Source organism: Marmota flaviventris, chromosome 6 (genome assembly GCF_047511675.1).
Source record: "Marmota flaviventris isolate mMarFla1 chromosome 6, mMarFla1.hap1, whole genome shotgun sequence".
NCBI lineage: Eukaryota > Metazoa > Chordata > Mammalia > Rodentia > Sciuridae > Marmota > Marmota flaviventris.
Window position 1 is genome coordinate 30,155,837 of NC_092503.1, and position 72,089 is coordinate 30,227,925.

Genomic DNA, 72,089 nt, shown 5'->3' on the forward strand with positions numbered 1-72,089 from the left:
TAAAAAAAGTGGCAAAATCATATAATATTCTTTACTCTCATGCCGTGTTAAATTGATAAAGGTGTTTAGGAACATTTTAATTCCTCACTCTGGAGATAACACAAGTAGTCCTCCCAGGGAGCTATACCTCAACATCAGTCCCTTATTTCAGTGACTGTTATCTGGCCCTAGCTGGGAAGCTCCCAGGGGACTAGCAGACAATGCCAGAGAAGACTTAAAACCATTTCATAAGGAACTGTGGAAGGGAAGAAAGCCAGTTAGGGGAAGGGGAAGCTAAGGCAAGACATAATCGTGATTTCAAATATTTGAGGTATATTACTATATAAAAGAGAGAGCACAACTCTTGTGTGTAACTCAAGAGTGAGCTAGAGTCAAGTTTCAAGGATCCATATGAGATTCAAACTGTGAAGAGCTACCCAACAATTACAATGGTTCTTTAGAGAAATAGGTAACTCCTTGGAAGGAACTCTTTACTGCTCAGTGGAGTATGAGGGTGGTTTTACAGTGCTGCTCAAAATGTGGCCATGGAATGAGATTTATTGATTTGATTTATTTATTTATTTTTATTAATTTTTGCAATGCTGAGGATCAAACTAAGCCCTTACACATGCTCTGCAAGTGTTCTATCACTGAACTCGAGATTTAAATTTTAATGAAATTTTTACTGTAGTTTTTTTTTTTTTCTTTTCATGTTTCCTGTAAATGAAAACCATATTACAATTGCCAGGAAATTCCATTCCTATATTTAGAACACTTACATATTTATGTGTCAAATATCTTATGTGCTTTTCTGATACACTAACAGACATAGGGTGGTAATCAATTCCAGACTGTTTAATTGCAATAAGAACACAACATGGATCTGACCTCTTCACAAATATTTAACTGTACAATATGGTTATGTGAAATATAGGCACAGTGTAGTACAGCAAGTTTCTAAAACCTAACCATCTTGCATGACTAAAACTTTATGCATAGTGAATATCAACCCCCATTGCCCCTCCTCACAGCCCCCTACCCCTCCCCATTCTACTCTCTTTATCTATGTGCTTGACTACATAATACACCTCATGTAAGTGGAAGTATAGTATTTTTTCTCCTGTAACTATCATTTCACTTTGTATAATGTCCCCCAAATTCATTCATATTGTCACTTAGGACTTCCTTCTTTTTAAAGGCCAAATAACATCCCATTATATATATATACACTGTGTTTTCTTTATCCATTCATCTGTTAATAGACATTTAGCTTGTTTCCTCATCTTAGCTATTGTGAATAATATCAAGTGAATATGAGAGTACAAATGTCTCTTTAAGATTCTGGTTTCCATATGTTCTCTGATACTAATCCTTAAGAGAAGGAGATTATGCCAGACTGAAAATTCATACACTGCTTCCTTCAATAATGTCTTGCTATAGAAAGAAAATGGTAGTGAAACCAAATAGTGTCTTTCATGGCATTCTTGAGCCCTTTGATTATTACTGCAGTGGAAATAATTTACCCATTGAGTAGTTAATAAGACTAGAGACATTTTACAGTAATCAAATGATTGCACTACAAAAACCAGATAAGTGGAAAGTCCCTTTTAAAATTAAGTTCTATATTTCACTGGTTGAGGATACATCTGAAAGCTACATATCACAGCAGTATACAGTTGCCAAAAAGAAAAAAAAAAAAGCTTCACTGCCATCTTCTTGAGCTTATTATAAGGAATCTTTTAATTGGATCTACACTAAAAAAAACCCTCTAAGTTGAATAAATAACACATATCACATGTGTACATATGCTACTATTTAAAAATATAATGATTCTATTAGGATCATAAAACAAGAATTCATTTTAAACTGCTACAGAATTCAATTATGTATTTTCCCAAGCAGTATTTACTAAAAATATCATTTGTTATGTAGAGTTCCAACATGTTTTTTAATGTCAGTTAGTATCTTTGTACAAGCTTTGCTAACTGATGGCTTCTGTATACAGCTGTGTAGTCAGAGTACTGCATAGGAAGCAGGAGCAAGTGGAGGGCTGAACTCCAGCCCTCATGGGCTTGCCCAGCCATCAGCCCCAATAGTAAAATTGCATCAGGCCTAGCCAGGGTCATCCACCTTTGCAGTTACCCCAGGATTAAAGATTTCCCAGGATACTAGACTTTCAGTGCTATAGTCAGCTGAGTCCTAGGCAAACCACCCTAATCACAGCACAGGTGTGCTAGATGCCCCAGCGTCAGCCTCAAACCCCTGTTCTAGAACCAAAGGCCACTGCAATGGTGACGCCATTTTCACATCACCTTTTTTTCTCCTTATGTTTCCAAGGTGAAAGAGCCATGTAGTCACGCCAACATCCTGACCAAGCCTGACCCAAGAACCTTCTGGACTACTGATGATTCAGGTATCATTGGGAAAATACACTTTGATCCTGTGATGTGCAGGATGCATTCTGTACTGTTTGCTGGCTGGCTTATACCCAGCTCACCACTTGAATGCACTTCACAAGCTATTTCATGATCATAAAAGTCTTTTCCATTGAATCTCCTTTCTGAGTTTCAGGAACATATATAGCATTAGGTGTAGCATCATGGAGTGTGAACTGTGTTCAAGTGTCAGGGGAACACTGGAATGAGTTTATTTCCTAGAGTCAAGGAGAGAGGAATAGAATAAAATGGGCAAATGCATAGTTCAAGTCCCCCCTCACCCCAGGATGAAAAGGGGATTTAAAAAAACTAACTTGAATCAAACTTCAGAATACTTAACAGGAGGCAAATCTGCCTTTTTGTGTGAGATCCAGAGGTAAAACCCTAATCAGGCTGGGCATGGTGGCACATGCCTGTAATTTCAGCCACTGGGAAGGCTGAGGCAGGAGGATTGCAAGTTCAAAGCCAGCCTCAGCAAAATTGAGGCGCTAAGCAATTCAGTGAGATTCTGTCTCTAAATAAAATAGAAAATAGGGCTGGGGATGTGGCTCAGTGGTCAAGTGCCCCTGAATTCAATCTCCAGTACTGAAGGGACGAAAAAAAAACTAATCAGAATCAGACAAATACCATGTTATGAGCTCAGACTGTGCCCTCACCTTACACAATTAAAAATCAGACAAAGGGTAGGGCTTGTTCTTACAGGAAAATAAAGGTATCTTTTGATTCTTTTTCAAAACACATGTGAGCCATGAGGACTAATTACACTAAGTAGACACTAAAGATGGTGGCGGGGGAGGCGGGGGTCAAAAAGAGCTGAAACACTTAAGAGAGTGATAATAGAGCTTTCACCTCTTCTAATTAAGTGGGGCCTGATGAAACAGAAAACCAGTGCTGTTGCCTAATATTTGTATTATGCCTCACACTTTTATGAAGTGTGTTCACAAAAATCTAATTTAGTGTGTTGCAGCAACGCTGTGAAATAGGAGGGGCAGTCTGCCCTCACTATCCCTCCTTAGAAGCAAGATAACAAGCTCCAGAGGTTATCTGACATAACCAAAGCTCACAGCTCCAAAGTAAGAGAGCTGGGAATTGGGCAGAGAGCCGCAGGCCTGTTCTCTCATCCACTTCCGAGGAAGAAGCAGCTCCTATGTGGAGCCGCACAGGCTAAATCTGTGCTTTAATCTTCTCTTTGTAAAAGAGTCCGTCTGTGCCTCTTAGCAGCAGCAGAGAACTTGAGAAGGGAAATGAAAATCTCTCTGATGGCTTTTTTTTTTTTTTTTTTTTTTTTAAGACCAGGCTTATGGTCTAAACTTATTATTAATTTTATCTGTCAATTTTTTTCCTGTTTTGTTTTTTATGTATTTCCTTTGAAGAAAGATGAAGAAACATGAAAGTGAACTGGCCTCTTTTTGCCATCATTTCGATCCATTAGCAGTGCAATACCACAATAAAGAAGCCATCTTGCTGGCTAATACTGCTATTAAGATTTGTAGCCTTATGTGATGCAGGAGCAAAATAGAAGGAAGCATCATAAATGAAAATTAAATGATTTGTGATGTTATGTAAAGAGATTAGAATGGGACAGGAATCAGCATAGGGTAGGTCCAGAAGATGCTGCCTGGACACTTGGAGAAGCTGGAGAAATTAAGTTACAAAAAAAACTAATGCCAGGTGCAATGGCACATGCTTGTAATCCCAGTGAATTAAGACACTGAGGTAGGAGGATTGCAAGGTCAAGGTCAACTCCAGCAATTCAGCAAGGCCCTGTCTCAAAACAAAAACTAAAAGGGCTAGGGATGTAGCTCAGTGGTGGAGTGCCTGGGGTTCAAGACCCAGTACAGAAAAAAATATTTTTTCAATGCAGAGCAGGTAGAGAAATGAGAAAGCAGATGAAGTTTTCCATGTCTATTCACTTTCATAACTTTCATGATTTGAGGATCATCAGTGGGGTTAAAAAGACTTAGTATCCTTCTTCCTTCATGAGAATTTTTCTTGACAACTAAGGCATAGACTAAGATCTGTGTCTAGAGGGATTTTTTTTAAAATTCTTTTTGCCTAGTTGTTCAATCAATCTGACCAGGGTGTTAAAATCTTTACCTATGGTGGTAAAATTGTCTTTTGCAGCTTTAATTCAATCAATTTTGATTTTTGATCAAATTTTGAAGTTGTGCTATTGCACATATATCTTTATGAGTGTCATGATTTCCTGATGAAAGATCATTTTGCTGTTAGAAAATATGCTTCTTTATCTCTGGCAAACGTTTTTATTTGAAGAATATTTTAAAATATATATTTACATAGCCAGTCCAGTCTTCTTATGGCTTTTCATCACGTGGTAGTATAGGTTTTCTATCCATTTAATTTCAAACTATCCATGTCATGGTTAAAGCACTTCTCTTCTAACCATCATGTGCCTAAGTTTCCCTTTTAAATCCTGTCTGACAATCTCTGTTCTCTTTTTAATACAAGACGTTTAAACCATTTATGTTTAGTTGCTGACACAGATTAAGAACAGGCAAATAAAGAAAAGAAGGTATATATAGAAAACAAATAGCAAAATGGTAGAGTTACTTTCCTGACTTCTCTAAAATTATTTGAATATTTTTTATACTTTAATATAAATTTTTTTGTGATACTCAGGATTGAACCCAGAGCTGTGTACATTATAAGCAAGCACTCTACCACTGAGCTACACCCCTAAGCCTTTTTTTATTATTTTTATTTTGAGACAGAGTTTCATTAAATTCCCAAAGCTAGCCTCAAACCTATCATCCTCCTGCCACAGCCTCCTGAGTAGCTGGATTACAGGCATGCCCAGCTGATGTTAATTTACCTGTTGACTTTCTAATTATACTTCACTGCATTATATTTTTAATGGTGGCTCTAGAGATTACAATAAATAACTTTAAATTTTCAGTCTATTTCTGAGACCTTGAAACATTGGTCCATTTACCCAACCCCCACCTTGACCTTTCATATTATGGTTGTCAGGTATGTTACCTTTATAAATAAACCCTAGGGCACAATATATTTAAAGGGCAATGTTATAGTCATTATTATAAAATGAATTTTATTATTACAGCTTTTTTAAAATTCCTGATTTTGTGTGTGTGTGTGTGTGTGCCAGGAATTGAATCCAGGGGTGCTGAGCCACTGAGCCATATCCCCAGGCTGTCTTTATATTTTATTTAGAGATAGGGTCTCATTGAGTTTCTTAGGGATGAGCTGTTGAGATTACAGGTGTGTGCCACCATGCCCAGCTCCTGAAATAATTTTCATAAAATGTTCTTATATTTCCTATGAAAATTATTTTAAGTGATTGGAATCTTTCCTTTCAAAGCCAGCCATCATCAGAGAGTATTTTATTTACTGAATTCAATATGTAGTCTCTTGATATTTAGTTCAAGTAGAATTGAATATCAAAGGAAACTAGTCCATCTTGCTTGATAGAAATAAAATTAATAAAAACATTTCTTTGTTAAGAACTAAGGAATTATTGAGGATTAGCACATCTTGAAATCCCGTGGGACTGGCTAATTTTTGCATTCAGTGTCTTTGTGCTTGAATACAAGAGGAAAAGACTGGTGTGCTCAGTTGCCATATGCAGATATGGGTACACAGAGAAACAAGTCATTTTTAAAAAGTCCTTTTATTCACAATTATAATCAAAAAGTGGCATATTAGGCAAAAAAAGGAAAATAGAGAAATGAAGGAAACTAATCAGCCATAATCTTACCACCTCTACTTTTGTTCATTGAGCTCTTATGACTTCCCAACATTTGTTCAGACAATAAGCAAACAGGCTGCACAAGTTTAGGCTCTTTCCTGTAATCTTTGTTTTCAGGCTCTGAAACCTGAGTTGTTTGTTTTTGTACTCCTTTGCTTTTCAATTGCTGGTCCTGCATTGGCTTATAAATTAGAATTTCAAGGTAGGATGAGATTTCCATACTTTAAAAATTTGTGTTTTTCCCCGTTGTTGTTATTGGTAACACATATAATGTTCATTGGTTAGAAGTAAGTCACATAAGTCAGTCAACAATAGGATTTCTCTCAAAGGCCATCATTCTTACTGGGCACTTATTTTGTTAGGTAGGAAAATATAACCTCTTAATATTCTCCCTACATCCTTTTACTTGAAGTTTCCTTTTTTTTTTCCTTGTGGTGCTGGGGTTTGAACCCAGGGCCTTAAGCATGCGAGGCAAACACTCTATCAACTGAACTATATCCCCAACCCCCTAGCCCTTATTATTTTACTTTGAGACAGGGTTTTGCTGAATTGTCTAGGCTGGTCTCCAACTTGTATGCTACCATGCCTGGAATGAAGGTTTCTTTTAACAAGACAATTCTACCCTGGAGGTTTTGAAAATGCCTAGATTTATTTCAAGCAAAAATTAAAGTACAAGAATCATAATTGTGCAAATTTTTCCCAGAAGGGAAAGTTGAATGTTCCCTTTTATTTCCATGATTATGCATTTTTTTCTTTATATTTTCTAATAATGTATTGCATTTTAAAATTTAGTATAAATTTCTGGGTACTTAGGAATCACTATAAAGTGGCATATTTATATTTATTTAAGAGCAGTAATAGTTTATGTGCTGAATATAGAAATGAAGTGATTCATAGTTTAAAAACATATGGACTACAGAAGTATTTCAGTATTTCAGAGAATATGTAAAATTAGATCACTGAATTAATATAAATAGTGGGAGGAATTTATTATAAATTTTCAAAAATGAAGAAAACAGTTTTCTAGATTTTTTTTTCTTAAAACACACATCACTCTCGTATTTATATTTACAAAATAGTTGCTTTGTCCTCCAAAGTATAGCATTATCTATTTAAAAAAGAGAGAGAGAGGTAACTAGGATAAATGTTAACCATGATCTGCTGACACAGAAATTTTCCATCTGATACATGTTGACCAGTGTATTTATGGTAGTTTTTGCCACTTGATAATCATTTAGTAAAATGCCTATAAATACATAAAAATCCTTAAAGTAGACTGATCTTAGGTCAAAGTACAAGAACAGTGGCTCTCGGTAAAGTTATCCTATACACAGTGAAGAATCTCAGAGTCATATAATACCATTCTCGGGAGTAAAAATGAAGTCGGGTACTAGAACACAGAGAGGCACCAGCCTAAGTACTTGAAATTGTCCTTTGACCTAAATCTTGAATACCCTCTCCCTCATTAAGCATAAAAATCCAATACAAAGGTTGATTTCCTAAGAGACTATTCTTATGGCTCTTCGATCATAAAATTTGTCCTACTATCAACTGTCATTTATTCCATTTTTGCTTTTTGTGTTGAAATTTGATCAATAACAACCTCAACATAACAATGGCTGTTGACATTATTGATTGATTAACTCAATGAAAGTCACCAACCATAACTTTTTACACTATCAAATGAAAGATCCTCTTCAGACTCAGCTTATCCCATGTCAAACACAAATAAAAACATAACACCCTTCTTAGCTGGGCACCGTGACACACACCTGTAATCCCAGAGGCTGGGGAGACTGAGGCAGGAGGATAGCAAGTTCAAAGTCAACCTCAGCAAAAGCAAGGCACTAAGCAACTCAATGAGACCCTGTCTCTAAATAAAATACAAAAAACAGAGCTGGGGATGTGGCTCAGTGGTTGAGTGCCCCCGAGTTCAATCCATGGTAGCCCCTCCCACCCCCCACCAAAAAAAAAAAAAAAACCCCACAAAACATAAAAACCTTCCACAAAGAGAAAAGAGTGTACCATATCTCATGTAAAAGTCACTAACTCCTTAGACATCTCCCACTGCTCCCTAAAATAATTGCCAGGACATTCAATGTTTTCTAGAGTCCTTTGCACCTGGAACATGCCTGATCCTACATTGTGCTGGGGAAATGAATACAATGAGTTCTCTCCAAAATTAAAGAAGGTTCATTTTGAAAGTCTTATTGAAGACCTAACCCTTTAGAAGTACAGAGATCCAGTCTGCCACACATATGCTGTTTTTTTTTTTTCACATACCCTATTTTTCCAACTCAGACTTTTCAAAATTGAACTTTACTTCCATTACCTCCATCTTAGAACCAGAACCCACAGTCATTCTCATTTTCCTGGACCACACCTCTTTTAGGGCAAGTAAACTCCCCATAAGAGTTAGTTGACCAGCCAATCATTCAAAGAACTGCAGGAAGCTGCTCCACAGTTCAGGGTCCGTTGTGTGATTAGTGTGTGAGCTTGTGAGAACTTTTGTGCATCCATTTCTTTCATCTGCAAAAATGGAAGAGTAATAATTGAGCATGGAGTTTTGTGAGAGCAAAGATAATGCAGTAAAGTTACTTAGAACTGTGTAATGTATATTTAGTGGTCAATTTATGTTAGCTCTTACTTGGAGAAAGAATTATATCACTTATGTGGGATTATGTTTGCACAGGATTTTCTGGGTTAAAAGAAGGATACATTTTATCATTATTGTTTCTATTTATACTTTACTAGATGTATAGTTTGTTTTTTATTCCTGGACCATGAAGCTCATCATTTACTGTATTCCATTATCTGCAGCCTCAGACACAAGACTGATAAGCTTCCTGGAAATAGACACATGCTGGCCCTAAAATCCTTGAACTGGAGATAACATTAGACATTACCAAGTCATTTAGATAAAATATCTCATTCCTTTTTTACTTTTAACTAGTTTTAACCTTAAAGCTTTTGAAGGTGTAATCAACCAGATGAGAGAACTAGGGGGTATTTTCTTACACTTCATGTGTAAACTCAACTTTTAGGTTCTTCTTTGAAGTAAAACAGATTCTTCACTGGTTACAGAGTAAATCCTGAATTGCAAAAATTCGTCTCCCATTCCCCATGACCTCCCCCACCCAACCCGCTCATGGTTTAATCCAGGCTGCCACAATCAGACAGATAGAAGCATGAGAAAACTGTTTTCTTGCATCTCGAGTGAAAACTAGAGCAGAAAATATTGAATTCGTAAGCGAGGATTTGCAAAGCAAAAGACACTTAGTTTTGCATGACTTTAACCATCTACAATGGATTAGAGGGCTCCAGGTTGAAGGTTGGGTTATCTATTTCAGTGAGTAGTGAAATATCATTTCTAACCTCTGTTGAAAGATACTTAAGAGTCATGCTCATCTAGTATTTGAGTTAGGTTTGGCAGCAGAGAATTTATCAAATCCAATCCTCACAACTGTCCTGCTGCAAATGTGTGCATATGTGACTATAGACTCAGCTCAACAGAAAAGCTCCCTTACTTTCCTGTGGATTGTGTAAATTAAGGATTTAGCCTTCTGAAGCTTTTCAGATGGAGCAAAATCTGTTCATGCCTTTGTGGAGATCACAAATTTTCTCTTTGTTGAGATGAATATTACTGGGTACTTTTTATTGTTTGTTGTTGGTTTTTGATTTCTTGGTGGTAGTAGGACTTAAACCCAGGGTCTCTCACATACTAGGCAAGTGCATTATCACTGAGCTACAGCCAAAGTCTTTTCTTTATTTTGAGACAGGCTTTCACGAAATTGCCCAGGCTGGTCTCGAACTTGGAATCCTGCTGCCTCAGCCTCCCAGATAGCTGGGATTATAGACAGGCATGTTCCACCCATCATGCCTGAACAAAATTTCTTATTACTTCTGCTTTTAATTAAAGGGTAAACTAAAAGTTTTTTCATCATGGATGATTTTCTTTCTTTCTTTCTTTTTTCTTTTTTTGCTTGTGTTTATGTGTGTGTGGTACTGAAGAATGAATCCAGGGGCCTTACATGCTAGGCAAGCCCCGTACTGCTGAGTTATATCCCTGGCCTTTTGAAACAGGCTGGCTGGACTGGAACTTGTGATCTCCTATGTCCAGAGTAGCTGGGATGACAGGTGTGTGCCACCACTCCTGGCCAAAATGGCCAATTTTTCTGATTCCAAGGATTCTCTTAACATATTTTCAGAGTACAGTTGTTCTACCACTTACATAGATATTTGCATCTCTACAAACCCTTGTAGATTGAAAATATCTCGATTGAAAACGCTTTTACTAGACTTAACTTACCAACATTGTAACTTGGCCTATCCTACCTTAAATGTGCTCAGAATAATTCAAATAGCCTACAGCTGAACATCATGAGTAAGTATCTTATTGCATAGCTCTACCCTAGGAAAAGATAAAAAATTTAGAAACACAGTTTCTACTGAATGCATGCCAATTTTGTATCATCCTAAAGTTAAAAAAAAAAATCAAAAGTTGAACAATTACAAGTTGGCTAGTGTCTATTTCCTTGTCTATTTTATTCAGATTATTTATTTCATGCCCAAGATCTTTGATTTTCATCATCTTAAATAAGATTTTATAACTAAAATGGTACCTAGAAATTTTGTCACTTAAAAAAAAAGCAAGAAAAATAGAATTAAGTGTACTTCATAATCTTGGAAAAGTCATTTTCTCGTATTTTAATGAAGCTTTGCTCATTTTATTAGTTTACATCAGACTAATACAACATAGAATCAAAAAGATCTAGTGGATACCAATTGCAGCTAAAGTTTAAATGTCTGATATATATCATTAGTTTGAACATTCCACCTTTGACAGTTTTCTTTTTGCCTGAAAGAATTTCTCATAATCCATAATATAAAGTGCTGTTAAATTTTTTTCCCACAAATTAAATTTGAGTTTATCTGAGCAAAGAAAAGTTCTCAAATTTGGTAATCTTCAGAACCAGTACGAATTCAGGGAATTTGCAGGGTGGAGGACAAGGAGTATTTATAGAAAGAAAATGAAATTGAGATACAGGAAATAGCTTGATTGATTACTTCTCCAAGTTTGCTTATTTGGACCTGTTCTGATCAATTTGCAGTCTGTGGTTGGCTAATGTGTGACTGTTGTGATTGGCTGAGACTCAGCTGGTTGTTAAAAAAAAAAAAACTACACACACACACTCACTGTACTCCTAAGTCAGATTTTCAGTTTTTTCACAACCAGTTTAGGCTTTAGTTCCAAAGGTAGGGATATAAAGGTGGCCACGGGACAAATTTATTTTGCTTTAACAATACACAAGACAATATATCATAGGAAAAACAAATGGAAAAAAAATTTTCTGAATTTTTGTTCTTCAGAGCAGAAACATTTTATTTGGTTAAATAAATTATAGTTTTTAACCATCTGAAGAAAAATTATTTTACAACTTTAAGACTGTACACAGTTAGAAAGATAAGCCCCAAAAATTAGTGATGAAAAGACTACCAGGAATGAAAAGGCTGATAGAGAGGGACAGATGAGGAGTAGGGAGTAAAGGTAAATGAGACCTGGGTGGTGGGATGGGTGGGTGTGAGAGGAATGTAGGGGGGTGGAGGTGTGTGTAAACAGGGTGTGCTTAGATATGAAAATTAAATTGTTAAGACAGAGTTCCCCAAAAAACTAATTGTTGACCCTGAAACTCCTTTATTTCATTAAGAAGTGAATCAACTGTAAATAGAGAAGTCAATGGGATTTAGGAAAAGATTGGCTCAGGGTGGGCTGCATTAGTTGGAATAGACTTTAGTGAGCAGGGTAGCTCCCTTATCTATGTGCCCCTCCCTTTTCAAAAATGCATGACAATCAGCTCTTTCCACTCCTTAAAATTTCGGTTCTTGCCAGCCTCAGCAACTTTGCAAGGCCTTAAGCAATTCAGCAAGACCCTGTCACAGAACTTCTTTGGATGTGACTCAGTGGTTAAGCGCCCTTGGTTTCAATCCCCAGTACAAAAAAAAAAAAAAGTTTGGTTCTCAGAGGAAAATTTTGCATTAATAACTAGGTTGTGCTGTTCTTGTGGGTATTAAATTACATAACCTACTTGAGTTTTAAAATTGTTCTCCCATACCTAATCTCATCTGATCTTTCCAATCATTCTGTGGGATTAGCAAGATGGGTGTTAACCCTGAGGATACTTGAAGAAGTTAAGAAATCACCCAAAGCTAAATGTTGGATCATAAATCTTGAGACAGAACTGAAAAAGTCACATTTCCTGGAAACACTACCAATTCTCCTCCAACTGCTACTTTGAAAAGGTAAGAGTACAACTATGCAATGAAAATAGCTGGAGTATGGACACAGGGGTTTGGGGAAAGGGTGTTAAGTGAAGGGTAAGATTCAAACTATACTGCAGTTTTGTTCGTGGTGGAGGAGAACTGGACAGGGAGGAAATGAAGACAGACATAAATGAGGTACACCTTTCAACTCGGCAATGGGCTAAAGAAGGAGGCAAGCGTTTTCCCTCTTTTTATTGGGGCTGGGGGCGGTACTGGGGATTCTGAGCCACATCCCCAGCAATATTTTGTATTTTATTTGGAGGCAGGGTCTCACTGAGTTACTTAGCAACTTGCTTTTGCTGAGGCTGGCTCTGAACTTGAGATTCTCCTGTCTCGGTCTCCAGAGACCCTGGGATTACAGGTGAGCTCCACCGTGTCCAGCTTAGTTTTCACTCTTGAGGGCTCAAGTGGATAAAATGGACAGGCATGGCTAGAAAATGAATAAAGTAGCATAAAATACAAGTTATAATGATGAGAGCTGTCTAGACATATGTGAAGGACTGTCATTTAGAACAGATCAGGATGAACGTTACAGACCATCCTGATTGACCCATGATCTAATTCAAGAATTCTTTCACTTTCTAATGGGGTGAAAGTGATTCCCAAGCTCAGAGAGAACTAGAAGGTCAAATTTCCTGCAAGCTCCTCCGACTCTTTTTCCTACTGCTTCAAAAAGGATAAAGTGGAACTCTTAAGAGTACAGTCAGTAGAAATCATACTTTGAATTTTGAATTTTGATCTTTTTCTGAGCTAGTAATATGCACTATGATATTCTCTGATGCCCAACTGGGCTGAGGTAAGCGTTTGAGGTAGGCAAGGCTAAACTAGGATGTTCAGTGTATTCTATAGGCTAGGTGTGTTAAATGTATTTTCAATATTTTAAACTTCTGATGAGTTTGCTAGGTTGTAACCCCAACATGAGGAAAAATCTGCATTTTACTGATTGAAAGCAGGGCTTTTGGTGTCACGGACACCTGGTTTGCTTTCTGACTTTGCCATTACTAGCTATAATATATTAAAATAATATCTCTTTAAGCTGCAGTTCTTAAGAACATAACAGTTTTTCATAAGATCATTAGAGGGGATAAAGTGAGAAATGGCATAAAGAGCACAAAATATAGTGTCTGCCACTTAGAATAATCATTCAATAAGCCTTAGCTAGTATAATAGATGGGTTAAACTGTGGAAATGACAGAGAGGAGGATGTTCATTTGTGCTTATCAGAATGTCCTAGGCCCCAGCATAGATCTGGCTATAGAATGTACAGAAGAGTTATTTTTTTATAAACGAGGATATTTGAGCCTAGCCTAAAAAAGCTCAATTGCTGCTGACTGAAAATGATGAAGACAGATCTTTGGTGATTTAGACAAGTTCTCAATAAGTGACTACTAGGACTATTGTTGAGAGGTGGGGAAGCTTGTCTTCCTTAACACTAGGACAGTTCTGTTCATATTTTCTATGCATAGTGTGAATCGAGACTGGCAGTACTGTTCAAATAAAAAAAAATCCAACTTGCATGTGTATAATATCTTCAGACATTAAAACAAAGAGAAAGGAAGGCTAGCGTGGTGGTGCATGACAGTAATACCAGCAACTTGCCAGGCTGAGGCAGGAGAATTGCTAATTCAAGGCCGGCCTCAGTAATTGAGCAAGGTCCTAAGCAATTTAGGGAGACCCTGTCTAAAAATTTAAAAATTAAAAAGGGTGGGGATGTAGCTCAGTGTTAAACTATACCCAATCAATTTCCAATACCAAAACAAAACAAAACTGAGAAGCACACTATGTGCTTCCTGTGAATTATCTTTTACACTGGACACAGCCTGAGGTGAACATCGAACACATAGAGTTGTTGTTGTGTTACTTTTAGAAATGGCAGAGTTCTGCAGTGATCAAGCCCTATGCTTTTACCCAATCTCTTTGTGAGTCAAATTTCCAAAAAGCAATTTGAAACTCAGAAAGGATTTCTGTCTGAGGAAAAATAATTAGCTTGTATGGAGAGACTAAGATCTTAGATTCAGTAATATCATGTCTTAACAAGCTACCTGTTTTAGACATGTTTGTTCTTATTCCTAGAAGCAGTCTAGCTGCCTCTAGTGTGCTTGTTATCATTGTTCCTCTTTGACATCTTTGTGTAAATGTCTTTGCTAATATTTTTAATGTGTAGTAGTAATTATAATTCTATAAATGATATATGTAAATATTTATATATAAATATGTAAAAATTTAAAAATATTTTTTGTAAATGGATAACAGTCTTGGAAGATTTTAACAAGGTCCCTATCAACATTTCAGAAACCCATAATCCTCAGAAAAATGAAAGTCCTAAGAAAAGAAACCAGGAAGTGGGAACGGATAGGAGGAAAGAGACAGAGAAGAGTGGTGATTAAGAGGCAGGCTGAATAAATAAATGTAGGTCAAGTAACCCAATTAATAACCAGGCAAATGAATTAAACAGATACTTCTCAAAAGAAGAAATGCAAATGACCAACAAATACATGAAAAAAAAAGTTCAACATCATTAGCACTTAGGGAAATGCAAATCAAAACTACACTGAGATTTCCTCTCACACCAGTCAGAATGGCAGTGTGAGAATACAAATAATAATAAATGCTAGAGAGGATGTGGAGGAAAAGGAACACTTTTACACTGTTGGTGGGACTGTAAATTAGTACAACCACTATGAAAATCAATATGGTGGTTCCTCAAAGACTAGGAATGGAACCACCAGATGACTCAGCTCTACCGCTCTTCAGAATTTAGTGATATGTGCATACCCATATTTGTAGCAGCACAATTCACAATAGCCAAACTATGAAACCAGTCTAGGTATCCATGCTTAGCCAATGGATGAATAGATAAAGAAAATGTGGTATATATACACAATGGATTTTTATTCAGCTATAAAGAAAAGTGTAATTATGGCATTTGCAGGAAAATGGATGGAACAAGAGACCATCATGTTAAGTGAAATAAGTCAAACTCAGAAGGTCAAGGGTCATTATGTTTTCTCTCATGCAAAAGCTAGAGGGGAAAAGAAGTTGGGGTGAATCAAAGGGAAATCAGTAGAGGAAAGGGACCAAGAGGTAAGGAGTGTTGAGAGAGTGCTAGGGAGAGATATTGGCCAAATTATATTGTTGTATCATGTGCATGTATGAATATGTAATGACAAACCCCATCATTATGTATAACTATAATGCTCCGGAAAAAAAAAAAAAGGTAAAAACAACAACAAAAAAAGAAGTATATATTGGGGCACATTCCTGCCCTGTGGTCATTTGTTCTCATAATACAGAAAAAGATCAGAAGGCAGTGAAGCATTACTGATGACTGCAGGTTTAGTTCATAGATACAAAAATAATAATGCAATGAGGAAAGAATATTTTTACTTTTAAAAGGTAAAATCAAGTTTTATTAAGCAGAACTTGCCACTTAAAGTAATGTTGGTAAACAACATGATTTGAAAAATGAACTTCAAATAGGTCTACCATGATGATATGTTTGTATTCTAAGGCTTTGGATTGGATTTTTAAGCAATAATATGTGGGTTATGAAGTAGAATTATTATAGATAATAATTGATGAAAATAGTTTGTCTCTTTGGAATAGTCATCTGCACTAAATGAGTATGGAAGACCACTGTCATTTTATTTTTTATAATTTTTTTTTATTGGTACTGGGAATTGAACCCAGGGGTTCTCAACTACTGAGCCACTTCCCCAGCCCTTTAAAAAAATTTATTTAGAGACAGAGTCTCACTGAGTTGCTTAGGGCCTAACTAAATTGCTGAAGCTGGCTTTGAACTTGCAATCTTCCTGCCTCAGTCTCCCACGTCACTGGGATTATAAATGTGTGCCTCTGCACTCAGCACCACTGTCATCTTAAGCAGTTGTATAAATAATTAACACTAGAGTAGTACTTTTTCTTTTTTGATACTGGGAACTGAACCCAGGGCACTTTACCATTGAGCTATATCTACAGTCCTTTTTGAGACAGGGTTTCACTAAATAGTTTAGAACCTCATCAAGTTGTTGAGGCTAGCCTTGAATTTGTGATCCTTCTGCCTCCTCCTCAATCCCTGGGATTGCCACCAATCCTGGCTTAGTAGTACTTTTTTAAGTGACCATAATTATTTAGTTTAGAAGGTTAGATATTATTCATGATTACAATCTCTTGCTCACATTTGTTTAATTTGTTCACTGTCATTTTCTTGTGGTCACAAAGGCTTATTTTTTTATAAGATTTCATTTATATTTTTGTGAAGTGGAAATTATGAAACAAAGTTGATGTTATCATATATACATAATACATCTGAAACCCTTGATCCAAAATCATCAAACAGTTCTTTGGGGAAAATATCTTATTTGCTAAACAGTTTCTGTAATCACAATTAAAAAACAAATAGTTTTTTTTTTTAAAGTGTCTGATTTTATGATGATGTGCTCTCAAAAAATTAGGCTATAAAGATGAATCATAGAAGTTCTTTTTTCCCCATATTTTAATTAGTGCATTATAATTATAGTAATGGTGAGATTCATTGTTACATGTCCATACATACACACAATATAACAAGACAATTGCTCAATGTCATTCATAACCCAGTATTTCCCTTTTTCCCTCCCTCCTCCTTCCCTCGGGTCCCTTTCTCTACAGATCTCTCTTCAGTTTTCATAAGATCCACCCCCCACCTTTCTTTTTCCTCTTTCTTCTTTAGCTTTCCACATGAGAGAAAACTACAACACAACCATTGACTTTCTGAGTTTGATTTATTCCTCTTAACACAATATGCTCAAGTTCTATTCATTTTCCTACAAGTGCATAATTTCATTCTTTTGGCTGAATAAAACTCCATTGTGTCTCTATACCATTTTCTTTATCTATTCATGCATTAGTGGAACCTAGGCTGGCTCCATAGTTTGGCTATTGTGAATTGTGCTGCTATATATACATAAGTAAACATGCATCACTGTAGTAAGATGACTTTAATTCTTCAGGATAAATTCTGAGGAATGATACAGTTGGATCATATGTGATTCTATGTCTGGCCTTCTGAGTAACCTCTGTACTGATTTCCATAGATTTTGTACTAAATCACAGAAGTTCTGATGCTTGTAAAATCTAGGATATAATGATGAAAGCAAAAATTGATTTATTCCCATGAACTAGTCTACAATAAATATCTTCTGCTGAAATGTGACTTTTAGAGTTTTTAAGCTGAGGGGGAAATTATAGTAAACATAGGAGCAAGGGGATTTATCCACTAAATATCTCCAGTATGTACTAAACATTGATTATGTCCAAGATGTAAATTAAGAAGTAAGGAAAGAGGCATGCACAGAATCAGCCTACCTTCTAGTGTCTCCAAGTGCTAGGGAAAAGGTGAGCATGTACAGACTCCTGAACTCCCTGCCAAGCTGCAGGGATAGCTGCAAGAGGAGGGGACAGCAGTGGAGGCTTTTGTGCTCTTGAGTTGAATAAGCTTCGAAACTTCGAGATGAGGTATGGCAAATCTCCTGCAATTCTAGGAGTACAATAGACACTTCCTGAAAAGACTGGTATGAAGAAGCCACATTCTCTCAGGGCTTTCTGGTCATCAGAAGAACTAATGTGCCCTATCCAGGTATCCTGGGAGTGTGGCAATTTCACTTTGCCATGTGGGGGTAGTGCTGTGTGAAAATCAAAATTCTGTCTGGTGCTAAGACAATGTCCTTCATATTTTTACCTACTGTATTTAAATAGATGAGAGGAATAATACGGCAGCATAGTAATTTGTCTTTGAACTTTTACTTGATAAACTGGTGCAGTTCCCGATTTTCATAGAGTTACAAATAACGAGCTGCAAAAGGACACAAAGAGAGCAGCCTGGATAGAAAGCAGGAGAATAAGAGAAGAGGGTGGAGAGGCCAGCAGGGAGGTGACTAGAGAACATCATTATTAGGTGGGTGAGAAATATGAATTGTGCTGTTTGATCTTCAAGGAACCCAAGGCGCAAAGATGAGCCAGAGATGTAAATAGTTAAGAACGCAAATTTCCCACCTAAAGGCTGCAGTGACAGGCAGGCAGGCAGGCAGGCCGGCCGGGGAGTAGGTGTAGAAGGCACATGTTCTAAAGGATTAGCTGAGTGTGGGGATTATTCCGGAAGCCATGTGAGGTGGTTCTGGGCCTCCAGAACTTTCTTTTGCATTTATTTTTTCCCCCTAATATCACAGAATCATGTGATATATGAGCTGCAGAACTTTTAGCTCATTCTTTACTTGAAAAAGTAGATATTCTAAATGGTCAAGTATGCCCAAGATTTTATTTTTATGGCTTGGAGATGTAGTAGGTAGGCCTTAGGAAAGAGAGCAATCTCTGTAAATTTACCTTTGCTTTGTGGAATGCACAGTTCATTTTAATAAAATATAGACTGTTGCCCTCCTTGTGTGCTGTATGCCACCCAACCTGGCATCCTTGTTAAACCCAGGACTTGGCAGCATTGGCCACAAAAGGCAGGCGCTGCAGAGATCTGAAAGATTAAAAATAACAGAGACAGGATCAGTGGGAGCTTGCTCCTCTTCTCTTTCCTGGAAGATAAGCGGATGACCTAGAAAAGCATCTTAGGCTCAACTGGTCCTCTTTGACCTTATTTGAGACTCCACCCTCTCAATAAGCCCATATTTACCTTCTATTGTTTCCCACCTACCCTGAACAATTAAAAACTTCTTAGGGTTAGCTTTTGGCTTTTTTACCCAGAACCGCTGGTTTTACTTCAAACACTTGGTAAATAAGTATTTATTTGGTTATCATGGCATTTAGTTCTTTGATGGAGCCCATTCAAGGGTGGAGACAGTGGCTAAGGGGGGAGTTAAAGAACAAAAAGTACATAATCTTTTAGGTCCTTTTCCATGGAATTCCTACCTTTGGCCTAGTAGATTAAGTGGCCTTTAATCACAGCACACTCATGAATTATTTTGACTTATTGGAAACCTTTCTATTGTATGAGGTGTTCTGTTTGTAGTTGCGATGTGTGTACAGTGAGGGTGGCCAATAGAGATGCATATTTTTTATGTGAGATTCCAACTCGAAAGAGATTAAGTTCTTTATTTCCGTTATTTTTCACAATTTATGTGAGGGAAGTAATAGTGTCCTCACTATACAGAGGGTAAAGTTAAAATACATGGAGCACGTTGCCTAATTCTTGCAAGAAGGAGGCCTCAGTTACAGCTAAGTAAAGTAGATAGTAAGAATCCCTTCCATAAGCATGACACACTCCCAAGTTTCCTGCAATTGACATATAAAGGTATGGAGCTTATATTCAGGGTTGAAACCAAAAGTTAGCTCACTGAGCTGATGTCTTTTAAAATGGCGCCAATCGGTCAGCTAGCCATGCCTGCCTCTGGGTTTTCTATTGATGGTTACTATTACGTATATCTTTTGTTCCTACAATTTGTAGGCAGGGTTTATAGGAAACAGTTCTTAAGAGTGCCCTGAACTTCTGTTACTTCATCCTAGATTGATTATAGGGTCAGAAACAAGAGAGACTTTGAGGAGATGCTTACACTGAGCAAATTAAAGCTTTCAAATTTGACAAAAGATGTCCGCCAGAAATCCAGATGCCTTATTTACTACTGGCACTTTGTAAATAAACTAGGAGTGAAAGAGAGTCCTTTATAGCCCATTGCCAGTTCTGACTTTGATATGTGTGTCTCAAGAATGGTGCAGCCTGTAAAGAAATTCCAAGTCCTGTGCTGCCTGGCCTCTGACCCTTGATTGCAGGGCTTGTAGGGAAGTGGATGTACCTTGGACCTGGGAAAGGGACAGAAGGCAGAGCAGGCCAGAGAGAATGGGGAGGCTACTAACACCAGGACTCTCTGACCTGCCCCTTGACATGGTGCTTGACATTTTTTATCATGACAAATTAATTTCTCTAAGTTGACAAATTGCCTTTTAAAAGCCGTATCTATAGTACAGAAGGCTTTCAGTAAGGCCACAGTCCTTTTGAGTCTAGAAAATCACAGGCTGGGTGCAGTGACTCATTCCTCTACTCCCAAGCTACTTGGGAAACTGAGGCAGGAGGATTCTGAATTTGAAGCCAGCCTCAGCTACTTAGTGAGACCCAGTCTCAAAAAATTAAAAAGGGTTTGGGGTGTAGCTCAGTGGTAGAGCACCCATGAATTCAATTCCCAGTTCCAGGAGAAAAAAAAAAAAAAAAAAGAAGGAAAGAAAGAAAGAAAAGAAAATTCACAGAGAGCATTGAATTTTGACTTAAAGATTTTTCCAAGTTTCTCTTCTGTCCAGACCATTGTATTATTTTTCATAATTCTGTAGAATGTTCCCAGACATCATTTTCCAGGTAAATCCTAACAACCAAATACAAAGCTGTGAAATATGTATAATTCCTTCCCCTTCATATTGTATTCTAGTTGATGGGCTTTTAATTTTTTTTTTTTGTCTTTCATCAGATTGGATTGTGCTAAATCAGACATTGGCAACATTCCAAAGATGGAAAGAAAGTCATAGACCCACTGCTTCTGTCTATCATTCTTCCTTGTCAAGAGCTCAGCAACTTATCTGAGACTCTCAGCAGCTTTGTAAAAATAATAAAAGGACTGGGGTTGTAGCTCAGTGATAGAGTGTACCTGGGTTCAATCCCCAGTATCAAAAACAAACAAACAAACAAACAAAAAATCCCAGGGCTAGGGATGTAGCTCAGTGGCAGAGTTCTGGGTTCAATCCCCCGTGCCAAAAGAAAAAAGAAAAAGTCTTCTCTTGGTTATCTTACTATATTGCATTCTTCTTCATGTATGCCAATTTTGACAGTCATGAATAGGGAAGGTAATAATCTCTATAGAACCTGTGTTCTGTAAATAGACATTTAAATAACCACCATTGCTGGTTACTTGTCCGTAATAGCTGTCATGAATAAACCTATTTGTCATCATCATTTTCTATTCAGTGAATACTATTTAAAAACACATGCATTTAGTGACAGCCTCAACAAAACCTGATCCATTCACTTGTTCTCTAGAGTAATAATTATGTTTTCTGGTATTTCTCTGTAGTTTCTTTGAGGATGCTCTAGGGAAAGGTTTCTATATGCATCACCCAATGAAGAAAAAAATATGGGAGCCTAAACTGTGCATAGGATTGTTCTAGAATTTGTGGCACTTTGAGCAATACAAATTAATGGTATTACCTTATTATCAATGAACAATCAAGACTAACAGAGCACTTAAGAAATAGTGCAAGGGAGGGTATAGCTGAATCCTTTTTTTTTTTTTTATTGGTTGTTCAAAACATTACAAAGCTCATGACATATCATCTTTCATACATTTGATTCAAGTGAGTTATAATAATATATTTCAGAGTATTTCCTCTAATGTGTTGTAATAGTAATTGGTGAGCCTTTCAATTAAATGGGAAAAAAAGATATTTTAGTAAAGGTTTTATAGTCTATTCTTAAGGAGAAATAATGGAGAGAAGCAATGAAACAATCTTCTGAAGTATTAAAGTACACATGCCCTGAAAAATGTTTTGTTTCAGTGCAAAGTTTATATCTTGGTGCATCATTTCCTTTAGAGTTTTGATTGCAGGTTTCCCCCGCACTGAGGCATAAATGTGATACGATTGGCTTGGGGGCACTGGGGGGGGGGGGTAATTAGCAGGTCTCCTATCAAGACATCTGTATTTTCTGTGACTACACAAGACGTTGTGGAGAAACTTTCTGGGACTGATTAAACATCCGGAGACAAATGGGGGGATTCGTGGAATCTGAAGTGGTTCTCCCAGAGAACACGATCGCCCTCTAGGTTGCATTAATCAGCAGCGTAAGGCGACTCCGGCAACTTCACTACCAGGGAGGAACAGGGAAGGGGCCGGATCCCTCCCGGTAGGAGGACTATCTGGACCAAAGAAAGAGGCTGGCGACAGGAAGGAAGAACAGATCAAGCGCCAGAATAGCGGCCACAGGGCAACCTAAAGCCTGTGCAGTGTTAACGGGCGCGTCACACACAGTTCTCCCGCTTCCCCTCCCCACCACCGCCGTGTGTCACCTTCCTGTTCGGAAGTCTTAGTAGGTTGCTGGGACAGAACAGGGGGCGCCTGCTCCACCCATCAGGTATCCGGTTGGAAGAAAAGCCAGTCTCAACAACTTGATTCTCTCTGCTAAATGATAAGTTTAGCAGACCATCGGTCTGGTCTCCAAGAGCTGAACATTAGGGTAGGGGGAGGAAGGAGCACATCAGACTGTTCCTTTTCTGTTCCAACCACAAATATATGGTTGTGCCTCTTCTCTATCCACTTAGAGTCCTCTAACTTGAATTCCACATCCATCCTGGAATGCATGCAACAGAGCTTCTTTGAGAAAATGAATCCTGTTCATGTGTTTTGAATTTTTCTGGACTGATTTGTGATGATAATCAGTTAAGTTACATTTCTTGTGTGTATTGCTGGAGGTGTAATAAACCTAGGACGCTGATGACTGTAATCTTCTGGATGGTGTTGCAAGGAGGGGGAGTGGGAATAAATGGCCCAGTGTTGAACTTTGCAGCTTGTTCCCTTCCTGTATGTAAATTCCCTTTATATAAAGTGGGGTTCATAACAACAAGGACAGCTGCCTGTGTCTGATGCTCCCTTGTCATCTCAGAGCTTCCAGTCTTATCACAGGCACATAGCTGGGAGGCTACTCCAGCCATAACTGACTTCTCTAGCCTCCAGAAAAGAATCCAGAGCCTTCATATTTTGTGCAACTCGAAGAATGAAAGAGGAGGTTATTAAGTCCCCTTGGAAAGGTTTGTTCTTTGAGAACTATAATGGGGTGGGTAAAACAGATGCTTTAAGGATTTGGGGTTACTTGGCATAGGGAAAGTACATGAGGCAGTGTGTGGGGGGGAGGGTCTCTGATGGAAGTTTTCTTAAAGTTTTAAATAAGCAAATAACTTTGTGAAGGTTAGTGTTTCTGGGTGATCTCAGGAATCTCTGCTCAAGAGGATTAGGAACAATGTGGGTCTGAGCAGGGCTGGGATGAGCCCTGGGGGGTGAGACGTGCAACAGGGGGGTGCTGCCAATAACAAAGTTATATGCTCTTAAGAATCCATGCATGGGGAAATAGTCTTGGATCAGTTAACCTGATTTGCAATTGAATTCACCTTGCTTTGGGTTGGAGGATCAATTTCAGACAATACTAAATGCTTTTATTTAAAGTGGGTGCAGAGCAAAATTTGCCAACCACAGTCTCTGGGAGAGGGAATGCTATACTCTTCCCAGTTTCTGACTGCCCCAACTGATCAACCCAAAAGCTGTTGAGACTAAAGATCATATTAGGGCAAATAAGGAGGCTGTGCCTGCAAAACAAACCCCTTTCCAAGACCAAGGGAAAAGCGCTTCGCATGCTATTCCTGGTTTGACAGCTGGTAATTTGGAGTGTGTCAGCTCTAAAGTAGCAGAGTCCTTGGCAGCAAGGGGTCACCGCAGGGCAGCCACAGCAGACAGCACCAGCAAGCGCCAGGTACCGGTGCTGCGAATATTGGTAATATGTAGCCGTCTTCCCTGCCCCTGGTCCAGTCGCGGTGCTTAGTTTCCCGGCCAGCGCTGGCGCGCGTCCCCGCACCAGCAGTCAGACTTCAGCTCCCTATTGCGGGGTTACTGTAAGGCACCGGCCTCGCTGCCCTGCCGTGCCAGAGCCGCCGCCTCCCACCTTCCCTCCCTTCTCTGTTTCGGGAGCGGAGTGTCTTGGCTTATCTTTCAGGAGTTAGTGATCTTCGTTTATATGGGAACTTGTGAGAAAAAGCGAGGTGGCAAATGACTCGGGTTAGCACAGAGATAAACCAAAAGAGGGGTAGGGAATGTGAGGACAAAGGGGGTTTAAAGCAATACAATGTGACCTTCAGGTGGGAGAGCGGGAGAGGAGCAGGCCTCATGAGAGGAACAGGAATCTAAGATGCCAGGGTCACCCCAGGTCGGTTCCAAGCGAAGTCACTGCTCCCCTCTTACCACCTTCTCACGTGTTCTTGGCATGGCGGGGATTAAAAATGTAAGGGAAAAAAACGTGCGGAACGGACAGAATGTTCTCAGATTACTTTAGGAAAAAAAAAAGTGAAATGCAGTTTGTACTTTTCCCCCCTTTAGTGCAGAGACTTATTTTATTTCCGCCCCCTCCCCTACACATTCCTAATCCCCCCCCCCTTCCCTCTTTCTTTCCTTCCTTCCTCCTCTTCCAAGTTCTGGGATTTTTCAGCCTTGCTTGGTTTTGGCCAAAAGCACAAAAAAGGCGTTTTCGGAAGCGACTCGGCCGTGCACAAGGGCCATTTGTTTGTTTTGGGACTTGGGGCAGGAAATCTTGCCCGGCCTGAGTCACGGCGGCTCCTTCAAGGAAACGTCAGTATTCGCCGGTCCCTCTTGCTAGCTGCGCCCCGCAGTCCGCTGCCCATGGGGGAGATGCAGGGCGCGCTGGCTAGGGCCCGGCTCGAGTCGCTGCTCCGGCCCCGTCACAAAAAGAGGGCCGAGGCGCAGAAAAGGAGCGAGTCCTTCCTGCTGAGCGGACTGGGTAAGCGCCGCCGCCCGTCCCGCTGGGGACTCGGCTTCTTGGCCAGAGTTGCTCGGCTACTGCCCGGTTCGCGGGGCTTCAAAGAGGGGCTGGGGATGCAGGTCCTGGTCAAGGGGCGGTGGGAGCCGGGGGGACCGCGCCAGGCGCCCGGGACCCACTCTGCCGGCGCAGATTCGGGGCGCTAAGCCGCATGCACTCGAGAAGTAACTCTGGGCGGGTCGCGCCGCGGAGCCAGGGCTGGGGGGGCCCCCGGTGAGGATGTTAGGGCCGAGAGGGTGAAGCAGCGAGGAGGCTGCGATCGGGTCCAAAGCCACGCCGGTTACCACGCCGCTCTCCTGATTTTTCTTGACTCACCCAATAAATGGGAAAAATGGAAAATTACCCCGGGCTCCCCAGCCCTCCCCGCCCCCTCTGCCGACGCTGTCCTCTCCGGACGGGAAGGCTGATAACCGCCCCGCGCCCGGCCCTCCCCACACGGTCCCCGAGCTCCTCGCCCCCTCCCGGAGCTCGGCTGCTAGTAGGGGACCCTACCGCCGGCCACCAGTTGCAACGCCGCGGGCTAACCGCGGGGCGGCGGGGGCGGGGCCGGGGCGGGGCCTCCCAGCGCTTCCTCATTGTGGCCCAGGCCCCGCCCCCGGAGGCGCAGTACTTATAAAGGCGCCCGAGCCGCCCGAGCGCAGTGTTGGCCAAGCCGGTCTCCCGTCAGCCTAGGTTCTCTGTGCTCTGTCGGTGGCGATGACGGTGAAAACCGAGGCTGCTAGAGGCACCCTCACTTACTCCAGAATGAGGGGAATGGTAGCGATTCTCATCGGTGAGTGTAGGAGGAAGGCTGGGCTTCTACCCTGGGATTCGCTAAGTGGAAACGTTTTGAAGGTCCGGGATCGGAATGGCTTGTGTGGCGTCCGACGTTAGGAAACGGTCTAAAGGTTTCTTTCTCCTCTTTAATCCACAGCTTTCATGAAACAGAGGAGGATGGGCCTGAACGACTTTATTCAGAAGATTGCCAATAACTCCTATGCGTGCAAACAGTAAGTTTCGTGGGGGGGGGGGGGGGGAATTGGAGGCGATAAAAGACTTATATCAAAGACTTCACTCAGGGAAGTCTCCTTACGTTCTCGTTTATTGGAAACGTTGTAAACATTAAAATTATCTGAAAACTGAGCTTGTCCTGGCGAGGTAAAATAAATTTTTCCAAAAGTCTTATTTAATTCACAACCTATCGCCACTGACAAGCCTGATTTCTGTATTTAACTAGGTTATCATTTTCTTGAGCTATTTTCTTTAATTTGGATGTTTTCAACTTCAATTACTGAATTGTCCGGGAACATTTGAATCAGAAGTTCACTGTTTATCTCGGTGTGCCCTCTAGTGGCGAGTTAGGAGTTTCTAAATTGTTCCTTTACTCTCTGCAGCCCTGAAGTTCAGTCCATTTTGAAAATCTCCCAACCTCAGGAGCCCGAGCTTATGAATGCCAACCCTTCTCCTCCAGTAAGTACTCTTTATTTGTAATGCATCTGTGGAGGAAATTTGTAAATTAATATTTCTGCATTTAAGATAGCACTTATAGAAATTGGCTCCAAGGCAAGAATGCCTCATTAATTCATAAGTATTTAAGTATTAAGTCAGTGAAGCATTTTTAAAGGCTTATTCTATTAAAATTTTTATCTATTAGTGGCAGCATGATTGTATTAGTGGCAGCATGACTATAATTTTCGTACTCATTTTAAATGATGTGTGGGTGAAGTCATTTTTGAATGTGTTTGTCAGTGTTTTAGTAACTTCTCTTGGTCATTTGTAGTTGTAAATCTTTTTCATTGCCTGTACTTTATTTTAGACATCTTCCTTTGAATTAATGATATTAAGAGAGAATGTTTTATTTTCTAGCCAAGTCCTTCTCAGCAAATCAACCTTGGTCCATCATCCAATCCTCATGCTAAACCATCTGACTTTCACTTCTTGAAAGTAATTGGGAAGGGCAGTTTTGGAAAGGTAATTTCACATCCAAAGACTTTCTACAATATACTCTTCCATGTGATCATTTTACTTTCTCTGTGAATGAGGATTTTAAAAAATTATTTTTTCTATTGAAATTTTAGGTTCTTCTAGCAAGACACAAGGCAGAAGAAGCATTTTATGCAGTCAAAGTTTTGCAGAAAAAAGCAATCCTGAAAAAGAAGGAGGTATGAGATATACTGGTGGGTTGGGGCTATAGTTGGACACTTATTCAGTAATAAGTGTCTTGAAATTTTGGTGCCAAGTTGAAAATTGTCACTGAATCTTAATCATCCTTTTCATAGGAGAAGCATATTATGTCGGAGCGGAATGTTCTACTGAAGAATGTGAAACACCCTTTCCTGGTGGGCCTTCACTTCTCTTTCCAGACTGCCGACAAACTGTACTTTGTCCTAGACTACATTAATGGAGGAGAGGTGAGCTGGGGGAGTAGAAGTTAGTTCTTGGGGTCTCAAGGGGTTTGCTTAGTTTAAGTTCCAGAAAAAAATTTTTTAAAATACTTAGGGGAGAAAAGTTACCAGAATTAGCATTTCCTTTAACCTACCAGGTTTTAAATCATTAATAGATTATTTAGAGCCACTTCCTGCAATTGTTCTCCTTAGCTCTCTATGTCAGGACTAAGTAAATGCTTTGGAAGCCCAGACTTATTTTGTTCCTGTGTCTCCTGCAGCTGTTCTACCATCTCCAGAGGGAGCGCTGCTTCCTAGAACCACGGGCTCGCTTCTATGCTGCTGAAATAGCCAGTGCCTTGGGTTACCTGCACTCTCTGAACATCGTTTATAGGTGAGACAATGAATCCCATAAAGCCACTTTCCAGGGTAGAAAAGAGACATATTTTAGACTAACTTGTGTTTATATGCAACTTGATCACCTAAAACCCTGTTCCTCAGCATGTGAGTAGTCTTGACTCCTGCCACTAGGGAACCAGCCAACTAAGATTGCATCTGATCCAGAATAGATTAGCATAACAAGGATTTCCTTTTTTTATTTACTATACTACCATGATGAATTAAAAAATGCTTGTAATATCTGTAGCAACTATCTTTACAGAAGATTTCTTATGAAGTAAAATTAACCTTTGCAACCACTTTTTTTTTTTTAACAGAGACTTAAAACCAGAGAATATTTTGCTAGATTCACAGGGACACATTGTCCTTACTGACTTTGGACTCTGCAAGGAAAACATTGAACACAATGGCACGACATCCACCTTCTGTGGCACACCTGAGGTAGGAGCTCTTGATTTGGTCCCTGGTCTTCCCCCTCCTTCCAGGAGAGAGATATGAAATAATTCTTTCAACACCCAGAGAATAAACCCTAGAGATTTCTCAATACAATTCAGTGCAAGTAAAATACACTTACTCTTTGTTGCAACATGAGAAATTACAGGACTTTGTTACTTTAATTGAAACTAGCAAATTGTAAGATCCATACCATAAAAGGTGTCTGAAGACCCAAATAAGATACCTGTGGGTGTCCAGTTCCTTCCTAAATATCTGTACACCTTGCAGGCCAGTCAGCCTCAAAGAATACTGAGATTTTATTCAGAAGTAATCTAAAGAAATATATTCTCCAAGTTGCACCCTTGGAGAGTTGCACTCTTAAGTGTTGCACACTTTTCAAAGTCCATTCCTGGTTTTGCAATTGCATGGTTTCAAAGCAGTTTCTAAATTCTTGTTTTCCTGATTTGCCTTGCAGTATCTTGCACCCGAAGTACTTCATAAGCAGCCTTATGACAGGACGGTGGATTGGTGGTGCCTGGGGGCTGTTTTATACGAGATGCTGTATGGCCTGGTGAGTAGCACCTAGGGAACCATAGGACACTACCCATTTCCATGACACTCTTGCCAAAATCTAGGCCTAGCTTCTGTGACTTGAGTTTGAGAGTAAGCTTATCTCAAACTGATAAGAGGCATATTGGTCATTTTATAAGAATATCTGAAGTCCAGCTTAATATATTGCAGTTACCTTTTTCTTTGTTGGTAATATGCTATACCAAACTTCCAATTCAATAGAAAATAATCCCCCCCCCCCTTTTACAGCCTCCTTTTTACAGCCGAAACACAGCCGAGATGTACGATAACATTCTGAACAAGCCCCTCCAGTTGAAACCAAATATCACAAATTCTGCAAGACATCTCCTGGAGGGCCTCCTGCAGAAGGACAGGACAAAGAGGCTCGGTGCCAAGGACGACTTTGTGAGTCATGTTTTCCTGTTCTCCTGGGCCCTCTGAGAGGTACACTAGACCTCACTGCCTTTATTGAATTCTGCCTGGCTAAATTAATCTGGTTTCTTCTCAACAGATGGAGATTAAGAATCACGTCTTCTTCTCTCTGATTAACTGGGATGATCTCATTAATAAGAAGATAACACCCCCTTTTAACCCAAATGTGGTGAGTATCTCCCTGTCTAAGTTACTGAGACCTAAAGGCCATTTTTTAAAAGTCAGATTTGTTGGGTGTGGTGGGGGAGGACTTGAAGAAATAAATTATGGGGAGGGCACCTGTCACCTCAGTTACTCAGGAGGTTGAGGCAGGAAGAACCCTAGCCCAGGAGTTAGATTCTAGCCTGGGTAACACAGCAAGATCCCATTTACAAAACAAGGAGAAAATTGGCAGATGTTTTATCCATAGACCCATTATTTTCCCAGAGAAAAAGTAGAGTTTTTATTTCAACAAATCTTTTTTTTTTTTCAAACATATTTATCAAAGCACCAAGAGACAAAAAGTAAACATTAGTCTCATGGTTTAAACTATTTATGGCCTTTGGGGTTTTGTGCTTGAAGTGGAGGATTACGGGAATTTTTGTATGCATCCTAAAGACTTGAGCTTCCAGCATTTGAAGCCCAAAGGTTTCCCTGTCAAGTAACCATGTGCATTCTGAGACTGTATTTTTTTTCTTCCTGTAATAGAGTGGGCCCAGCGACCTGCGGCATTTCGATCCTGAGTTTACCGAAGAGCCTGTCCCCAACTCCATCGGCAGGTCCCCTGACAGCATCCTCATCACAGCCAGTGTGAAGGAAGCTGCTGAGGCATTCCTGGGCTTTTCATATGCACCTCCCATGGACTCTTTCCTCTGAACAGTCTTAGGGGTGGTTTTGAAGGATTTCATGTGTGTTTTAAATGTTTTAGTTAGCCTTTGGGCAGAGCTGCCAGCTGACAGGACATCTTAAAAGAGAATTTGCACATCTCTGGAAGCTTGGCAATCCTGTTGCACACTGTTTCCTGGAAGCTTTTCAAAGAGCACACCCTCCTCTCAGTGAGCTCGTGAGGTTTTCATTTTTATCCTTCCTTCCAACGTGGTGCTATCTCTGAAATGAGCATTAGCGTCCCGCCCTAGACAGATGCAACGATCTCCTTAGGAGGAAGATGCTGATCTAAGAAGGATCTTCTGTGGGTCTGTCTGGGCTGTGATAAGGAATATTCTGAAATGTGCCTTTTCTGCTGAGATCGTGTTAGCTCCAAAGCTTTTCCTATCGCAGAGTGTTTCAGTTCTTTATTTTTCCTTGTGGATATACTATGTGAACAATGGTATGAGTGTGGTATGCCTGATCACAGATGGATTTTGTTATAAGCATCAATGTGACACTTGCAGGACACTACAATGTGGGACATTGTTTGTTTCTTCCATATTTGGAAGATAAATTTTATGTGTAGACTGTTTTTTTTGTAAGATATTGTTAATAACTAAAATTTATTGAAATGGTCTTGCAATGACTTGCATCCAGATGCTTAAAAGAAAGCATTGCTGCTACAAATATTTCTATTTTTAGAAAGGGTTTTTATGGACCAATGCCCCAGTTGTTGAAGCCGTTTGGTGTTTTCATTGTTTAAAATGTCACCTGTAAAATGGGCATTATTTATGTGTTGTTTTTTTTTTTTTGGCATTCCTGATAATTGTATGTATTGTATAAAGAAAGTCTGTACATTGGGTTATAACACTAGTATATTTAAACTTACAGGCTTATTTGTAATGTAAACCACCATTTTAATGTACTGTAATTAACATGGTTATAATATGTACAATCCCTCCTTCCTACCACACAACTTTTTTGTGTGTGCAATGAACCAATTTTGGTTTGCAATAAAACCTTGAAAAATATTTACAAAAATTGTGGTTTGTGTTACTTTACATAATTTCATGAAGAAGCAATAATGGATCCATTTAAGATTTAAAACCATGAAAATGCTGCTGTGATATCCAACTTACTAGTTTATACTTCCAATAGCAGCAGTGCCTTCTGCCTCCAGGGAAGTATCAACAGGTGTCTATTGTCACCGTAGGCTGCAAGCCTATGTATGCATGAGGCCTTGGGTTCACCATCTTCAGCAGTAGAAAAAAATAAAGAGAACATTTTTTTTTTGGTGGGGGGTGGTGTGTGTGTATGCATGGTACTAGAGATGGAACCCAGTGTACCATACCACTGAACTCAGTGTACTAAACCACTAAGCCACCTTCTGAGTCACTGGGATTACAGGTGTGTGCCACCACACCTGGCTATTCCATATCTTTAGAAACATTTTATGGTGTCAGTCATGAATCCAAACAAATCCTTTTCAACTTACCCATCTTACAAGACAGCTGTGAAGTAATGTTCCCTATATTTATTGCCTGCTTTTTCAAGTGGACTGTTTGTCCTGACATTTAACCTAAGTAACAGGTAATTCTTTTAACAAATATTTAAGTCTCCTGGGGGCCAGGCTCTATTCTGAGTGCTAGGGATTTGCAGTTTCAAATTGTACAGATCACTGTCCTTTTAGAGCCTGCTGGAAATGACAAAAGAAGTATTGAAATGTAAATCAAAATAATAGTTTGCAAATTTAGGAGAAAGTTCTAATGAGGGTTAGGATATTAGTTTGCTGAAGGGGCAGTAATGGATTCATTTAGAATTAAAACAATGAAAACACTAAGGCAAGGTAAGGTATTGGTTTCTAAAAGTACTCAGGGCAGTCTCCTAAGAGGGACCCTGCAGGAACACTATAATGACAGGAGCCCAGGAAATCCAGCACTGCAGGGCTCAGCATCATCTAGGCGTGGTCTGCAGAGCCTTCTCCTGGAACTCATGCTGCTAGAATTTGTACTGTGGGAGAAAGGAAGGTGGCATGATATTAGGAGATCATCTCAAGTTCAAACTGTTTGAACTTTCTCATTTTTCTAGGCCTTTCACACAAGTATCTGGCAAATAGAGTCCCCAAAGAGTGAATCTTACCAGTACAATCTAGCCTACTGCATACCCTCTAACCAGACCTCCCTGAGGGAAAGCTGTGGCCTTTTTTCTTCTTAATCCTCTTGAAATCCACCTCCCTTTACTTTACTTCCTCCTCTCCACACCCAAGGCTTCTAAGCATGGAACAGATGTTTGGAGATCTCTTAGTCCTTTTCTTAGTCCAGCAAAGGAGTGGGATCAAATTGAGTCAACAACTTCCTTCACAAGGTAGACCAAAAATCAGACTCTGCAGCTGAGATACTGCTCTATGGACATTAGCTAGATATTAAAGTCCCTATCAAACCAAATGCAAAATAGATCCCAAACCATGCATTTTCCTAGTAAAGATTAGTGCCTGCTGGGGAGATGTTTCACATATTTCCCTTTCATTCTCATTATCAATAAAAGTTATGAATTCCTCCTTGAACAAAAATGCTTAAATCACACTTTTATCTGAACACAGTTCTTGCAGTAGGAGTTTATACTCTAAGTATAGATAATTCAGGAAGCAGTTGTAGACCATGAATTTTTTAACTTTTCAAAGGTAAAGATCCAATTTATTGGTTTATAGTCAGTTATAAGATCTGCTGTGCATTTCTCTAGAACCCAGAGATGCCAGCTGAGTCCCAAGTGTTGTCACATGAATGGGAGATTAAATCTAGCACAAGTGGGTGGGAAGGGAACAAGCCAAGAACAGGGAAGTCAAGAAAGAACAGGGATCAATAGACAAATGATAAATATTTACTAAGCTCTGTGGTTTCAAATAACCTACATGCGGAGATATCTTTGATCTAAGGGAATGGGACATATCCCTGCAAGCATATTCCCAGAGGCCCAGTCAGCCCCCATTTGAGTGTGATGATTGAAAGCAAGACAACACACTTCATGGCTCTCCAACTGCGGGTCAGCTCAAATATGGGTTAGAGGGAACACACTCAGCTAAGATATCCATAAGTTAAAATGTGACTCTTAAAACCACTGCTACTATGAAGAATAAGCCAGTCACTATCTTCCCTAATCTCCTTGGAGTGACATGCACCAGTGCACAATATACAGCAGATGGTGAATGTTGAGTAAAGGGAACTTTAAAAGTCCAGAGACTCTCTATGGGGTTAGGTGCAGGGGATGCCCTAAAATTCTTATTAACCAATTTTAGTTCTAGGGACTTCAATGGCATGTGAACTTTAAGGACTGGACAAGGACAGTAATAGCTAACCCCACTGAGTTCTTACTATATGCCAGGCAGTGCTTTCAGTATTTTATGTTCAATTTATTCAATCTGCTTAACAACCCAGTGATGTTAAAAGTGGGGAAACTGGCTAGTAAGTTGGTCAGTTCAGATGTCATATCATGGCAGTCTGGGCCCAATGCCCATCCATGCTTGAAAACATGTTCCTAAGAGGTGACAAATGGATATAAAAGCGAACACATGTGTGCTTGTTATGACTACTCATTTATTAATGCACGAGATTTTACAAAGGTGCCTTCTAGGTATCATATAATTTATGCCCTATTAGTTCCACTTATATTCAATAAAAAAATTTTCAGGAGCTACAGATATCACTCCTATGAGCACTTCCCTGGCAAGAAGCCTGGGGTTTGGTCCACAGCTCTAAAATACATATATATATATATATATATATATATATATATATATATATATATATATATATATATAATGTGTATATATGTACATATATATGTATCTATATATTATATATTTTATATATTATATATACATATAATACATATCTGAGTGTATATATATATAATAATGTTTATAGTAATATTATCAAGTTAACTCCAAAATAGAACAATTCAAAATTATAATTACCCATCAATAATACAATGAATAAATTAGTGTGATTTCATATAATGAAATATTATCCAAAGGAAAGGAATGAAGAATTGCTATACATAATAGAAGGAAGAAATCTCACAAGCAGAAACAAGACTGTCTGATTTGATTTATATAAAATTTACAAGCAGGACAAACAAGATAAATGGATTTGGAAGTCAAGATATGATTACCCTTGGGGAGGACTGAGGAGGTAATGATAGGGTGTTTACAAAGGGGACGGTTTTCAGGGTGCTGCTGGTAGGAGGTTTTGCCTTTTGATATTTCATCAAATTATTCACTTATGTATGATACATAAACTTTTCTTTATATTTGTTATATAACAATAAACATTTTTATCATAATATGTGCCTTGATGAAAAAAATTTATGAGACCATGTAGGAGGGACACCTGACACAACTTAGCAACACAAAGTTGCTGAGTTCTCAGATTGTTTAAGGAAAAAGATGCTTTCAGGGCACGGTGGCGCATGCCTGTGATCCCAGCAGCTTGGAAGGCTGAGGCAGGAGGATCGTGAGTTCAAAGCCAGCCTCAGCAAAAGTGGGGTGCTAAGCAATTCAGTGAGACCTTTTTTCTAAATCAAATACAAAAAAATAAAAAAATAAGGCTGGGAATGTGGCTCACTGGTTAAGTGCCCCTGAATTGAATAGCTGGTACCAAAAGAAAAAAAAAGATACTTAAAGAGATAGGGATGATACAGACAGACTGTCCAAAATCAAATGGACCTTGAAAGTGAGGCTAAAGCAGAACTTAGTGGGCTGGCAGTGGTGGTAATGGTGGGTACAACTTGCATAAGCACAATGCATGGGACATTTGCCAAAGGAAGAGACTCTGAAGACCTGGATCAAAGTCCCAGGTATACTGACCAGCTTTCTAGCTTTGGGCAAAACTGCTAATTTGGACCAGCCTCTCCTAACTTGTCTCTTTGGGAGCAGAAACGCAGCCAGTGTCCATCTTTTCACAGCAATCCCTGATCAAGGCCAGAAGGACTTGGAATTAAGCGAAAACCAATCTACTTCTTCCTTTACTACTCAATGCTTTTCTCAGTACCCCCTCTTCTGTCCTAGATTATAGGAGAAATATCCTAAAAAGCTGTCAAAAAATCATTTTTGACAAGGAGATGGAGCTATTCATGCTATTCATGTTGCTCTTGATTCACATTCTTGAAAACCATGTGAAGGAGAAGGTCATCTACCAGTGTTTTCAACATCAGGATATAATGAATCAACCAATTTCATCTGCAAGGCAAAATGTTACAGAACGTAATCAAGCTTTATCCTATCCTTTGAAAGAATTTCTCTTCTCAGTCACCAAAAGTTCCTAAAATCCTATTCCACATGCCTTGCGCCTTGTATTGGGAAGAGAGATGTTAACATCTTTCTAGGTGATAATGGGAATATTACTTTTATTAAAAGAAGCATGCTTATCCTAATCAATTAAGCCCAATTTGATAAATTATTTAAATGTTTTTCTTATTACATGGAAATCATTAACTTATTACCCAGACCAAAAATGAAATCATTATTGCTTAGACCACTGTGGCTAATTTGTCTACTATGCACTTGGCTAGATGAGTACATATTTAATGTACATATTTTTTTTTTTTTTTTTTTGCTTTCCCCTAGTTTTCTGTGAAGGACTTTAGCAGCAATGCTTATAACAATCTTTAATGTTTATTTAGCATTTACCTGTTACATTGTGTTCAGACAGATATCTTTGTGTATTTGGATGTCTTGGAAACCATGGACTTTGATGGGCAGGGTTCTGTTTCTTATATTCGGTGTTCTCTGTCCTGTGTTCCACCTGGTGTGTCCTGGCTGGCATGATGACGATTCAGTAATGACAATACAAAAGGTACAGACTGTTCACAAGAAAATATACATGCAGACAGGTACTTCTTGTAAACAGTAGACCAAGAGTCATCAGCATAAAACAGTGTCACGTTATATACACAAATAAAATGGATGAGTGTCTACCAATTTGTTAATCTTAACTGGATTTCAACACAATCATGCTTCATCTTAGTTTCCCACTATCTTGATAGACTCTGAACATAGCATTCCAGAGGTCAAAGTCATTGCACTTCCCAAAGTGAACAAGACCATTTAATTCCAAGTACATTACAGTGTTGCTATCAAAGTTTAGCACAGATCTACTATTTTGACAATAATAAAGTTAAAGTTTATTTAATTAGATCAATTAAAATTAAGCTGAAAATAATTTGGAATCAAAATTGAAAATAATGACTATATTTCCCTCTGAAAGATCACTTAAAAAGAGAGAAATGATCTCATGATTGAATTATATTACGTGCTACCTAATAATGAATACCTTGGGAAAAATTTAGAGAAAATGCATTTTTTTTCAAATCAAATATATATAAATTATTTAAAAATATATCAAACAAAAGATGGAATAATGAGGAGGAAAGAATGTTAACGAAATGCTGTTTCCTTAATTTTTAATTTTTATGCATAGATAACCTGCTTATGGTTACATAAATAAGAACCAGATGGATAAAAAGTAGATAATAATCTTCCAATCATCTCAGTTACTTCTATCTCAATTTCTCATGGCTGAAAAGAATCAATACAACTAGTTTTTCCAACATATCCTTTCAGAAATGTAGTATGCATGCACAAGCAGAAAAGCATCCAATAACAGGTGCTTCTAAATTAGAATTTAAAGGAATCAATCTTTTGGCTAAAATTAACATAGAATTTTAGAGGCGGGGTCTGGTTGATTCTTTTAAAAGTTTTCCAAATTGTTTGTTTTTTTAAAAAGTTCAAAACCTCACTTTGTGATTCTGGTACTTAACAAATTTGGGTGCAACATAACCTTACAGGGCATGCTGACTTTTTCTTTTTTTTAATTTTTATTGTTGGTTGTTCAAAACATTACATAGTTCTTGACAAATCATATTTCACACTTTGATTCAAGTGGGTTATGAACTCCCATTTTTACCCCGTATACAGATTGCAGAATCACATCGGTTACACATCCACTGATTTACATATTGCTATACTAGTGTCTGTTGTATTCTGCTGCCCTTCCTATCCTCTACTATCTCCCCTCCCCTCCCATCTTCTCTCTCTACCCCATCTACTGTAATTCATTTCTCCCCCTTGTTTTTTTTTCCCCTTTCCCCTCACTTCCTCTTGTATGTAATTTTGTATAACCATGAGGGTCTCCTTCCATTTCCATGCAATTTGCCTTCTCTCTCCCTTTCCCTCCCACCTCTCACCCCTGTTTAATGTTAATCTTCTTCTCATGCTCTTCCTCCCAACTCTGTTCTTAGTTACTCTCCTTATATCAAAGAAAACATTTGGCATTTGTTTTTTAGGGATTGGCTAGCTTCACTTAGCATAATCTGTTCTAATGCCATCCATTTCCCTGCAAATTCTATGATTTTGTCATTTTTTAATGCAGAGTAATACTCCATTGTGTATAACTGCCACATTTTTTTTTTATCCATTCGTCTATTGAAGGGCATCTAGGTTGGTTCCACAGTCTTGCTATTGTGAATTGTGCTGCTATGAACATCGATGTACATGCTGACTTTTTCATCTGGTGTTGAATATAGACACAGTGATCTGGTTATTGCTAAAAAAAAAAAAAAAAGCGTGAACATGCAAAAGTGGAAGGTTCCCTGGGGCTGGAGCATTCCCTTTCAAGGTTGTCCTTTGCAACTATGTATTATGTTTGCCTTGCCTACAAGGTCTTCAGAGCCTTTTACAGGTCACCCTTCCAAATGCTACTTTGCCCTAATTACAATCTTTCTAAGCCAGCATGGACACCATCTTAGTTTTTCTGTCATTAAATAGCTCTTCTATGTCTTAAGGCATACCTGGATATTATTCCTGACTTTCCTGATTAAAATATATTTTCCCTTCCAACCATTCTTGCGAGTCACTCCGCTGTGAACTATCCTGACCTTTCCAATCACAGAGAATAAAAATGTCAGACTGGAAGCCACCTCTGGTTCTAAGGGGTCATAAACTCCATGCCTTCAGGAACCAGCTTGCACATCATACCAGAACATGACAATAAGATAAAATGAGTCTGTGCCCAGAAACATCTAAAATTTTTAGTCTGATTTCACATGCAATTATGTAAAATTCAATGAGTTTTCCCCACTTCCTTGTTCATTCCTTATCTCTGACACACACACACACACACACACACACACACACTTCTAAATGTTGAGGATTAAAAATTCTTTGCATAGGTGAAAGGAATGGACTTCTACTAGGAATAACCATTTGGCATTAAATGACACAAAGTCCACCCCTCTCAAGTTGAGTGTATCTCTGGCTTCTAATGATGTTCACATAGCTGGTAGCCCCAACTTCCATCAGAATTCCCTAACCAGTTTTGGAAAGGAGATGAGTAGGCTCTTAGTGTGCAAGAATCATTTGCTAGGCTCCCTTTATAGCAGACTATTCGCTCTCACAGGGAAAATGGGATATGTCTACGATAATCTGAAAAATTGTCATTTCATAAAAGGACAAGGAATCAGTGTGGCCAAGCTGTCCTGAGTTGCAATGATCATGAAGCCAAGAAAATATTGAGGTAAAGGAGGAAGCATAGTAAGTTAGAAAACCTCTGGCTTTTGAAACCCTTCCTATTTTTTATTCTCTCAGAACCTTGACTACTTCTTTCCCCAATTGGTACTAGAATCACTTATTTTGTATTGTAGAAGATCTGAGGTAGCATGTGCCAGGGATGCGGATGTATGGTAATCTCTAACAAGCAGATAAATGATGGTGCTACTGGCACTCAACTATGGAGCTGAGGACTTTAGACCTCATGGCATTTTGTAACTTAAAACACACCTTTCAATGAACACTCTCAGTGTTCATCTGTAAAAGCTTTGAAGACAGCCAGGTGCCCTCTGATCCTTAGACACACACACCTTTCCTGCTTCTCAGAGCAAATAATGAAAAATAAGATAGAACATTTCAGTTAGTGACTCCACATCTTGGTTTTATGGAGTCTTTTAATTATTCTTTAAATTATTATTAATTTGTATTGATGGAGACTTTTATTTTAGAACCTGCGGTCTCTGGGAGTCTTTTAAGACTTTCTTAGCACATTGTCCCATTGAATTTTGTTACTTAGTAGAAGTCAGGGTTTTTGGTTTTTTTTTTTTTTTTTTTTTTTAACACATCTCAATGTGTATGTTTATTTGAATTGACTTTCATAGAGATTTTAAAGGATTTTTTAAAAGAAATTAAATCCCAGAAATTGAGTTGTTCCCTACCTGGCTAATCTTACATACAAACACATAATTTAAGTAGGGGATATGAAAGATGGTATTAAATAAAGTCTAAATCATCATTTCCCCATTCTTGAAGCTTTATGTAAATGAAAGTCACACACTGGAGAGAGAGAGAGAGAGAGAGAGAGAGAGAGAGAGAGACAGAGAGAGAGACAGAGAGACAGAGAGAGACAGAGAGAGAGAGAGGAGATTCAACAAACAGTAAGCCTAATTGAGAAGTTCAGCAAAGGGCCCTCAAGCAGCACTGACCTTCAAAAACCGATAATCTATGCTTCTGTCCAGGAGTAAGTTAGAAACCATAATGGGAAAAACATATTTTTGTTTATAGTTACAGAAAAAAATGGTGAAATATCAAGGACTCGATTAGCCTAACAAAATATGTAAACATTTTATAGAGAGATAAAAGAGCACCTTTATTAAAGGGATTAGCTGTTTAAAAAAGATATATTATGTTGATAGAATGTTATAACATTGCAAATATATTGATTTTTCCAAAATTTATCTATAGGTTTCAATAGATTCCCAGTGAATATCCTGAAGGGATAGTTTTTGTGGAATAGGACAAATAATTGTCAAATGTTTGTGAAAGAGCTGGGCACAGTGGCACATATCTGTAAACTCAGTGACTCAGGAGGATGAGGAAAGAGGATTGATTGCAAGTTTGAAAGCAGCACGAACATTTAGCAAGATCTTGTCCCCAAATAAAAACTAAAAAGGTCTGGGGATGTAGCTCAGTAGTAGAACTCCTTTGGGTTCAATCAATATACTCAAGAATGTATATGAAACAGTAAGACATACAAATATTTCATTAAAACTGATGTGAAAGAATAGATGCATTACAATACAAAGTGGACAGTAGAGAGGAGAAGCCAGATCAACTGATCTTAAGACATTATAAAGACATTAACAGTATTTAAAACAGCATGCCATTGACATATTGACAGACAAATAGATAAATGGGGCATGGGACAGCACACATTGTATGAGAATAGTGGCACCCTAAATTAATTGGGAAACTACATCATTTTGCAAATAATCCTAGGAAATGGAAAATAAGTTGGAGCTGTACTTCACATGGCATTGAAAAATAAACATTAGATGATTGGCAACCTAAATATGAAAGCTGAAACTGTGAGGCTAATAGGAAATGTCCAAGAATATGAAGGCACATGATTAGCTAATTAATAAATAGGTAGACTACAGGCACATCAAGTTTAGAGTCCAGGACAGACACCTTATGGTTCAAGGGGCCAAGAGAAGCTTCCCTAGGGGCTTTTGGTTGGAGCACTATGAATGTGAATGACGGTGGAGTAGGCTTTCAAAGAAGTAGTGACCACATACATTCCCAGAGTAAATTATGTTACCACATATTAACTCATCTTATCTTCTTATCCGGCTAGAGAGTCAAACAGATAACAGATTTCTATTCTCTTTTAGGGTATGATGACATACCCTAAACGCTCTGAAATCATAAAGGACTGATCTGTGGAGTAGGTGGAAGGGCAGGATGGGGACCCGCTGTTTCTGACACAAGTTCCCTCTCTCTTCCTCAGGCCTCCTCCTGTCAGCATCATGGAGCCTTATTTACTGAGCAGCCAGCAAAGGAGCCGCCACAGAGAAGAAATGGGCCAGCTATTTTGGTTTCTCTTCCATAGAGATTGCCTTTTTATGAGGTAGACTCTTGTAACGGGAGAAGGGAACCAAAGTTCACCAGTTAATAACTTTAAAACATGTGGCTCCAAAGTGAATGGGCCATTTTAAAGTGAAAAGCTCCATTAAAATTTGTTAGGAATCTCCTGAGAGGCAGTTTCTTGTGTGTAATGATGTCTAAGCTTTGTGCTTTTAAAGGATAACAATACCACACTGCATTCCTCACAGAGGTGTTATGGAAATCAAATGAAGGAAAGGGGTTTTGCATATAAAGACTTACTTTCACTGAGTTTGGTGGCACAGGCTTCTAATCCCAGCTACTTGAGACCCTGAGGCAGGGAGATGGAAAGTTCAAAGCCAGCCTCAGCAATTTAGCAAGACCCTGAATCAAAACAGAATTTGTAAAAAAAAGGATTGAGAATGTATGTTAGTGCTTGCTTAGCATGCATGAGGCCCTGGGTTCAATATTCAGTATAAGGGGGAAAAAAAGTACTTATTTCACTTTGACATTGGTAAATTTATGGACTAACACTAGCCTTTACCGCCACCCAGTGGCCATGAGGATGAATGATTTTGAGTTTTCGTGTTTCATGTTTTTATTTCTCCTATTTTTACATTTTTACTATTCAATCCTTTTACTCACATTCAATATATTTCCTTTTGGATTTTTAATTTTTAAAATTGTTTGTAGAAAATTTTGCTCATGAGTTTTATAGTTTTCTTCTTAATTTTTTAAATTTTAATTTGTTATATATGACAACAGAATGCATTACAATTCATATTACACATATAGCACACAATTTTTATAGTTTTATTTTTACAAATCACAACCAAAAAAAAGCAGCCATATTTAAGAGCAAGAATCAATATTTTACCTGGAAGACTTCATCCTGTATAGCTGTCCTTGTCTGAATCTTAATTCTGATGTTTTATCTTCTAAAACAGCTGTCATTTAACACAGGAGAAAAAGTTGAGGATATCGTTGAAAAGTTCTATTTCCTTTTTGACTTTGCTGTAAGTTGTACTTAAAAAATTATCAAGTCCCTACCTGAAACTTTTTTTATTTGTTTGTTATGGTTCACTCAATCATAAGCATATTACTGCTTCCATTAAAAAAAATACTCATGGTTTTCAATTTTGGCCACCATGCTTGGTGTTGAGGATACAATGATGAGCAAAAATAAATGTGGTCCCCATCTTTGTGGAGTTTTCAATCTAGTAAGAGAGATATGCAATAATTAAGTGACCACACAAATATTATTGCCTCCCATATCTCAGAAAATAAGAACATTTGATTTGTTGCAAAACACAAAGACTCAATTTGTCCTCATGTTTAACTGGGTGTCTGAGGGTCGTGGGTTTATAAAAGAAAAACCTGAAGCTCTTTTGTTTAAACCTGACAAGCAGCATGAAGACAAGTTCCCTCCGTGGTACTGAGTTGAGCATGTTGAAGTGGGATTTGGAGGCAGAAACTCAGGGTTTAAATCCTGTGGTCCCCTGAAGTCATAAAAGGGACACAGGGCTAGCAAGGATAAGTAGTTTTACATGATGAATGGAAGATGCTCAATTTAAGACAGGTCTTGCTGACCTCATATTTCCATCACTTCCCAGGCAGAAGAGTGAATGGTGGAAAGAGCACATGCTCCTCTCTGACCTGAATGTAACTGCTCTCCATCAGCTCCCATGTACTGTGCACGAGACATCCAGACGCCCTCCGACAGTCTCCACAGAGGGAGGGAAGGAGGCTCAGACTGTTCTCAGGCTGTTACTAGAATCAAAACATGCCTTGTTAACTTAAGTACACATTATTTTATATTGTCTGCTTTGGGGAAACACATATTTACTAGGTTTTTACTCACATCTCTTTATTCTGGCCAAGGTTTTGTCATATTTATTCTGCATCAAGGACGTCTGAGAAGAACCCCCTGGGCGGTTCCTTTTTGGCTGGTGTTCTCATTATTTAATATGGTCTGTGAAGGATGAAAATTGGAAGCCAAAGCTAATCTGAGTAAAAGGCTGCTATCACTAGACCTGGGGATTCATTTTCCAGATGACTTTGGGGCTGAGTTGGCACTTCTTTTTTTTTTTTTTAATTATTATTATTAGTTGTTCAAAACATTACATAGTTCTTGACATCATATTTCATACATTTGATTCAAGTGGGCTATGAACTCCCATTTTTACCCCGTATACAGATTGCAAAATCACATTGATTACACATCCACTGATTTACATATTGCCATACTAGTGTCTGTTGTATTCTGCTGCCCTTCCTATCCTCTACTATCCCCCCTCCCCTCCCCTCCCCTCCCATCTTCTCTCTCTACCCCATCTACTATAATTCATTTCTCTCCCTTGTTTTTCCCCCTTTCCCCTCACTTCCTCTTATATGTAATTTTGTATAACAATGAGGGTCTCCTTCCATTTCCATGCAATTTCCCTTCTCTCTCCCTTTCCCTCCCACCTCTCGTCCCTGTTTAATGTCAATCTTCTTCTCATGCTCTTCCCCCCTGCTCTGTTTTTGGTTGCTCTCCTTATATCAAAGAAGACATTTGGCATTTGTTTTTTAGGGATTGTCTAGCTTCACTTAGCATAATCTGCTCTAATGCCATCCATTTCCCTGCAAATGCCATGATTTTGTCATTTTTTAGTGCAGAGTAATACTCCATTGTGTATAAATGCCACATTTTTTTTTATCCATTCATCTATTGAAGGACATCTAGGTTGGTTCCACAGTCTAGCTATTGTGAATTGTGCTGCTATGAACATCGATGTCGCAGTATCCCTATAGTACGCTCTTTTAAGGTCTTTAGGGAACAGTCCGAGAAGGGGAATAGCTGGGTCAAATTGTGGTTTCATTCCCAGCTTTCCAAGGAATCTCCATACTGCTTTCCAAATTGGCTGCACCAATTTGCAGTCCCACCAGCAATGTACAAGTGTACCCTTTTCCCCACATCCTTACCAGCATTTGCTGTTGTTTGACTTCATAATGGCTATCAATCTTACTGGAGTGAGATGGTATCTTAGGGTGGTTTTGATTTGCATTTCTCTGACTGCTGGAGATCTTCCAAACAAAAGTTGAATGAAGAAACTATAGAACTCAATAATACAATTAATAACGTAGACTTAATTGACATATATAGAATATACCACCCAACATCAAGCAGTTACACTTTTTTCTCAGCAGCACATGGATCCTTCTCAAAAATAGATCATATATTATGTCACAGGGCAACTCTTAGAAATTATAAAGGAGTAGCGATAATACCATGCATCCTATCTGATCATAATGGAATGAAACTGGAAATCAACGATAAAAGAAGGAAGGAAAAATCCTGCATCACTTGGAGAATGAACAGTATGTTACTGAATGATCAATGGGTTGCAGAAGACATCAAGGAGGAAATTAAAAAATTCTTAGAGATAAATGAAAACACAGACACAACATATCGGAATCTATGGGACACAATGAAAGCAGTTCTAAGAGGAAAATTTATTGCTTGGAGTTCATTCCTTAAAAAAAGAAAAAACCAACAAATAAATGAACTCACACTTCATCTCAAAACCCTAGAAAAAGAAGAGCAAAACAACAGCAAAAGTAGTAGAAGGCAAGAAATAATTAAAATCAGAGCTGAAATCAATGAAATTGAAACAAAAGAAACAATTGAAAAAATTGACAAAATTAAAGTTGGTTCTTTGAAAAAATAAATAAGATCAACAGACCCTTAGCCATGCTAACGAAGAGAAGAAGAGAGAGAACTCAAATTACTAGCATACGGGATGAAAAAGGCAATATCACAACAGACACTTCAGAAATATAGAAGATAATCAGAAATTATTTTGAATCCTTATACTCCAATAAAATAGAAGATAGTGAAGGCATCGATAAATTTCTTAAGTCATATGATCTGACCAGATTGAGTCAGGGGGATATACACAACCTAAACAGAGTTGGCACTTCTGTATGACATGGATCAAAAGTAAGAAATAAGGATATCCAGAGGACCATGGCCACAAGGACACGCTCGTACTGTGAGGTAGGAGCAGTGCACAGGCTTGCACCCACACTTAAGCACACACAGAGCTCTTTAAGCAAATGGGACTTTTCAAAAGGGGCTAGAGTCAGCCCTTCATATCAATGGGTTCTGCATCTACAGAAAACCATGAATAAAAATGTCTTGGGGAAAATTACACTTGTGCTGAATATATATACACACACATATATATTCAGAATATTTATACATATTCTGAATACATTTATAAATGTGTGTATATATATATATATATATATATATATATATATATATATATATATAGTTTATAGTTATAGTTATTTCCAAAACAATGCAGTATTACAACTATTGGCATAGTATTTACATTGCATTGGGTATTATGAGTTATCTAGAGATGATATAAAGTCTGTGGGAGCTGAGCATAGTGGCACATGCCTGACATCCCAGTAGCTTGGGAAGCTGAGGCAGGAGGATCTCAAAGCTAGCCTCAGCAACTTTGCAAGGTCCTAAGCAACTTAGCAAGACTCTGTCTCTAAATAAAATATAAAGAAGGTCTGAGGATGTGGCTCAGTGGTTAAGGTCCCCCCCAGGTTCAATCCCCATTACCAGAATAAAATAAGTCTATGGGAGAATGTGCACAGGTTATATGCAAGTACTATGCCATTTTACATAAGAGACTTGAGCCTCTGTGATTTTGGTAGCCACAGGAAGTTCTGGAAAGTATTCTCTGGTTGTGCTTTGCATTGTTCCTGTGCCTGTTCAGCCTATGATTATTGTTTTCATGTGCCCTTTGAAATGAAAACCCCTCTGAAATAGCCTGTAAAAGACCACCAGTGCCGGAATGTGCCAGGCGTGGACTAGAGAGGGGTTATGTTCTGGGAGAAAATTTCTCCCAGTGTTCTGGCACAAAGAGCCATGAGCAAACCTAAGAAGTCCTGTGCTCGGGGCCAAGTACCAGAATCAGAGAGACAGAAACCCAACTAGATTACAAAATCTCAGGACCTGGACATGCTGCTCACACTCCTACCTGTCTCCAAGAATTTCCATTTGCTTATCCCTCTTCCTGAAGGCTGCCTCACCTACTTTCCACCTTTTTGGAGAAGACACGTTCCCTCTCTCCATCTAAAGTAACTCCTCTATAAATTATTCTTTCTCTCCAACATCTTTGTTTTTTAACAAACCGCATCCTGCAAAATATTCACTTATTGTCTCTTCTTAAATATAAGGGCAAAGACCTTATAACAGTTCTCTGTTAAATCCTAGCACTATGTGTCCAACATACAGTAAGTGCTCAATAAATGTTTGTTGAATGGATAATTCACTTGATAATTCTTTCCAGACATTTTAAAAATATTTGTGCTCTAGAAAAGCAGAGGTGATAATACTTAGATCCATGTCAACTAATCAATTTGTCAAACAATAAACATTGATAGTCTGTAATTAAAATTTGAGAGTTAAAAAAAATAAAAGCTAGAACATGGTATATAACAGAATCAGAATCCAAAGATTATTGAAAGAATCAAACATATTTCATTGGTGATAAGTATAAAATTTCAGACCAAAGCCCAGAGAATCAACCTTGCAACCATAAAATGGACCAAAAAAAGGGGGAAGGCTTAATAACACGTGTGAAAATTAGAGATTTAATTGATTGTGACCTCAATCGGAGTCAAGAACAAGTGAAATGTATAGCAGTTGTATACCAGCCACTAACCAAGTTTGTTTGAGGCAGGTGTTTCAGAAAAAGCATTTGGATTAAAACAAGCAGGATGAGAAAAGTTTTTGAACCCATGTTCTTTAAGCAAAATCTGTGGCTATCCCAGAAAAGGGAAGTTTGGGTGGCATTTAGCTGGAGAGGGAATGAAGAGGGTGCAGGGATGCATAGCACAATGGCCACCCAGCATGATGGCCACCCAACACAATGGCCACCCACATACATTTGGCTTTTTCCTGCTATGCTATGCAGCAGAATAGAAATGCAACAGGTAGAAACAGAGGAATGCCGATTTTGAAGCAATTTAAAGAAATCTGTTGCATTCCCCGCTATCTAAGAAAACCCTGAGATCTTGAGAGCTGGAGTGAGCCGTTGTGGGTCCATGACCACTTTGGGGAGTGGTTAAACTGGAATTTCTGTCTCGGGTAGGGGCCTGGGCAGGTAACCCCTAGACTTTTTTTTCTAGCTTCAAATATTTTGTTTCCAAAGTCTCTCAGGGATATTGAGAGCTCTAAATAGAACTATTTAGAAGTATATAAAGGTGCTCCGTAGACATAACCAATTCTTCTTATTTACCCTTAAGATTTTACTGTCTATACTGTATTATTTAAATATGAATTTTCTTATAGTTCTTTGATATAACTAGGAAAGAGATCTAGAATAGAATTATAGCAAAAAATGAAAAAAAATATTTAGTTAACTATTTAAAGCAATTGTAATATAGAGGTACTGTTACAGGGCTGGGGTCTTTTGAGAAACTGAGGCAGCATGAAAGCCCCCTTCAAACCCAAATTCTTGCAATCAAGTCATAAAGTTTTCAGACAAGTCCCTGAGAGTTACAGGCATGAGTTTATTAAAAGGGATGGGAAAGGAGAAAGGGGACACTCTTAAGGGAGAGACTGGGTCCTCTCAGAGAGAAGAGGGACAGTATGCCTCTTCTGCACTCTAGTTTTATTGAGATCCCAGGGGAGTTTACAAAGAGTCCTAGTCCTGCCCAAGTTCACCTCTTGACATTTGACTGGATGACAAGGCCACATCAGACTTTTGAATCCCCACTGCCATGACAATTCTAGGTCACTTTGGCCCATGCTGACCAGCTATTTCTAATTGAACCTATTCTTACAGATTGTATGGATGGGCAGAATTATCTTTATCTCCCAGAGTTCTGGGATCTTGTCTGTGTAAAGGTCACCGATTCTCTCCCTTCCAGGTACCTTCTGTTCCTCTTATCAGAATTAGTTTGGATCTGCATTTCTCTTGCAGATAACAGGTAGTTTGTTGTGGAATGTAATATGTCCTGTTCACTGAAGTTAGGCAGGACTGCGGGTAAACTGCTCCTTAGAAAAGAAAGCATGTGGGGGTCAGCACAGTGGGTCCAGTTTATAGAATTGTTTTTTAAACCTCAGTGTTCCCCCACTCACAGCCCTCTGTCCCCTATGGGTGCCACATCTGTAGTCTACTTGCTTGAAGAGGCTGCATTGAGGAGACTCCTGGAGCCAAACCCCACTCTCTGGAAGGCCTGGTAGCAGTGCTTTTATTTTGGCCATTAGTGTTTCACAGTAGACCCCTCAGAGAAATTAGAATTAAGACATTTTCTGGGAAAGGCCCCGTACCATTCATTTTAAACCAGTGAAACAGCAGCTGCCAGATCAGCATGGGGTACATCCTGGAAACAGACCTTCCCTGGACCTTCTTCACTCCATTGTCCCATTTTCACCCAAATTCACAGGGGTGAGAGTATGCATCTCATTGCACAGCAGAATTTTCTGACAGTGTGGATTTTGCATTAGGAAACTTGAGGGGGGTGGCTAAAGAGAAAATCCTTCTGTGGAAATGATCATTCATTGGGGCTGATATGAGGCAGGCATCCAGGGCTAGACTGCTTCTGTGCTTTGCAGAGCCCCCAGGACACACTACTGGCACCTGCATCAGGGCTGCTGAACTAAGTTACTAAAACCACAGATCACTGTGCTGTGATAAAATGAGTCACAGTGGATGCTAATCTGTGTTGATGCTGAGGTCAGGGAGTTACTAGACTCAGGTGGAGATGGAGTCCTCTACATTTTATAGTGGGTGAATACGTGCCAAGTACATCACATTCTCTCTGGAAGCAGTTCACGCTAGCCCTTGCAATTCCCTGAAATTACAGATCAGTTGCCCATGGAGCTTGCAAAATTCAAGATTGAAAAAGTAAAATGAGCCAGCCGGGTGCTCCTGTAATTCCAGTGGCTGGGGAGGCTGAGGCAGGAGGATCACGAGTTCAAAGCCAGCCTCAGCAAAGATGAGGCACTAAGCAACTCAGTGAGACCCCATTTCTAAATAAAATACAATATAGAGCTGGGAATGTGGCTCAGTGGTTGAGTGCCCCTGAGTTCAATCCCTGCTACTCCCCCCCCACACACAAAAAAAGTAAAATGAGCTGTTTGTAACCCTTAGCTCATGACACCCAACTTCCAAACTCCAACCAGTAGCTACTTTTCCAGAAGAAAATTCCCAGAATCCTTGAATAATTTCTTAGGGGCAGGGAGGGGTAGGGCAAGCCATTCCTAGATAGAACCTGGACAGAGCATAGGTTCCAGTTCTATTCAAGAGACTGGCCATTGCTTCTCAAGCTCAGCGTTTCTCTGAGACTACTCTGGATGTTTATGTCTGCTTCGCACCAAAGCCCCTGGCTTCTGGCTTCTTCCATCCTGTTTTTCCACTGGAGCCCATCACAGAACTCTGGAATCCCAGAATGTGTAATTTTTGCTCACACCTTAATCTTTTTTTTTTTTCAGGAGGAATACCGGGGACTGAACTCAGGGGCACTTGACCACTGAGCCACATCCCCAGCTCTATTTTGTATTTTATTTAGAGACAGGATCTCACTGCTTGCTTTTGCTGAGGCTGACTTTGAATTCCAGATCGTCCTGCCTCAACCTCCCAAGCCACTGGGATTACAGATGTGTGCCACTGGGTCCAACCACACCTTAATCTTAAAATCAATCTGATAGGCATTTGATTACACAACACAGTATTGTATTTTTGAAATCTCTTAACTCTAGACTCTATTGTGGATATATTATCAATTGTTCTATCTCACATTCTTCTGTCTTCAAAAAAGTAGGATTTCGACTTTTATAAATAAAAACACAAGCAGTATATGAAATTTTTGTCACCATTGCATTTGGCACAAATTCTCAGGTCAAGTAACTACTAAAAATGTTGTTTAATTTTTCCAAAGGACATCTATTCATGGTCCATTAGTCCAGTGAGTGATGTGGAGGCATATTTTTTTTTTCTTTTTTTGGAGAGAGTATGGTACTGATGATTGAACTCAGAGACACTTTATCACTAACATCTCCAGTCCTTATTTTTTATTTGGAGATAGAGTCTCACTATTGCTTGGGGCTTCACTCAGCTGCTAAGGCTGGCCCCAAACTTGTGATCCTTCTGCCTCAACCTTCTCAACTGCTGGGATTATAGACATGCACCACTGCACCCACCTCTAAATGTTTTGTTTTGTTTTGATCTAGGAGTTGTAAATGTTTTGTCAATGTGGCATTGGTTACCTTTATTGGTACTATTATCCTTCTTATCTCACAATTGAGAAAAGTGAGAGGTTCCACATCATAAAGAGCATCTATCTCCCCAGCTGAGGCCATTGTTGACTGCTCAGCTCCATTTCACCTTCAGGGACCTGCTACTCCTGTCCCTAGACGGAATGAACTTGGGCTTTTGGTGTAGAACCTGCAAAAGGCCAGCTGGTGCGTGCATCCTATAAGGATGACAAGGTCTGAGCTTCACTCCTTCATGACCACAGCATTGCTCCAATTCTAAAATGTGTACTGACAGTGCTGAGGAGCAGAGGGGAGGGAAAGCCTGACCTATTTGCTTTGGATTGTCATTCAATGAGACCAACGTTCCTCCCCCACTCCACACAAAACTTTTATTAGTCCAGTGACAGCAGCAGCAGCAACAACAACAAAAGCAAAAGGAAAAATTGTCAAATGGACCTTACCATCATGGATAATGCACCAATGATTTTTTTTTTTTTTTTTTTTAAGAAATTGACCCCTTGTAACTGCACCTCATGGACGATTCGCTGCGTATTTGCCAACCCCCAGACTGGTCTCCCTTCCCATCTAGGCTTCCTGTCATCTGTTGGCATGGTTAGGAAATGAAGACAACTTTCACTCTTAATCTCTATAAAACACAGAGCTGATAATCATCTGGAGCAAATAGTATTTATTATTTCTCAGAGTAAAATATGTTGATATTCCTCTTGAACTAAATACTTTAAATTGAAGTATTTTCTTCTCTTCCTTTTTTCAAGAATTGATTGTGTACTTAAAAATTTTATATCTACAGCATGAAAGTATGAATGCACTACCAATCTTGAATTATACAGATTATATACAAACATTTTCCTTTTAGAAAATCAGGATTATAGGTAAAGCTAAATTCCTCTTGATAATATCTCTAATCTAGTTCCTTTCTCTCAAAGTTATCAAAATTGTTATCGATTGTTGACATGTGCTTCAAGATATTTTTCTAAGTACTAGATGTATTTACATATAGTCATAAAAATATATAAAATATGATTTAGTCTATTTTCCACATACATTCTATCATAGTATATACACCAAATTGCCTTTTACTTCACAATCATGACATGATGATTGTTAATTACAGTAAAAAATATGGAAGGAATGAATTATTATATTTACACTAACTTTGATTTATGGACATTTCAGTGGTTACATTTTCCTTTATTACAAACACTGCTGCAAAGGACATCCTTATACTTGGGTGTTCCTCTTTTTTTCTGAGGTAAAGGTTAGAAAGGGAATAGCCAACTCATAAGGTGTGAATATTTAGAATGTTAATAGATAATACTATTAGTTAATATTTATTGAGGAATCACTATCTACCCTCCTCCCTGCTACTATTTTAAGTGTTTGACATTCACAAACTCTTAAGAGAACATTTTATCTTAAACCTTTTTACAAGTGAGAATACTAAGATATGGCAAAGGTGAGTGACATGCCCCAGAGCACATAGGGAAGTGACAGAGCCAGGTTTGTCCCTGAGAGTTGCCTGCTAAGACTCTTTTTATTTTTTTAAAAATTATTGATACTGGGCATTGAATCCAGGGGTACTTTACCACTGACCTCTATCCCCAGTCCTTTTTATTTTTAAAATGAGACAGGGTTTTGCTAAGTGGGTGAGGGTTTAATTAAGTTGCTGAGGCTGGCCTTGAATTTGCCATCCTTTTGCTTCAGCCTCCCAAGTTGCTGGGATTACGGGCATGCACCATCATGTCCAGTGTAGACACTGTCTGTCCAGGACACTCTACTGCCTCTAGCATTGTGTTCATTGTTTGCCCAATTGTTTGTACTTATTTCTTATAAGCAGAAATCTATTTATTTGCGGGCTAACCAACTTTACACAATTTACATGTAAATTTGGGCGGGATGTTCCATTTGAAAAGTCATTTTAATACTAATGGCCAATCAGAGTATGGTCTTGTCAAAGATTTCTCATAACTTGGCAAATCAAGAGAATAGATATTGTCCCTTTGCCACTAGTGTGAAATGGAATGAGGTAAAGAGATGAAAACCTGAGAAATTTTGTGAAAAGGGACCCAAGTTAGGTCCTAAGCAGTCTGTGTTCACCAGAGAGCTCCATTGCCAATGTTCTGGTTTGGAACTGGAATGTCCCATAAAAGCTCATGTGCAGGGCAATACAGGAATATTCAAGGTGAAAAGATTGGAAGGTGACAGCCATAACTTCATCAGTGAATTAATCCACTTGATGGATTAATAATTTGAATGGACTACTGGGTGGAAACTATAGGCAGGTGGGGTGTGGCTAGAGGAAGTAGATCCCTGGGCATGTGCTCTTGGGAACTATACCTTGTCCCTGGCTTTCCCCCTACACTACCCCTCTCTCTCTTCTTCCTGGCTGCCGTGAAGTGAGCAGTATTTCTCTGCCATGCCATTTCACCATAATGTTCTGCCTCACCCTAGACCCAGTGCAATGGAGTTCACTGACCCTGGACTGAACATCCGTAACTATGAACACAAAATAAACTTTACTTCTTCTAAGTTGTTCTTGTCAGGTTTTTTGATCACAGCAATTAAAATCTGACTAACACATCCAATCTTTAAATTCAGATACTTAATCTATAATATCTGTGTAGACCAAATTTATTTAAGCCTTCCTACTTATCCTTGGGATGTTCCTTGAAAAGCTAAAAGGATCCTCTTTGTGTGCTCTGTGTACAATGTTCTATCTGATTTTATTCCACATTTTTTAAATGGTCTCAAAGAGAAGTTGCAAGTCAGTACCAGAAAGTGTTGTCCCGAGTTACTTGAGAGAACGTGACTGGCACGTGGCTCTATCACTCCCCAATATTTCAGTATATATTTTCTGTGAACAAAGCCTTTCTCTTTTACAGCTACAATCTGCCACCAAAACCAGGAAGTTAACATCAATGCTTCACTATCCTCTAATTCTCACACCTGAGTCAAGTTTTATCATTTGTCCCAATGTCCTTTACAGCAAAAGGATCCAATTCAGAATCAAGTCTTGTATTTAGTTGTCGTGTCTCTTTAGTACCTTTTAATTGGAACAGTTCCTGAGACTTTCCTCACCTTTTATGACTTTGTATTAGATGCATCAGATGTCAAGTCAGTTATTTTGTTGAACATCCTTCGTGTGTCATTTTGTCTGATTAGATTTAGATTATACCTCTGCATATCCCAGAAATGATGCCATGTCTCATTATATTCTATTAGATGACTCACAATTTCAAATTGTCCCATTACTGATAATGCCAATTCTGATCACTTATTTAGGTAGGTCTGCTATGGTTCTCCACTGTGAAGCTGTTTCTCTTTTTTCCCTGTAATTGATAAGTAATGGGAGGGTGAGTTTGAGACTATGTAAATATTCCATTCCTCCTCCAAATTTCCATATGTTCATTCATTTCTTTACTTATTTTAGCACATATTCATTGTTTTTCAATAGGTTATAATCTGTTATTATTATTTATTCTGATGCTCAAATTACTCCAAATTTAGTATGTAAAAGCCCATTCAATTTTTTTTTCTGTGTTCTTTTGACATGTCTCCACATTCCTTGACCATTTCTTTACTTTCTGTGAAAAAAAAAAAAAAAAAAAGATGTGGACTAAGACCTGAAATCCACCATTTTTCCAAGAAGCTCTGGTTCCTTTTAGTGGAGAATGGTATTTAGAAGCCAAGGATGGCATTAGTTAACTATTCACTCCCCTCCCCCTCTCTTACACACACAGTCTATCTACTTCAAAACCCATGAATTTACAGCTCTGTCTCTACTTCTGGTTCCATTCATTCCAAATTCTTCTAACTTCACAGTTTCCAAAATGCACACAAGTTAGCACTCCCCCACATGGACACCCTGTTGTGCCCTGATCTATCATTTTAAATCTCACGTAATAGTTTGGACCATATTGTTCAGACAGAAAAGAGGACAAGTGGGTGTGTCATTATAAGAATAATTCTTAGTTTACCTCTTTTGATTTATTTTTGGCTATTCTTTCTTTGTTTCTTTATTTTTTGCTTGTGTGAAAAGCTACATTTAAGTTACCATAGCTACAGTTAATCACTGACATTTTAAATCAACTTAATTACATACATTCATTTTTGCATCATTTAAAGTTCTGAATCTTTTCTGTCTTTTTTTTTTTTTTTTTTTTTTTTGTACCAGGTATTGAACCCAGGTCACTTAACCACTGAGCTATATCCCTGATATTTTTTTTTATTTTTCATTTTTTTAAGACAGAACCTCACTAAGTTGCTTAGGGAGTTAATAAGTCACTGGCCTTATTAAGTTGAGGCTGACCTTGAACTTGTGATCCTCCTGCCACAGCTTCCCATGCACTACCATGCTCTGCGAGTTGTGGATCTTTTAAGATAGTACAAATAGTGTAATAAACTAGTATACTATTATAAAATAATATACTGTTATATCATGTTACATATAAAATATATATTTTATATTATATACAATACATTTTACATGATATATCATCACTATAATAATAATATTCAGTATTATAACACAATATTTACTATTATAGTAATAATATATACTATTATAATATAGCATAATATTCACTAGTAATAATTTTTACAAATAATCCAAAAAACCCATGTTCAGACTATTTGTATCATGGTGGGTCTTTAAAAATCTTGCTTCCTGATGTTCCTGTCCTAAACATTTTAGTTTTTCCATGGAGGTAACTTTATCTCTCTTCATACTCCTCTGTTCCCAGCATTTCTCAGGCTATATTTCTGTCCAAGTATTTTTAAGTACCACCCCCCATCAGTTTTTTAAAACTCTTACTTTTTGTCCCACTGTATAAATATTCTCATGAAGCTACGAATTTCACAAAGGACAGTTGCAATGGTTTGTGGAGGATGTGAGAAATGTAGGTTACACAATTCCATGATTCACTGTGGAAAATCAGTAATTCACTGTTTATAAGCTGGACAGACAATCTATGATATGTTCATTGCCCTTTTACTCCTGAGGGAAAGGCCATTTTATTAGCTCAGACCAGTAATATGCCCAGGATCCCCTGGTGTAAGGACATCTGGCCTCTCCAGAGTGGTGCATACATCACAGAGGACCATTCCCAACTATGTTCTCACAGTACTCCAATGGCAAATGGGAAAGAACAAGAAAAAAAAAAAAAAAAGAAAAGAAAAGAAGGAAGGAAGGAAATGAGGGAAGAAGGGAGGGAGGGAAAGAAAAGGAATTCCAATCAAGGATATCAAATCCCTTGAGTCTATGCCAAAATTGAGAAGAGAAATCAGAATGGAATTGTTACTACCAATTTCCAGTAACTGAATGTTCAGCTTAGAAGGATTTGGCATTCATTTGAGTCAGGCTGCTGATCACTTGTGAACTCTTAGGTTTATGACTCCCAGGGCCAGTTTCTGTGCAGAATGAGAATTAACAGGATTTCTTCCTTAACGGAGATATTTTTCTCTGCAGGAGAACATACAAACAATCTCATTACTGTACAAATGGGGCAGAATCACAAATAGCTTAAAGTCACTTGCTGCTAAATTTTCCTCAAATGCAAAGTGATTAGTAAAAGTACAATTCAAATGAAAACAATTGGCACCTATAGAAGCTGTGAACACACTGCATCTGAACATGAAGGAGGAAGGTGGGCAGTCCTTTGAGAGTTGGCCCTAGGAGGTCAAGACATAAGACTGGACATGGGAAAATGTGCCTGTGCTCCTTGTTCAGGAGAACGGAAAAACACAGGGCAAGAGAAGACATTTAATAAAATGTCATACTTTGGAAACGTGGTTAGATCGGCAATCACTTACTCCATGAAGAGATGGGGGTCAGAGAGCGAAAAAAATTGGAAAGGAAGGAAATGGATCAAGCCTGGGGGGAGAGAGGAAGTGCCTCCATGAGGTTAGAAAAATGGCTGACTCCAGGGAAGATTCAGGGTAATTTGTGCCACCAAGTAAGAACAGCCACAGGGCCTTGAGCTAAAATTACTACTCTTACTTTATTGGCCTCTTCACCTCAAAGAGAGTTCAATTAAATTCCATTCTTCCAGTGCTTCCTGAGTACCTGCTGGCTGTGTGGCTTACAAGACCATTTAGTTAGTGTTGCCAGGGCTTCCTTCCATAACAGGCAGTTCATTTGCAGATCATCCCCCCACTTGCAGCCTTGGGGACTTTTCTTATTTCTCTTGACAAATTTTAGTATTCCTACAGTAACGAAGTAGGCAACAACTTTCCCATGAGATGATTGAACTGTTCTAAGAGGATTTGGCTCCTGGCATTTTGAGAAGTCCACATAATTTGTGTAAATCCTCTTAGATTTCCCTTTTAGGCCATTGCTGCTATTCTACTAGCCAGGAAAGAACGTGGCCTCTGTCTACAGGAGAGGAACAGCCAGAGACTGAAGTCAAAACCTCTGCTACCAAGAGGGCTCCTAAAATGGTATTGGCTTCCTTTTATGGAAGATTGCTGGGTACTTTGTACATAATTCTCAGTAAATCTTTTTAGTTTATTTATTGAAGAATCCCTATCATTAAATTGGACCTAAGGTAAAAATACAGTGAATGAGGTCATTATAACCAGTCCTTGATTTGGTGTACAGGCTGTTCCGTAAACCTAAAAATGTTTCTTACCTTCACTGTGCCTTCAAATACAATGGTGTAGCTCCAGCATATCATAAATGCTCTTTAATTTGCTTTTTATTTGTTAATGAATTACCATGGGTCAATGACTACCTCTTCAAAAGATTTGTTATGACTGGTGATCTTCATCTTCATTTCATTTCATTTTTCAATTAACTTATAAGCTAATAAGATCTGAAACAAGCATATCTTAGAAATTTCATCCATTTTGCTAGACATACAAGTTGCAAGGAATCTAGCCCTACCAATTGGCTGGAATCTCATGCAAAAGCTCATGTTTGCTGCTCAACGGATTCTGCATCTAAAATCAGCATTATCATGAATGCATTGGGGAAGAGCTGGATGTTACCATTAGAGAAAAGGGGGTCAGAATTGCCTTTTAGCTGGGACAAGGGTAAGGAAACACATACGATTTTTCCCTGGTATATTTCAGACATTCTCAGAGTATTAAGACATTTCCTACTCACCATGGAGGGATATGTTTTCTCCATCTTATAGATGAAAAAAATTCAGGCTCAGAGAAGTTAAGCAACTTGTCCACAATCACACAACTAATAAATATATGGTAAATTCAGGATTGGAACTAAGAAATATTTAGATTTAGAAGCTGGGATTCTCTCAAGTAGAAACAAGGTACTCCAAAGTAATCCTTTCCTCTTCAAATGACCATTTTGCTGCTAACGCAGTATTATTATTGCTTTTAGATCACTTGTTCTGTCTTTCTATATATATAAAGAAAAATTATATCCCTGTCTGTCTGCCCTAAGCACAGACATAGCTTATTGGAAGATGCAAAAACATTATTTCAAAAATCAGTCACAAAAGCCTTTTAATATTTTTTTGATTAAGTTCATTGGCTTTGAATCCTATCTCTTTGAATACATTGTCAGATACTACAGCAACATGAAGTGCATTTATAAAAGAGAAAAACCAAGGTGAAAAATGAAGTATTCAACAGTAAGGGAAATTTTTAGAGAACTGTAAGTTGGAAAACAGAAACCAGCCAAGCTGTTTTTCTTAATTAGTTGTTCAGTCTTATGATAACAGCTGGTTGTTGAATCATATTAGTAATTCTTTAAAAATCAGTTATGTGCTGAATTAGATATGGTCCAACATGGTTGTAATTCTTAGTTAATCTAGACAGATTCTATGGTTGACTAGTCATTACAAATGAGATCACTTCACATGGATCAACACTTGATATTCTGGACTCCCAGCTGCTCTATTAGTTAAAAAAACTAGTTTACAGTTCTTCAAGAAGAACATTTTGAAAAGTCACCCAGGTCTATGGATGTCTCTGAATCATTACAGGTATTTCTTTGCTACCTGTTAGGGTGTAACAATTATAATTGATTCATAAGACCAGACTCCCTAGCTGTGGGGAATTTCTCATTGTCTTCAGCTGGTTTTTAATTTTTTAAATTCACATACAGTATATTACATAGATCACAAGTGTATAGATTAGTGAATATATGTACACACACACACATATATATATATGCCTACATATCTATCAATCTAGATCTAAACAGATAGATCAATAGAGGTATATATGTATGTTTATATAAAACCACAACCAAGATTAAGATACAAAATGTTTTTGATATCCCGAAGCCTCTCTGGTTTCCTCCCATTCAACCTACCAATCATAATCAGTGTTATACTGTCTATCACTGAGATATGCCCTCTGCCATGCCAGGAATCAAAACAGGACTGTGCATACACTAAGCAAGTGTTCTATAACTCCAGCTGTGTTTTTCCTTATTCTTGAACTTCATGTATGGGGACCATATTGTAGATTCTCTTTTCTATTAGATTCTTTCATTCAATATCATTTCTATGAGATCCATTGATATTGTTGTCCATAATAATATGATTTTGGTTTTTTATTGCCAAATAGTATTGTACAACATGACTATATCAAAATTTATATACCCATTAATGTGTTGGTAGATATTTTTGTCATTTCTAGTTTAAAAATAAAACTTCTCTAAACATTCTTATACTTGCCCTGTTTTGCACATATACACTCATTTCTCTTGGATATATATCTGAGACTGCCATTGTTGCATATGTAGGAAGTATATAATATGCATATCTGCATTTACTTATGGACATGTAAATATTGATTGATGGAACATAATGTTTCCTTTTATTCAGTTTGAGTATATATTGCCGGTTTCTAAAGTGGTGGTACCAGTTCACAGGATAGTCCTCATCTTGATCCTGGTTGCACAGAAGATGTCTTACCATGATCACTTTTTAGATGCTAGATACTCAGATTGTCTCTTTAAAGAGAGAAGGAAATAATACAACATCTTTTTGTGTAAAGAGCAAGTGGGGTGGGGCCAATGGCAAAGCTGCCTGCTCTGGCTTATTTGGGTTCATTTAATTTCATACATGCATTTCTGCTTCCTTCTACAATGATAGAGCTGATAGATGAGATATAGATAGCCATGTGCTGTATCTGCAACAACTATTCTTGTTTCAGTTGAAGGCCTTGTTTCTGAATCTGATTTGTTGGGACAGGCTCCTGATTCACTTATAAATAATTCTCCTTTAGGAGCCCTGTGGTTACTTTCTGTATTCAAGGACCACCTCAATGCATTGATACCGTAGGTTATCCTTGACCTTCAGAAAGAGTTCACATTTCAAATTTTTTCAAGGCAGGACTCCAATATAAAGTTGTAGATTAAAGTAGATAGATGGAAGAAGACAGAATCCCTGTCACCCTGCCAGTAATAGCCAAGACTATACTACAGTTTTCTGAGATTGATTGCTGGCCTTTTATGATGCCTTGTGAACAAGAGGAAAACATCATTTCAAATCTACGAACAGTTTCCCTGTTTCTCTGCACAGGGAAGCTCCAATAAACAGCTCCGCTTTTTCTTTTCTTCTTAAAATTCTTCTTCAACTTATTTAATTTTTTAAACAGAAAGCAATTTAATGGCTATTGGTTATTCAAATGTAAAGAGAATATGTACTTTCGAAACTGCAAGTTGAAGAAAAACCTGAATTATTCAACATATTAATGTCAGAAATGTTCCTCATCTTGATCCTGGTTGCACAGAAGATGTCTTACCATGATCACTTTTTAGATGCTAGATACTCAGATTGTCTCTTTAAAGAGAGAAGGAAATAATACACACTACTTCACAGAAATTGCTTCCTTTAGTGACTATGCTTTTTATTTTTCCTTTGGTGAAAAATACTTGTTTGGTAACTGTCCCAGGAGGTGGGGGAGTGGAGAGGTAAAGTAGCTCCTATAACAGGGCAGCAGAAGGGAACTAAAGAAAGAGCCAGTCAGTAGGAGACTCTGTAGGCAGCTGACCTGCAGACTCTGGAGCAGGCTCAGTGAACTCAGTTGTTTATCTTCTCCTCAACTGTAATTCTGTCCTATTATTTCCAAACCTTAAATAAAGTTTTGCTAAACACCAGAGGCTGATTTTAGCTGCAATGTGGGAGTCAGAGCCAGGCCTATGTCCACTCTTGCTAAGCTGCAGAGGATGAGGAGAGAGGTGTGTGTGTCAGGTAGTGAAAGTCGCAGTCGTGGGCGGATGCACAAATGCAGATGCCCCTCTGGAACTTCTCGGAGATAACAGGGAGGGAAATTCACACACTGAATTTGCTGCTACCACTCATTTTGCAGACTTGGGTTATTGCTATAGAGATTAAAGATAATCGATGCCAACAATCATAGAAATTTTTGTTAATAGTTTTGGGTGATTCATAACTTTACTTGAAAAATTATTTGGCCAAGAGCCTGGCCCAGTGGCACACACCTGTGAGTGATCCCAGCTGTTTGTGAGGCGGAGGCAGAAGGATCACAAGTTCAAGGCCAGCCTGGGCAATTCAGCAAAATCCTTCTCAAAATAAAAATAAATAAATAAATGAAAAGGGCCAGGGATGTAACTCAGTGGTAGAACACCCCTGGGTTCAATCCCTGGCACTGAAAAATAAATCATCTGGTCAAAATGTCACATTGCACTAGAAACCTTCTCCAGTGTCCCCTGCAAGGCTGAGCTCCAGGTCACCTAGAGTGCTTAGCACACTTGCTTCCCTACTACCTAATATCTTTATGGTATTGTTCCATACAGGGAACCCACAATGTCTGACTTGGTCAAGAGAAATCATTATGTGTGTGTACAACAATCTCTTTTTTTCTTCATTTTCCTATACTTGCGGTGTCAGCAATAATTGGCATGATCATTTTAAACAAGTATTAGAGCTAAAAAATAAATTTCAAAAGAAGTAAGTTATCCATTCCAGCGCAGTTAAAATGTCACTATACAAAACTTCTGGTGGAATCCTTATATATATATATGAGACAGAGCACATCTTTTCCTCCCTTTGATGCGGTTACTCAGGTCTCTTGTGATGAGAACTGGCTGTAGATGGAGAGTAAGTTCTCTCACAGAGTTTCTGGGTTTCTGGCTCAAGCTTTTGCTTGGGATTGGCACCTTGGGGGAGTCACCAAAGCCCACTCCTTTTCTAAACTCTGATCGCTTGTATTGAATGCTCTATCAAGTTATTATCATCTCCCTGTTTCTGAAACTATAACGCATAGTCCCTTTGATTCATTAGCTTCTTATGATACAAAATTGCTTTAGACAAGGGTTTCTCATTCTCAGCACTGTGGACACTCAGGACTGAACAAGTGTTAGAGGAGCTGTCCTGTGCATTATAGGATATTTGGTAGCTTTCCTACTCCCCTATCCACAAGATTCCAGTAGAAGCCACCAGCTGTGACAAGCAAAAATGTCTCTAAACATCATCAAAATCCTTTGAGGGGCAAAATTACCTCCAGTTGGGACCGCTGTTTCAATGATTAGCTTTTACACTCTTTGTCAGTACCACTGTATTTAGACAATCTCTGTATTATCCAGTCTGAGAAGCAGGAGTGAGGGGCTTCCTTTTTTTGCTCTAAACATTAGTCCTTCATTTGTCACTTGAAAAGAATGCTAGGTTGAAAGAAAGAGTGTTGTTACATGACCACCATCAAGAAAAACACAGATTCTCTAAGAATTTTTATCTGGGACTGTGATACAGAACCAGATTTCTAAAACTCTTGTAATAGGGCTGGGGATGTGGCTCAAGCAGTAGCGTGCTCGCCTGGCATGCGTGCGGCCCGGGTTCAATCCTCAGCACCACATACAAAGAAAGATGTTGTGTCCGCCGAAAACTAAAAATAAATAAATAAATATTAAAATTCTCTCTTTCTCTCTCTCTCTTTAAAAAAAAAAACTCTTATAATCACAAATAGTTACACATAGGTGCACATACATGCATGCACTTGCTCTCTCTCACACACACACACACACACACACACACACACATCCTTTACATAAAAAGACAGCAAAACTACCCCTTAAATTGAGATGGTCTTTCAAATAACAAACATTGCTAATTGTAAGAAGTTTTTTTTTTTTTTTTAACTCTTTGTATCTTTCAACAGTCAACAGTGATACTCCTGCATGGAGTGGTGCATGCCTGTAATCCTGTGACTTAGGAGGCTGAGGCAGGAGGATCACAAGTTCGAGGCTAGCCTCAGCAGCTAAGTGAAGCTCTAAGCAACTTAGTGAGACCCTGTCTCAAAATAAAAAGTAAAAAGGGCTATTGATCTAGCTCAGTGGTAGGGGGCCTCTGGGACCAATCACCAATACCAAAATCAAAAACAAAATAGCTATGATACTGAACATCATTATTATTGCTATCATTTTAATTATTAATACTTAAATTAATACTAAACTAATTACAATCTTCTACATAATATGGGATGCACTGTGACATTTCAATGATACTCTTTTTTTAGAGGAGTGGGTCACTAAGTTGTCCAGGCTGTCCTTGAATTGGCATGGCAATCTTCCTGTCCATCTCCCAAGCAGCCGGAATTGCAGGAGTACTACTGTGTCCAGCTCTGATACTGGTTTGTAGGCTCACTTTAAATTCAAACTTTTTAACAAACTGGACCAAAATGTAGATATGATTTTTATTTCCTGCTAAAAATAGAGCCTTTGGATATTTATGTTGGATTTTGACTCCCATTGGAGGAAGTGAAGGAAACTCAAGACTGCTGGGTTGTAGAGAGGACCTGTTTTGCAAACAGTTTTCCTTCGCCCTGCCTTAATTTGAGCTAGCAGAGGAGTCATCTAACAGTCTTCCTCTGGCATATATCTGTTCTGCTTCACTCCTGTGGGTGAACCAGAAAGTTCTCTTAAAATATTAGTAGCTCTTAGAGAGATTAAAATTGAAGAGACTTTTATATTCTCTTGTAATGTGAATCTTAAAAGAATAAGAACAAGAAAACCAAATCTGAAAGGGAAAAGTCACAGAAGTCCATTTGTGTACCTTAGACAAGAGTTATGATTTGGATAAATGTGGTTCATAACCAAGCTTGCTCTTTGACAAACCTGCAATCATTTTACTTCAGTGTGTTTAACCTTTTGTTTAATTACATTTATGTTTCTATTGTTAACTCCTTTTACATTGATTTTAAATGTACATTTCAAAGGTTTTTAATTTATTCATAATTATGCCACTACCACAATCTACTTTTTAAAAATCTCACCGTCCCAAGAAGAAGTCTTGTATCCATTTGTAGCCACTCCCTATTTCTCCTTCTCCCCAGCTTCTGGCAAATTTTAACCTAAATTTTGTCCTTATGCATTTACTTATTCTGGGTATTTTCCAATGAATAAATTATATGTGGTCTTTTCGACAGGCTTCTTTCATCTACCCGTGTTGTACATTCATCCATGTTGTAACTTGTGCCGATATTTTAGTCCTTTTCTGTCAAAATAACATTCTGTCATCTGGAATGTTCTGTGGGAGCACATTTTGTGTATCCATTCATCAGTTGGTAAACATGTAGGTTGTGTTGACTTTTTAGTTATTGTAAAAAATGCTCCTCTGAACATTTGTATACAAGATTTTTTGTGGATATATATTTCCATTTCTTGCATCTGTATAACTAGTAGTGGAATTTCTGGGTCATGTAGTAAGTAGCTCTTTTTAACCTTTTGAGAAACTGTTAAACTAATTTCCAAAGTGGTTACCTGACTTTACATTTCCACAGCAATGTTTGGAAGTCCCAGTTTCCCCATATCTTTGCCAATATTGGCTATCTTTTTGTTTTACTTGCCCTAGTTGGTATGAAGTAGAATATCACTATTTTGATTTGCATTTCTGTAATGACTGATGACCTTGAACATGATTATAACATTTTTATATGATTATTACCATTTTAATATCTTCATTAAAGATATCTCTATTCTAATCCTTTATCCATTTTTTAATTGTATTGTGTTTTTATTGTTGAGTTGTAAGAATTCTTGGTATGTTCTGATACAAGTTCTTGTCAGAGATGGTTTCCAAATATTTTATCTGTTTCTTTGTGCTGTCTTTTCACTTTCTTAATGGTGTTTCTGATGCACAAAAGTTTTGTGCATGTTGTACAAGTTAAGTTTTTAGTTTTCACTTATGCTTTTGATGTTATGTCTAAAAACAATCATCTAATCCAAGACCACAAAGATTTAGTCATATTTTTCTATTACTTTTATGATTTTAGCTCTTATTATACAGCTGTATCTGTTTTGAGTTAATTTTTTTCTGTTAAAGAAAGGTTTGACTTAGCACTTTGCATGTGAATATCTACTTTTCTCAGCATCATTTTGTCAAAAATGTTATTCTTTCCTTCATTAAGTTGTCTTCTCTGGTCAAAAATTAGTTGACCATAAAGTATAGTTCTTGACTCTCAATGCTATTCCACTGATCTGTATGTCTTGTCTTTTACCATATCATCTGTATGTCTTGTCTTTTACCATATCATCTTGATTAGCTTTGTACTAAGTGAATACTTTAGCTTTTTTCTTCAATTTTAAGATTAGTTGGCTATTCTCAGTCCTGAGTCTCTTGAAAGTCTATGACTTTTAAGATCAATTTCTCAATTCCTGAGAAAACAAACAGAAACCACCAGATACACAAATGCCTGAGATTTCGATAGAAATTCTGTTGAATCTATAGCTCAACTTGGGAATATTACCAATCTTAACAATGTTAGTTTTCTGATCTATGAACATGAGTCATTCACTTAGACTTTTAAAATTTTCTTCTAGCAAAGTTTTATGGCTTGGAGTGTAAGTCTGCACTTTCCAGGGGGAATCGATACTGGGGATTGAACTCAGGGTCACTCTACTACTTTGCTATATCCCCAGTGCTTTTATTATTTTTCTTATTTTGAGACAGGGTCTCACTAAGTTGCCAAGGCTGGCCCCAAACTTGTGATCCTTCTGACTCAGCTTCCTGAGTCATTGGAATTACAGGCATACACCATCATTTCCAATAAGTCTTGCACATTTTCTTATTTTTTTTATAGTAGGTTTCATCAGACTTGTGGGTTTTTTGTTTGTTTTAGTTTTACATGACAGTAGAATGTATTTTGGCAGAATATACATACATAAAGTATAACTTACTCTATTAGGTTCCCACTTTTGTAGTCGTACATGACATGGCGTTACCCTGGTGGTGTATACAAATACAAAGATAGAAAAGTTATGACCAATTAATTCTACTGTCTTTCTTATTCCCCTCCCTCTTTTCTTTCATTACCCTTTGTCGAGTTCAATTTCTTTCTGTTATTCCCCTTCCCAACCTCCCTTGTTTTGGGTTAGCATCAACAAATCAGAGAGAACATTGGCCTTTGGTTTTTGGGGGACTGGCTTATTTCACTTACCATGATATTCTCCAGTTCCATCCATTTACTTTCATTCTTCTTTATGGCTGAGTAATATCCCATTGTCTTGCATTTCTTTGCTAAGCTCATTTCTTGACATATTATTCTATCTTACTGTTATTAAAAATTAGATTGCTTTCTTAATTTTGTTTTACATTGTTCATTTTAAATGTACAAGAATGCAATTGATTTTTGCATATTTATCTATACTCTGCCACATTGTTTAGCCAGTTTATAAATACAAATAGTTTTTAGTGAATTCCTCAGGATTTTCACTGTCCAAGATCATATAATCTGCAAAAGAGAGTTAGTTTTACTTCTTTTAATTCAAATATCTCTTACTTCTTTTTCTTGCATAATTTTCCCAAACAGAGTCTTTAGTTCAGGTTGAAGAGAAATAATTAGAGTAAATATTCTTGTTTTGTTTCTGATCCTAGTGGGAAGGCATTCAGTCTTTCACATTAAATAATATGTTAGCTGTGATGTCACAGATCTATGTGTATAGTTTACAGTGAGACCAAATTAGTTTTAAAGTATTTTTAAGATTTTTATTGAAATTTATTTTTAAATTATAAAAGTCATCTAATATTTCAGAATAAAATTGACCAAATTGTGTTGTACTATTGTGTGCATGTACAACTAACAATGCATCCTACTATTATATGTAATTTTAATGTACCAAATGAAAAAATAAAAGTGATCCAAATTCACACTAGAAAATTTCAGGAAGCACAAAAAAATATATATATGTTGAAAAGTAAATATCTTACTCTCTATTTTCCATTTTTCATCATTCAGGTTCCAAGTCCTAATTTCTAGAAGTATCCATGTTAACCAATTTTTTAAAAAATTAGTCAAAAATTTCTGTCATGCATAAATATATATAACATGTATGGCTTCAAATAAAAACACTTTATACTTAATCTTTAAGTTCATATAACTTAATTTCATTTAATATTACAATAAAATATTTACTCTGCTTCTCACCAAAGTAAAAATATTTGATTTTTCTCTTAAAATACAATAGATTCTGGACTGTCAGATTTTGGTGATTTTTTTCCCTTTGGTTTTTTTTTCTGCAACATATAAATCATATACAAAAATATGTGTTTTTTTTACAAAATTAATTCTATAATGCTAGTATAATTACATAGGCACTAACATATTAAATGATTTCCCAAGCAATTTCTTCAAACTGTGAGCTTATTTCAAAGCTTTTCCACTCAATATCTGAGGGCTTGCCAATGTTTTAGAATGTAGGCAGGCACATAAAAAACATTTGACAAAAAAAGCAGTATCAGCTGTATTTATTATGAACTGGTACTGCTTTCAATCTCTTGAAAAAAATTCTGCAGGGGCTGTTTATCCACACTGAATGAATAAATACAAATTCTATAGCTTTCTCAAACTCTCCCCATCCTAAAGACTGGAAATACTAAAGAAAGAAAAAATACTAAGCAAAGAGTGAAAAATTCAATAAATTTGCAATAATGTAAAGCAAGATCTCTAGAACTTGAAAATATAATTATTAATGTAACTTGCAAAAGAAATTTTATTTTCTATTTATAGTGACCACAAATAACCTATGAATACCTCTGCAATTTTTATGACTTCACATATAAATGAGTTTTAAACAACCCTGACAGTCAATAAAATGAATGGTCAATAAAAGGATGGAAAACACACCCTCTATAATTGATGAAGGGGATTCTAAAAAATCTCTCTTCTCCCCAATATATCTCACACCGACTGCCCCAAAATGATAGCCATTATCTTTCTTTAAGACATGTGCCAAAGATCCCAGTTAAAGTACACAATTTATCCATGAAAGATAATAGATAACTGTTAATGTAGTTTATAAGGAATAATCCACTGGTATGAATGAGACAATCATCTAAAGAAATAGATCAATGATGGATACACTTAGATGAGGCTTAGAATCTTAGAGTTTAGAGGCACTGTAAGAACATAGGCTGAACAGATGACATCAGGAAAGTCCTTGGCAACACAGAGGGGACAGCGGGAACCAAGGGAAAACAAGGGGAGCGGCCACGCGGTACTTACATTTGAACAGGTTTGGTCTCGTGGATAAAATCAATGTCTGTAAAAACTTAATTGAAACTCATTTTTAAGCTGGGCATGGTGGCACACACCTGTAATCCCAGTGACTTGGGAGGCTGAAGCAGGAGGATCACAAGTTAGAGGCCAGCCTCAGCAATTTCGTGAGGCCCTATTTTTAAAAAGCAAGGACTGGGGATGTAACTCAATGGTAGAGGGCCCCTGGGTTCAGTCCTGAATATACAAACATACACACACACACACACATACATACACAAACATGCATGCACAGTCTTTCCTTTATATTTTTATATTTCTAAAATTTTTTACATCCTTTAAAAATATTGTACATGATATTATACATATTTGTGGGGCACCATGTATTTTTCAATACATCTGTACATTATGTAATAGTCAAATCCAGGTAGGCCTAAGTTATCTCCCTCAAATATTTGTCATCCTTTTTATTTTTAACTTATTTTTAAGTATATTAGCACTAACTGAATATATTTTCATTATAAAAATTTAAATAGTTAAGATGAATCTAAAGCAATTCTCAACCATCATCCATAATCCTAATCCCTTGTTAGAGATAACTATTAACTTTGGTGTTTGATAGTAATCCTCATCACAACTGATACAGTTCTTCTCTGTGCTAAGTTACTTTCAGGAGCTCCTTTTAAAGATAATTGTTTGATTTAAAAACACTTCAAGAATTTTTAAATACATTTTGGAGATGAGAGAGAAGCTTGGGTTTTAAAGCTTTAAAGTCCAATCATTCTTTTTTTTTCTAGTTAAAAAAAAATGCACCAATTTAATAAGCATGGCAGGCACTTATCAGAAAATTGAAGGGCATGAACTCATTTTTTGAAGTTTTCGTTGAAGAAACAAAGCATGGTAAACAAAATCCACTTCATTAAGCTGTAAACATACTTTGTTGGCCATAAACTAATGTATTGGCACTCAGGTTAAAAAATTCAGTAAAATTATGTTTATAAAAACTACATTCGTTATTTGTTCTTTGTATTTTTATATTTTAACTGTACAGTTATACATGACAGTATATTTTGACATATTATACATACAGGGAGTTTAATTTCCCAATGGTCTTTCTTCTTGGTGACCAGTCAACCTTCAGCCTTCTCCCCCTCCTGGAGATTGGTGGGAGTTAAAAACCCCAAGCTTCTAGTCGTGCCCTTGGTCTTACTGGTGACAGCAGCCCTCAGACCCAGTAATTTCATTGAAATACAAAGTCCAAGAATTTTAGGAGCTTTGTACCAGGAAGTGGGAAGAAAGACCAATGGGAACATGATGCGGAGTTACACTGGTCGTGTGTTCACATATGAACATAGGAAAGTTGTGTCTGATTTATTCTACTGTTTTTCCCATTCCTATCCCCTCTCCTTCCCTTCATTTCCCTTTGTCAAATCTAATGAACTTCTTCCCAACCACCCTCCAGAAGAAGGCTTAATGGCATAATTGTCAAAATGCCTGGGTGTGAATTCTCATTCTGTCACTTTGTGACTGTGAGAGTTTGTTACTTCCCTTCCCTCTGTTTCCTCATCACTGAAATGGAGGCAATAAAGGTGTCATGAATCTCAAATGAGGTCATACATATGAACGCTTTGCCTGGTACCTGGAGCATAGAGAGCACTCTGTAAATGTCAGTCATTGTCATCCCCATCATTAACATCTGTGAGTACAGCAAATGAAACACAATAGATGAGAAAAAATAATAAGAAGGAAACACACTATTTTGGACTAGCCAAAGAACTATTCCTAAAAGCAAAGAAAAATAAATTCAATAAATTTGCAATAATGTAAAGCAAGATCTCTAGAGCCTGAAAATGCAACTATTAGTTTAATGAATGAAATAAGCTTTAACTTTAAAGACCTAATTTTAAAAATCTTAAATTTAAATTAAATGTCATAAATTTGGTGATATCTGCTGGGAGGAAAGTGAGTTATTCAACTCATATACTAAGCACTTATGATAATATACTCAATTCAGTAATTTTTCTGGCATGAATTTGGTATCAGGTTCTTAGAAAGGAAGAAAAGGTCAATTTCTCCTTCTATATTTACACAGCCTACAACATCCGATATCAGACATGTGGGAGAATCTCCCCCATATATGCAGCAATTAATTCTGCGGCAGACACCAGCTGGATGTTGATAATTGAGTTCTGTTCTGACACTGTCTACCTGGAAGTAGTGTCAGATCCCGTATGTTGAAGTTTTAGTCCCATAAGACTTGTCCTACTTCAGATGCCAGTCACAATCTCCAAGTTGTGATCTGTGCTTCTGGCCACCAACTGGCTAGAAATCCAGATTCCCACAACCCCTTCCTTGGGTTGGATGAATTTGCTAGAGAAGCTCATAGAACTCAAGGGAAACATTTTATCTATTATTGCCCATTTATTATAAGGTATATTACAAAGGATACAGATAAGCATCCAGATGGAAGAGGTGCATAGAGGAGGCTGTAGGAGAAGGAATGCAGAACTTCCATCCCCAGTTTGATGTGTCACTTTCTGGGAACCTGCCCATATTTAGCTAGCCAGAAGGTCCCCAAACCCAGGGCCCTTGGGGTTTTATGGAAGCTTCGTTAAGTACACATGACTGGCTCTATTGCTGGCCATTGGTGACCAGTCAACCTTCAGCCTTCTCCCCCTCCTGGAGGTTGGTGGGAGTTAAAAATCCCAAGCTTCTAGTCGTGCCTTGGTCTTACTGGTGATGGAGCCCTCAGCCCCAGTAATTTCATTGCAATACAAAGTCCAAGAGTTTTAGGAGCTTTGTACCAGGAAGTGGGAAGAAAGACCAAGTATATGTTTCACAGTCTCACACAGATGCTTTGCTAGGTTCTATAAATACAGTGACAATTTCCAGAATTTGAGTCTAGAACCTCACCTATAAACCATCTGCGCTTGGGAAAGGAAAATAAGTATTACTACCATGGACCTGTCAATTCTGTTGAAAAAAAAAAAAACGAGATCTAAAACTAAGAAGAAAATAAATAACAATACAAGATTTTTGCAGGATCAACTTCCAAAGTGAAAACTATCAACAGGAGAGCCATAGAGTATGGGGAGAGATGATATGGACCAACCAATGGAACACTCATAAATCCATGCAAAAGATTGTGTATGGGATTCCTTTTCATGATGTGAGGCACTGGAACATCTAAATGTTTTGTGGTAGAGAAGAGATGATGAATCTAGCATTCTAGGAAAGTCGACCCTTTGACATTCTATTGGATGGATCGGTTTGGGGATAAACTGAAGAAGAAAGACTGATTGGGATGCTGAGATTATGAACAGCTGAGATGACAAGGACCTGGACTCAGCTGATCTCAAAGTAGAAGAATCAACAGTCATCTTGGCAAAAGGGATTCTCCCAGACTCTTCCATTTTGTGACACACACATGAAAACACACGTGTTTCCACAAAAATGAACAAATGAATGTATTTCTACAACCACATCTTTCTGGCAATCTCAGCCACTTGCTTATTATGTAATTTATACTACTGTGACATCATACTTTTAAGTACTTTTTATCTCCACTTGTTGAAAAAATTGTTCTTCTAAATATAGAACAGGTTAAACACAGCATAAGTAGTTAGTTCACAAATAAAAAAGTACTTGGGTCTAGTTCCAATCTCGCATGGGAAACAGGTGTGGAAAAGAATCTTGACCCATTTTATGGACTAAAAGTTTGTGTTCTCCCAAAATTCATAACTTGAAATCTCGTCCCCAATGTGATGGTATTGGGTAGTGGGTTTGAGGAGCTGATGAAGGTCATGAATAGGATTAGTGTCCTTATAAGAAGAGGCCAGAGAGATAGCTGATTCTTTCCCCCACTTGAGGATACAAGAAGATGGCTAGGTGCAAAGCCAAAAGAAGCTGTCATCAGAACCTGCCCATGTTGGCACTCTGATCTCAGACTTCTCACCTCCAGAACAAAAAAATTCAGTTTCTGCTGTTTATAATCTATCCAGTCTCTGTTACTTTGTTATTGCAAGCAGCTAAGCTCAGACAATCTACACACCACAAATACAGTGGACTTATTCACTCAGACTTCAGAAACATGAACTGAAATACTCAAGGAATGCAATTCTAATTGGCCCAACAGAATGCTTAAATAAGGGCCAAGCATTGTTTTTGTTTTAATTCAATTCATTGACAATTTTCCAAAAGAGATGCTTTTTTTTCTGAGTAAGTCTTTCTGTCTTACTAAGAAAACATACTTTTATCTTTCTTTGGTTTATTAACTAGCAATACCTCAAGGATTATGGAAGAGTTGACAACATAAACTATTGTCCAAATCAGAACAATTTTGAGAGTGAAAGAAGGTGAAACCAATGTTAGACTGAATGGATTGCT

The 72,089-nt window shown here is 38.1% G+C and overlaps 1 protein-coding gene across 3 annotated transcripts; it reads left to right on the forward strand.

Annotated features, from left to right (window-relative positions):
* The first annotated feature begins 23,065 nt into the window (after positions 1-23,065).
* On the forward strand, positions 23,066-31,097 carry Sgk1 (serum/glucocorticoid regulated kinase 1). 3 transcript variants are annotated; one of them, XM_027938454.3, is made up of 12 exons: positions 23,066-23,228; positions 25,935-26,010; positions 26,395-26,470; positions 26,867-26,971; positions 27,079-27,162; positions 27,280-27,411; positions 27,666-27,778; positions 28,101-28,224; positions 28,694-28,789; positions 29,038-29,193; positions 29,300-29,389; positions 29,908-31,097. In XM_027938454.3, the coding sequence occupies exons 1-12, from the start codon at positions 23,195-23,197 to the stop codon at positions 30,073-30,075; spliced, it is 1,254 nt and encodes a 417-aa protein (XP_027794255.1). In that variant the 5' UTR covers positions 23,066-23,194; the 3' UTR covers positions 30,076-31,097. The 3 variants fall into 3 exon arrangements, with proteins under 3 accessions (XP_027794255.1, XP_027794252.1, XP_027794254.1); XM_027938451.3 differs by lacking the exon at positions 23,066-23,228 and adding an exon at positions 24,812-24,982; XM_027938453.3 differs by lacking the exon at positions 23,066-23,228 and adding an exon at positions 25,649-25,793.
* The last annotated feature ends 40,992 nt before the right edge of the window (positions 31,098-72,089 follow it).

What these genes read in the sequence shown, in the direction of transcription:
- Sgk1 (XM_027938451.3), top strand. Translation starts at nt 24,865, where the DNA reads ATGGGGGAGATGCAGGGCGCGCTGGCTAGGGCCCGGCTCGAGTCGCTG. An exon ending in CTTCCTGCTGAGCGGACTGG is followed by an intron (nt 24,983 to 25,934) that starts GTAAGCGCCGCC and finishes TTTAATCCACAG; the next exon opens with CTTTCATGAAACAGAGGAGG. An exon ending in GGAAGGGCAGTTTTGGAAAG is followed by an intron (nt 26,972 to 27,078) that starts GTAATTTCACAT and finishes TTGAAATTTTAG; the next exon opens with GTTCTTCTAGCAAGACACAA.